Source organism: Ranitomeya imitator, chromosome 4 (assembly GCF_032444005.1).
Source record: "Ranitomeya imitator isolate aRanImi1 chromosome 4, aRanImi1.pri, whole genome shotgun sequence".
NCBI lineage: Eukaryota > Metazoa > Chordata > Amphibia > Anura > Dendrobatidae > Ranitomeya > Ranitomeya imitator.
In genome coordinates this window covers 584,373,834-584,445,922 of record NC_091285.1, presented here as the reverse complement: position 1 = coordinate 584,445,922, position 72,089 = coordinate 584,373,834, and the positions used below count along the sequence as shown (strand labels likewise).

The 72,089-nt window shown below is 45.4% G+C and overlaps 1 pseudogene; it reads right to left on the bottom strand.

Moving 5' to 3' along the window:
- Window positions 1–57,628: 57,628 nt before the first annotated feature.
- On the bottom strand, window positions 57,629–69,392 carry LOC138674605 (uncharacterized; annotated as a pseudogene).
- Window positions 69,393–72,089: the final 2,697 nt, after the last annotated feature.

The window sequence follows — 72,089 nt, the reverse complement described above, 5'->3', positions numbered from 1 at the left end:
CAGGCGTAGTAGGCCTAACATAACAAAATTTGGCTGTAGGCACTTTAAAATTGGTTCCAGGGGTACACGGGCAGCAGTGGTCTGGTCAGTGGAGGACTAGTGGAAGGAGGGACCGCAGACAGGCGTAGTAGGCCTAACATAACAAAATTTGGCTGTAGGCACTTTTAAATTGTTTCCAGGGGTACACGGGCAGCAGTGGTCTGGTCAGTGGAGGACTAGTGGAAGGAGGGACCGCAGACAGGCGTAGTAGGCCTAACATAACAAAATTTGGCTGTAGGCACTTTTAAATAGGTTCTAGGGGTACACGGGCAGCAGTGGTCTGGTCAGTGGAGGACTAGTGGAAGGAGGGACCGCAGACAGGCGTAGTAGGCCTAACATAACAAAATTCGGCTGTAGGCACTTGCAATTCTCTTGCAGGGGTACACAGGCAGCATTGGTGTTGTCAGCGGAGGCCGATTGTAATTAGTGTCTGCCAGTTAGTACTCCAAAACAATAAATAGATGTTAATGTCTCGCATTACAACAAAACCAAAACACAAAAGGGTGGAATACTTAGGTACAGTGGTGGGCTACTCTACAGAGTTTTAGAACTAGTAATTTGGCGCTAATTATTTACTGGTGTAAATATAGGACACTGCCCCTGACAATGTTAAGTACCATCATACATGTCAACACAATGGTATTGTCAGTGCCAGGCATTGAATGATGTCAGTGCATAGACTAAACATTGGTGGAACTGTGAGAGATAATTGTGCAAGTGGTAGAGCAATGTTTGAGCTGGGGGGGAACTCTCTTGTGGCCGGCGGTACAGGCCCAGGGCCCTTCATGTTACAACAGTGTGTCTGACATTGGTTGCGCACCACCACCGCCAGAGACACTTTATTGTACTATGAGGGACCCAGTGGCAGTGCCGTCGACCAAAAGCGGGCACACCCACCTCTTCAGACAAACGGCACTCTCACAGGTGCTTGCGCCAAGTGGCGAGACCACGGCCCCTTGGGGGGAGTTTGGCTATTTAGGGAGATGTAAACATGTCGTATGCTGGACAATCAGCTGCTGCAAATTACGCGATTGGAAAAGTCAGTCAGAGTAGTCCACAAGCAAGACCTTTTCATAGGAAAGCTAGGTGTCAGCCGGGCAAGGTGGGGCAAAAGAATTTGAAATCCAGTTGTGGTTCATTTTAATGAAGGTTAGATCATCCACATTTTGGGTAGCCAGACGAGTCCTTTTTTCGGTTAATATTGAACCTGCAGCACTAAATACTCTTTCTGATAGGACACTAGCTGCCGGGCAAGCAAGCTCCTGCAATGCATATTCTGCCAATTCTGGCCAGGTGTCTAATTTGGATGCCCAGTAATCAAATGGGAATGACGGTTGAGGGAGAACATCGATAAGGGATGAAAAATAGTTAGTAACCATACTGGACAAATGTTGTCTCCTGTCACTTTGAATTGATGCTGCAGTACCTGTCCTGTCTGCGGTCATAGCAAAATCACTCCACAACCTGGTCAGAAAACCCCTCTGTCCAACGCCACTTCTGATTTCTGCACCTCTAACACCTCTGGTGTGCTGCCCCCTGCAGCTCGCGTGAGAACGATCACCGGCGCTGTGTGCTGGGAATGCCTGAATCAAACAGTCAACAAGAGTTGATTGTTTGGTTGCTAATATTATTTCCAAGTTCTCATGTGGCATAATATTTTGCAATTTGCCTTTATAGCGAGGATCAAGGAGGCAGGCCAACCAGTAATCGTCATCGTTCATCATTTTAGTAATGCGTGTGTCCCTTTTGAGGATATGTAAGGCATAATCCGCCATGTGGGCCAAAGTTCCAGTTGTCAAATCTGCGGTTGTGCTGGGTTGAGGGGCTGTTTCAGGCAAATCTACGTCACTTGTGTCCCTCAATAAATCAGAACCCGGCCTTGCCACGCCACCAATTTCCAGTGGCCCCGAAAAAGCTTCCTCATTAAAAAAGTACTCATCCCCATCATCCTCCTCGTCCTCCTCCTCCTGTTCGCCCGCTACCTCGTCCTGTACACTGCCCTGACCAGACAATGGCTGACTGTCATCAAGACTTTCCTCTTCCTCTGCTGCAGACGCCTGCTCCTTTATGTGCGTCAAACTTTGCATCAGCAGACGCATTAGGGGGATGCTCATGCTTATTATGGCGTTGTCTGCACTAACCAGCCATGTGCATTCCTCAAAACACTGAAGGACTTGACACATGTCTTGCATCTTCGACCACTGCACACCTGACAACTCCATGTCTGCCATCCTACTGCCTGCCCGTGTATGTGTATCCTCCCACAAATACATAACAGCACGCCTCTGTTCGCACAGTCTCTGAAGCATGTGCAGTGTTGAGTTCCACCTTGTTGCAACGTCGATGATTAGGCGATGCTGGGGAAAGTTCAAAGACCGCTGATAGGTCTGCATACGGCTGGAGTGTACGGACGAACGGCGGATATGCGAGCAAAGTCCGCGCACTTTGAGGAGCAGGTCGGATAACCCCGGATAACTTTTCAGGAAGCACTGCACCACCAGGTTTAAGGTGTGAGCCAGGCAAGTAATGTGTTTCAGTTGGGAAAGGGAGATGGCAGCCATGAAATTCCTTCCGTTATCACTCACTACCTTGCCTGCCTCAAGATCTACAGTGCCCAGCCACGACTGCGTTTCTTTCTGCAAGAACTCGGACAGAACTTCCGCGGTGTGTCTGTTGTCGCCCAAACACTTCATAGCCAATACAGCCTGCTGACGCTTGCCAGTAGCTGCCCCATAATGGGACAACTGGTGTGCAACAGTGGCAGCTGCGGATGGAGTGGTTGGGCAACTGCGATCTGTGGACGAGCTCTCGCTTCTGCAGGAGGACGAGGAGGAGGAGGAGGGGGTGCGAACGGCTACAGCCAACTGTTTCCTAGACCGTGGGCTAGGCAGAACTGTCCCAAAATTGCTGTCCCCTGTGGACCCTGCATCCACCACATTCACCCAGTGTGCCGTGATGGACACGTAACGTCCCTGGCCATGCCTACTGGTCCATGCATCTGTTGTCAGGTGCACCTTTGTACTCACAGATTGCCTGAGTGCATGGACGATGCGCTCTTTAACATGCTGGTGGAGGGCTGGGATGGCTTTTTTCGAAAAGAAGTGTCGACTGGGTAGCTCGTAGCGTGGTACAGTGTATTCCATCAGGGCTTTGAAAGCTTCGCTTTCAGCTAACCGGTAGGGCATCATCTCTAACGAGATTAGTCTAGCTATGTGGGCGTTCAAACCCTGTGTACGCGGATGCGAGGCTAAGTACTTCCTTTTTCTAACCAGAGTCTCATGTAGGGTGAGCTGGACTGGAGAGCTGGAGATCGTGGAACTAGCGGGGGTGCCGGTGGACATGGCAGACTGAGAGACGGTTGGAGGCGGTATTGTTGCCGCCGGTGCCCTAGATGCAGTGTTTCCTACTACGAAACTGGTGATTCCCTGACTGCTTTGGCCTGGCAAAGAAACCTGCACAGATACTGCAGGTGGTGCGGAAAATGGTGGCCTTACACTGACGGAAGGGATGTAGCGTTGCTGACTAGCTTCATTGGCCGAGGGTGCTACAACCTTAAGGGACGTTTGGTAGTTAGTCCAGGCTTGCAAATGCATGGTGGTTAAATGTCTATGCAAGCAACTTGTATTTAGACTTTTCAGATTCTGACCTCTGCTTAAGGTAGTTGAACATTTTTGACAGATGACTTTGCGCTGATCAATTGGATGTTGTTTAAAAAAATGCCAGACTGCACTCTTTCTAGCATCGGATCCCTTTTCAGGCATTGCAGACTGAGCTTTAACCGGATGGCCACGCTGTCCTCCAACAGGTTTTGGCTTTGCCACGTGTTTTGGGCCAGATACGGGCACGGCAGATGGAACCTGTTGCGATGTTGATGCCTGCTGCGGCCCCTCCTCTTCCGCTTCAGAACTACTGCCGCCTGCACCCTGTTCCCCCAATGGCTGCCAATCGTGGTCAACAACTGGGCCATCTATAACCTCCTCTTCTAGCTCGTGTGCAACTTCGTCTGTGTCACCGTGTAAGTCGGTGGTATAGCGTTCGTGACGGGGCACCATAGTCTCATCAGGGTCTGATTCTGGATCAGTACCCTGCGAGGGCAATGTTGTGGTCTGAGTCAAAGGACCAGCATAGTAGTCTGGCTGTGGCTGTGCATCAGTGCACTCCATGTCAGATTCAACTTGTAATGGGCATGGCCTGTTAACTGTTTCACTTTCTAAGCCAGGGACGATATGTGTAAAGAGCTCCATGGAGTAACCCGTTGTGTCGCCTGCTGCATCCTTCTCTGTTGGTTTTTGCTGAAGAGGACAAGGAAGCGACTTGTCCCTGACCGTGAACATCCACTAACGACGCGCTGCTTTTACATTTACCAGTTTCAGAAGAGGAGGCAAAAGAGCTAGAGGCTGAGTCAGCAAGGTAAGCAAAAACTTGCTCTTGCTGCAACGGCTTTAAAAGCGGTTTTCCTACTCCCAGAAAAGGGAGCGTTCGAGGCCTTGTGTAGCCAGACGACGAACCTGGCTCCATAGCTCGAGACTTAGGTGCTATATTGTTTTTTCCACGACCACCCGATGCTCCACTACCACTACCATCATTACCAGCTGGCAATGAACGCCCACGGCCACGACCTCTTCCACCAGACTTCCTCATTGTTTTAAAAACGTCACCAAACTAACGGTATTTGTTACTGTCAAACAACTTACAAGGTGAACTCTAACTTCTGCATGATTTAGATATTCCTTTACAGGTGGGTGAGACCGCAAGGAAATTCAGACACGATGTTACACACTCTGTTTTCTGTGGCACCAAATGAGAGAGATGCCACACACGCAGGACTGTCACTCAAGCACAAAGGCAAATATTAATCTCCCACTGTTTTTTTTTTCAGGAAGAATTTAGATACCAAATTTAAAAAAAAAAAACACTAGGCTTTCTATGGCCCACTTTTTAAGAGAGATGGCACACTCAGGACTGGCAGACAAGCAGAAAGGCCAATATTAATATCCCATTGTTTTTTTTTTTTTTTTCAGGGAGAATTTAGATACCAAATTTAAAAAAAAAACACTAGGCTTTCTATGGCCCACTATTTAAGAGAGATGGCACACTCAGGACTGGCAGACAAGCAGAAAGGCCAATATTAATCTCCCACTGTTTTTTTTTTTCAGGGAGAATTTAGATACCAATTTAAAAAAAAAACACTAGGCTTTCTATGGCCCACTATTTAAGAGAGATGGCACACTCAGGACTGGCAGACAAGCAGAAAGGCCAATATTAATCTCCCACTGTTTTTTTTTTCAGGGAGAATTTAGATACCAAATTAAAAAAAAAAAACACTAGGCTTTCTATGGCCCACTATTTAAGAGAGATGGCACTTTCAGGACTGGCAGACAAGCAGAAAGGCCAATATTAATCTCCCACTGTTTTTTTTTTTTCAGGGAGAATTTAGATACCAAATTTAAAAAAAAAACACTAGGCTTTCTATGGCCCACTATTTAAGAGAGATGGCACACTCAGGACTGGCAGACAAGCAGAAAGGCCAATATTAATCTCCCCCTTTTTTTTTTTCAGGGAGAATTTAGATACCAAATTTAAAAAAAAAACACTAGGCTTTCTATGGCCCACTATGTAAGAGAGATGGCACACTCAGGACTGGCAGACAAGCAGAAAGGCCAATATTAATCTCCCACTTTTTTTTTATTTTTTCAGGGAGAATTTAGATACCAAATTAAAAAAAAAAACACTAGGCTTTCTATGGCCCACTATTTAAGAGAGATGGCACACTCAGGACTGGCAGACAAGCAGAAAGGCCAATATTAATCTTCCATGTTTTTTTTTATTTTTTCAGGGAGAATTTAGATACCAAATTTAAAAAAAAAAAACACTAGGCTTTCTATGGCCCACTATTTAAGAGAGATGGCACACTCAGGACTGGCAGACAAGCAGAAAGGCCAATATTAATCTCCCACTGTTTTTTTTTTTTTCAGGGAGAATTTAGATACCAAATTTAAAAAAAAAACACTAGGCTTTCTATGGCCCACTATTTAAGAGAGATGGCACACTCAGGACTGGCAGACAAGCAGAAAGGCCAATATTAATCTCCCACTGTTTTTTTTTTTCAGGGAGAATTTAGATACCAAATTAAAAAAAAACAAAAAACTAGGCTTTCTATGGCCCACTATTTAAGAGAGATGGCACACTCAGGACTGGCAGACAAGCAGAAAGGCCAATATTAATCTCCCTTTTTTTTCAGGGAGAATTTAGATACCAAATTTAAAAAAAAAATAAAACACTAGGCTTTCTATGGCCCACTATTTAAGAGAGATGCACACTCAGGACTGGCAGACAAGCAGAAAGGCCAATATTAATCTCCCACTGTTTTTTTTTTTTCAGGGAGAATTTAGATACCAAATTAAAAAAAAAAACACTAGACTTTCTATGGCCCACTATTTAAGAGAGATGGCACACTCAGGACTGGCAGACAAGCAGAAAGGCCAATATTAATCTCCCACTGTTTTTTTTTTTTTCAGGGAGAACTTAGATACCAATTTAAAAAAAAAAAAACACTAGGCTTTCTATGGCCCACTATTTAAGAGAGATGGCACACTCAGAACTGGCAGACAAGCAGAAAGGCCAATATTAATCTCCCACTGTTTTTTTTTCAGGGAGAATTTAGATACCAAATTTAAAAAAAAAACACTAGGCTTTCTATGGCCCACTATTTAAGAGAGATGGCACACTCAGGACTGGCACAGAAGCAGAAAGGCCAATATTAATCTCCCACTTTTTTTGTTTTTTTTTCAGGGAGAATTTAGATACCAAATTTAAAAAAAAAAAAAATAGGCTTTCTATGGCCCACTATTTAAGAGAGATGGCACACTCAGGACTGGCACACAAGCAGAAAGGCCAATATTAATCTCCCACTGTTTTTTTATTTTTTCAGGGAGAATTTAGAAACCAAATTTAAAAAAATAAAAAACACTAGGCTTTCTATGGCCCACTATTTGAGAGAGATGGCACACTCAGGACTGGCACTCTAGCAGAAAAGCCAATCTTAATCTCCCACAACTTATTTTTTTAGGGAGAATTAAAAAAAAAAAAGGGACGGTCCTACAATTACTATCTCCCTGCAGTAATCTCAGCCAGGTATGGCAGGCAGCAATAAGGAGTGGACTGCTGCACAAATTAAATCAAAAGTGTGGACAAACAAAAAAGATAGCTGTGCAGAAAGGAAGGAACAACAGGATTTGTGCATTGAAAAAAGCAGTTGGTTTGCACAGCGGTGTACACACAGCAATGAAGCTATCAGGGAGCCTTCCAGGGCAGCCCAATGAGCTACAGCGCTGAGGAAAAAAAATGTAGCTTCCACTGTCCCTGCAAACAAACGGTGGTGTTGGACAGTGGAAATCGCTACAGCACAAGCGGTTTGGTGGTTAATGGACCCTGCCTAACGCTATACCTGCTTCTGACGAAGCGGCAGCAACCTCTCCCTATGCTCAGATCAGCAGCAGTAAGATGGCGGTCGGCGGGAACGCCTCTTTATAGCCCCTGTGACGCCGCAGACAGCAAGCCAATCACTGCAATGCCCTTCTCTAAGATGGTGGGGACCAGGACCTATGTCATCACGCTGACCACACTCTGCGTCCACCTTCATTGGCTGAGAAATGGCGCTTTTAGCATCATTGAAACGCGACTTTGGCGCGAAAGTCGCGTACCGCATGGCCGACCCCACACAGGGGTCGGGTTTCGTGAAACCCGACTGTGCCAAAAGTCGGCGACTTTTGAAAATGAACGATCCGTTTCGCTCAACCCTAATCCAAAGCATACCACATCATCTGTAAAACACGGCGGAGGCAGTGTGATGGCTTCGGGATGCATGGTTGCCAGGGTCACTAGTGTTTATTGATGATGTGACACAGGACAGAAGCAAAAGACACCAAATCAATCCCCTAAAGGGCCATGAAGCAATACATATATGAAAACCCAAAGAAAACAACTTCACACAAGGCCAATACGATAAAACATATATATCTTTATTCAAAACCAATGTATAAAATCACGGCAAATACCACAAGTACAGGAGAAAAAGGTGGGATACCTATAAGATACACCTTCACATAATAGTCACCGGTAAAATACAAAAAAGATTATATGCAATATGTACTATTACAATGTAATAAATTGCCTTCTATGTGCCTACACAGGAGCCTTAATAGTGAAAGTAAGTGACACATATATATATTATAATTAGATGTAATAAATTACCTACGTAGGCAGAACGAAGGCAAGAGAGATATAAATACCATATACAATTCACATACACATGATGAATAATATAAGGAAAGTATAATTACCAAGAGGGAAGAACTCAAAAGACCCACCACACCCAACGCGCGTTTTGCATTGAAATGCTTCATCCAGGGGTGGTTGGGTACTCGCCAGGTATAGTTTATATATAGATAGTGACCAATGATAGAGCCGAGAGCAAATAAGACACTCCCTATCACCTGTGATGGAATGAAATGATTGGACGAAGGACATCATAGTGCTAACAATGGCGTTGTTTCGTTAGTCATCATGGGCCGGCGTCAGTAAACCGGAAGTAGATAAGCCGTTTCCAGGTCAGCGACATCCGCGAATGCGCATATCCCTGTTTGCGCTTGAAAATCAGTGACGCCTGCTGTGTAATCACCGCAACGAAACAAATCGCGCGATGTAAGCAGGCGCTCCCTAATACCGCCTACCGCTGACACCCACTGCATTATCATAAGGGGCGGATGTATTTAGAAGGAAAAGTGCCATACATGGTAGTTGTTATGGCAACGATGCAATCCTCAGAGAGAATTGTGCTAGAAGAAAGCTATTAAAACGTACAAAAATGGAACAAAACCGAATACCGGACTATTACCGCTAATAAAGGGATATACAAAAAGTGCCCTATAGGAAAAAGTAAGGAATAATTAAACATATTAATAAATCAATATAAACAAACAGTGCATAAAGGGCACCATATAGCCCACAGTGAATATGTGTAGGTATGTATATATACTGTATATAACATGTACTTGTGGTATTTGCCGTGATTTTATACATTGGTTTTGAATAAAGATATATATGTTTTATCGTATTGGTCTGGTGTGAAGTTGTTTTCTTTGGGTTTTCACAGGACAGAAGCAGCCGAATTAATTCTGAGGTATTCAGAGACATACTGTGTGCTCAGATCCAGCAAAATGCAGCCAAACTGATTGGTCGTCATTTCATACTACAGATGGACAATGACCTAAAACATAAAGCCAAAGCAACCCAGGAGTTTATTAAAGCAAAGAAGTGGAATATTCTTGAATGGCCAAGTCAGTCACCTGATCTCAACCCAATTGAGCATGCATTTAAATTGTTAAAGACTAAACTTCAGACAGAAAGGCCCACACACAACAACTGAAAACCACCGCAGTGAAGGCCTGGCAGAGCATCAAAAAGGAGGAAACACAGCATCTGGTGATGTCCATGAGTTCAAGACTTCAGGCAGTCATTGCCAACAAAGGGATTTCAACCAAGTACTAAAAATGAACATTTTATTTAAAATTATTGAATCTGTCCAATTACTTCTGATCCCTTTAAAAACAGGGTGGCACATGTTAAGGAGCTGAAACTCCTAAACCCTTCATCCAATTTTAATGCGGATACCTTCAAATGAAAGCTGAAAGTCTGAACTTTAACTGCATCTGTTTTGTCTAAAATTCATTGTGGTAATGTCTATAACCAAATTAGAAAAATGTTGTCTCTGTCCAAATATATATGGACCTAACTGTATACTCTAAAGAGTATTCTGGAGTACATATGCCAAAGCAGATTGTGTACCATCTTTCCAAACAATTGCATTGCTCTCAGAATTCTTCTTTCACTTCTTTCGTTGCTAGTGGTGGGTTAAAACTTATTAAAGCATACCCACGCTCAACCATGACATAACAACGGCTTGTTGGATTAGCAACAATTGCAATTTAACATGAGCTTGCCTGCAAATTGGACTTTGATGATGCCATTCAAACATTTGCATCCAAAAAGGCACGCAAAGCGCCCATCATTTAAGTGACCATATTACTCAAGTTATGTTTCTTATCGAGTTCCTGTTACGTTTTTGGAATTCTAAAGTTCAAAAATTTCCTTTTCAAATGAGTGTTCTACAGATGATTTTTCTTTATAAGAAGAAATGTGCTTCAAAAACTTCTACTACATTGGCAAGTTTGGCACAGTGCTTTATGATTACCTTAAAAATGTCTTTTCTTCAGTATTTTCTAGAATAAGCTCAAATGTGAATATTTTTAGTGATTTTGACGGACTTCTGAACCATAGATAAATGTAGGGACTGCACTTATGTTAAAGTGGTTGTCCAATTTAGAAAAAACATTTTTATTATACCCTGTCAGGGAATTAAGTGTAAAAAGAGAGGTTCCATCTCTTACTGCCAGGTTTCCTCACACATCATAGGCAATCGTAAAAGTCCTTTTACATGGGCATATTTATCCAGCGGATTTATCCTATAAAGGATAAATCTGATGGAGAGATGTCTGTGTGAAAACTACCAAAGATCAAGGGATCACGTATTTATCTGCTGATCCTTTGATTTTTGCAAGTTGAAAAATGTATCCGCCACCGGACAAACCTTCACCATGTAAATGGTGATCTTTCATCCGGCGGCAGATAAAGGCGGGCTTACCTTGCTTCTGCTCCTGAATTTCACATCCCTCCACTGTGCAGAGCAGAGGGGCGTGGAATCCAGCGGAGGGCTGTGAACATCCATCGGAGTGGCGTGGAATCCAGATGCTGAAGCCAGGTTAGAGACGGCGGAGGAGCGTGAAATCCTTACAAACAGTGAGGATCTCTAGCGGGGGGTGGGGGGAGGGGCTGCAATATGCACAGCTAAATGAAAGCCCCCCCATGACTGTGGTGCCAAGGGGAGTGGGAACATTTGAAGGCAGTGCAGTGGGATTGGTTGACAGGGGACAAAGGAGGGGGCAGGTGTTTAGGCTGAGGAGGGTGTGGGTATAAAGAAAAATGTGTGGTTAGGGACAGTACATGTGGCATTAGCAGGGAAAGAAGAAAGAAAGCACATGTGCTTACCACGGCCTTTGTAGATTCCATGCTGTCGCAGCTGCGGGACATGGCCCGGTCGAGAATGGGTGGCTGGCCGGAGGACCAGCTGGCGACGCTTCTTGGAGCACAAGGAACCCAGGGCACCAGGACAAGGAGTACCCGTCCACCGGAAAGTCTATCGCCTGAGGCAAGTACGCGCGGTAGACGCCCGCCTTGGAGCCCCTCTGGGGACCCTGCAGAGGGTACAGGCTGCAGTGATGGTATCCGGCCTGACCCGCCCTCTGGCAGGAATCCATCGGCCGGCGCTGCTGGTGTGGGTAGGCGGCCTAGGGCTGCGGCGGTGCAGGCGCACCCTGAAGCGATGGCAGCACATGGTGTGGCCATGGAGGTGGGACACGTGGCAGCGGTGAGGAGAGGCGGCAATCAGAGGCGGGGTGCGGCACTAACGGTGGCTCCGGCGCCGAGGAGGAGGAGGAGCAAGAATGGAGCATCGGGTCAGCAGCGGCCCGGAGATGTGTGCACTGCGGCGGGTGACCCTGGAACAGACGCTGCGGGGGTACCTGGCAAGTCCGGTGCACTGAGCAGCAGATCGGCGAGCAGGCGGATTCCTGGCCCTCAGCCTGGCCCTGTGCGGCCGGGGCGTACTGTGATGGCAGCGGCGGCGCGCAGACGAAGTCAGCAGGAGGCTCAGCAGGAGGGCAGGCGTGGGGACAGACAGGCGGCTGGCAGGTCAAGGTCAGCGAGGAGACCAAGGAATAGATCATCTTCTCCTGCTTCGGTCCCCCCCGGTGACGAGGAGGCCGGGGGTGCGGGCCTGGAGCAACAAAGCTTTGCGGAGGATTCCGGATCCTGCAGTGACCTACGCGGCTATCGCGAACCGCTGGATTCTGGAAGCACGGCTGGTGGGAACACAGCACCTACGCAGCCTCGTGTGTGTGAGTATAGTCCTTGTACGCCAATTAGTGGGGTTCGGTCGGGGGTCTTAGGGGAGAACTGTGGTGAGGCTGGTAATTTTGGGATTCCCGGGGTGAGAGAGCTTTTGTCAAGTATGTCACAGATTTTGAGGAGGCTGGATGGGGGGGGCGCAGATAGTTTACGGGCATCCCCTGTGGGAGCGTGGTTACCTGCTTTGGGTCAGGGTTCAGTAGGACCTTTGGGTTCGGACATGTTGAGTGGGGGGGAGCAGTCAGCGTCGGGTGGGGTGTCAGTGGCTATACAAACTGGAAAGGATAAGGCTGATACGGTTAAATTGGATGATAGGGCAAGAGGGGAGGTTTACATTTGTTTTGAAGGGCCTTTAGGCGCTCATTTAAAACAAGAAGTAAAGGAAAAAATTTGGAAGGATGAATATGTGGAGATTTTCTCCCTCCTTCCTTTGAAAAAATTTAATCTAGAAAAGGGGAAGAAGGATGATAGCAGAAAAGAGGAGGAGGAAAAGCGTAGGTGGCGTTTGATTCAGCAGACATTCGTTAATTGGCAGCAGGCGTTTGCTATTTTGGCGAGTGTTATTGGTGAAAAGTTTCCAAAAAATTGTTCGGGTCTTTTTTGTTACTTGGATGCTATTGGTGAAGCATATAGGGCGTACGGTGGCCTGGCGTGGCTGCGGTACGATGAGCAATTTAGGCAAAGGAAGGCGGTTAGGCCTGAGATAAAATGGGACCAGAAAGATATAGGGTTGTGGTTGAAAGTTATGGTACCAACACGGTTTGGGCAGTCCTTTCACGGGGGCGGAGGGAGTGATAGGCAGCATCCGGGACAGGGAGGTGGGGGTCAAGGGACTCAGGGGACGAAAGACAAAACAGGGATGTGTTGGAAGTTTAATGACGGCCAATGCAATTACGGTAGCACTTGTAAATTCAAGCATGTATGTTCCCACTGCAATGGGGCCTCACATGGAGCGGCCAAATGTTTTAGAAAAGCGAGGGGTAGACCTGCAATGTACAAAAGTTGGCCCCTTATTAAATAGGTATCCGGATCGGTTAAAGGCGAAGTTAATTTTCGAAGGTTTTTTTGAGGGTTTTCGGATTCCTCATCCCACTCATGAAGTCCCTTTTTCAAAAAAGAATCTGAAGTCGGCTGATTTACAGTACATGCAGACGTTGTTACGGCGAAGGAGGTGGATTTGGGGCGAATGGCAGGGCTGTTTAGTTGTTTACCTGGGGAGGGAGTGATTGTTTCGCCCTTGGGGGTTGTTCCAAAGAAGGAACCTAACAAGTTTCGCTTGATTCAACATTTTTCATACCCTAAAGGGCTATCTGTTAATGATGGCATTGCTGAGGAGCTGTGCTCCGTGGTATACACATCTTTCGATGCAGCCGTGCAATGGGTACGTAGGTATGGCACTGGTGCGTTAATGGCTAAGACAGATGTTGAATCGGCTTTCCGATTGCTTCCGGTTCACCCCGATAGCATTCCTCTTTTGGGTTGCTTTTGGAATGGGGTTTTTTATTTGGATAGGTGTTTACCCATGGGCTGTTCGATTTCTTGCTCACTATTTGAGTCTTTTAGTACTTTTTTAGAGTGGGTTGTGCGCGATGTTTCGCAGGTTCCTTCAGTCATACACTACCTGGATGATTTTTTGTTTGTTCGACCGCCAGATTCATTAGTGTGTAGGAATTTGTTGGCTACCATGGAATGGGTGTCGGGACACTTTGGTGTTCCATTAGCGCAGGAAAAGACAGAGGGCCCATGCACGGTGTTGAGTTTTTTGGGAATTCTTATCGATTCTGAGAGAATGGAGTGCAGGTTGCCCGAGGATAAGTTGTTATCTCTCCAGTAGGAGGTGCTGAGAGTTGAAAAATTGAGCAAGGTTACATTGAAGGAGTTACAGTCGCTGTTAAGTCGTTTGAATTTTGCATGTCGTATTATGCCTATGGGTAGAATTTTTTCCAGGAGATTATCCAGAGCGACTTCTGGAGTGCGGTCGGCGCATCATTTCATTCGATTGAATAAAGAGCATAGAGAGGATTCAATTGTGTGGAGGCATTTTTTAGAAAAACATAATAGAAGGTCTTTGATTCTACAGGAGGAACTTAATGATTTTGATTGTGAGATTTTTACGGATGCGGCGGGCAGTGTTGGTTACGGCACCTATTGTGGAGGCAAATGGAGCATTGGCGTTTGGCCCAATTGGTGGAGTAAAAATGGATTTACAAAAAATGTGGTGTTGCTGGAATTGTTTCCAATCGTTGTATCTGTGTTTATCTGGCGCAACATGTTTAAAGATAGGCGGGTGCGTTTCCATTGCGATAATGCGAGTGTGGTGGCGGTGATTAATAGCCTATCTTCCTCCTCTTCCCCGGTGATTAGATTGGTGCGGGAGTTGGTGTTCTGGTGCCTGGAGTTGAATACATGGATTTCAGCTGTAACCGGCGTTCAAAATTCTATTGCGGATGCTTTGTCTCATTTGCAGTGGTAGCGTTTCCGGGAGTTGGCACCATACGCAGAGGAGGCAGGAACAGGATGCCCTTCACATTTGTGGCAGATTGTTGCGGACGAGGCGGTTGTTTGATACAGGCTTCGTGTCGGGACGGACTTGGTCAGGTTACGAATCCTCTGGCATACATGGGAGCAGTGGTTAGATCAGTTGGGTACGGTTGTGTCTGACAGTGATAAGATAATGGCGCTTTTGTTATTGATAGGGTCAGCGGAGGAATGGGGTTGGTCAGTGTCAAAGTTGAACAAATTTATAGCTGGTGTGGCTTTTGGTCTCAAGCTTCAGGGTACTATGGATGTTACGAAAGACTGTTTGATACGACAGGCATCAAGAGGTTTTCGTAAAGGATCCTCGATTTGCGACAAGCGTAGGCCCTTAACTTTTGGGATGTTGGAATGTTTTTTTTGGGGGGGGCTTTGGGGGAGATTTGTAGTTCTCATTTTGAGGCGGTTCTGTTTTGCTTGGCTTTTTCTTTGGCCTTTTTTGGGGCATTAAGACTTGGGGAGCTGGTGTCCCCTACAAAGGATTTGGTCGGGGGCTTGTTAGCCGAGGATGTAGATTTTTGGGCAGGGTGTATTACCTTTTGGATTAGACGTTCAAAGACTGATCAGCTGGGGAAGGTAAAACGTGTGGTGTTAGGGAAGGTGGTGGGTGGTTTGATGTGTCCACATCGTTGTTTGGAGGATTATTGGGGATTGTGGTATGGTAGGTCTGGTTCACTGTTGAGGCACCGTCAAGGGGAGTTTTTGTCCCGGTTTCAATTTACGGCGATGTTAAAAAAAAGTCTTAGTGTTGTTAGGTCTTGACCCCTTTCTTTTCGGCTCACACTCATTTAGAATTGGGGCACCGTCGGAGGCGGATGGCTTGGGTTTGGGTGCGGATGTAATAAGGTGTATAGGAAGATGAACTTCTAATCGGTATTTGTCTTACGTTCTGCATTGAAGGGAGTATCTTTATCGAGGATGGACATTTGTTATTTTGGTATTAATTGTTGTTGTATCTTGCAGGTTGGACTCATCTGTTGGCTTGGATACTTGGACATTCGTTCGTTAATTGGGGAGCGATTCGGGCTGACGTTAGGCAAAATGGGAGGCAATTGGGTTTTTGTAGAGATACAGTGGTTGTTCGTTCGTTGAGATTTCGGGGCATGTTGTGGTGCAGATTGTTGTCTGAATTTGCCTGCGCTGCTCGATTGGATCACACGCCGGATATATTGGTGGTACATTTGGGAAGGAACGACTTGGGGTCTAAGCCGATGAGGGAGTTGATTCGGGATATCCGCTTTGACTTTCTGAGATTGTGGGTATCTTATCCTGGGATGGTGACGGTTTGGTCTGACATCGTGCCGAGGAAGACTTGGAGGGCGGCACGTTCTCAAGCTGAACAGGGCTGTAGGAAGTTTTGTTTCCCGGAATGGGAGTGTGGCGGTTCGGCATTTGGAATTGGAAGATGGGGTGGGGAACTTTTGGAGGAATGACGGTGTTCATTTAAACGATATAGGTTTGGACTTGTGGGCGCTAGCCATACAGGAAGGAGTTGAGAGAGCAGTGGCGGTGGTGGGGAACTTGCGAGCCTGAGGTTGTCAGGGCTGCTCGTGGTTGGCGGGGGGTTGGGTTCTTGGAGTTGATGTTTTATGGGGTGGAACTGGCTTCAGTTTATGGGCTCTGGACGGGGTGTTTACCTCGGGAGCTTTTGGAGTTGGTTTGCCCGGAAACGGGTTCCATGGTGCCCTCGAGCTGGTAGTTACGGCTGAGGGTAAAGGTTAGGTTAAAAAAGTTTGTGGGGGGCTTTTGCCCATGGTGTGCCAGTTTTGTTAACTCCAAGAACCCTCCCCTCAAGTTTTTTACACAATTTTATAAATAGTGTTATTATGTTTGTTTTGTTAATAAATGGCCGCTGTGGCCAATTTTTCCAAAGAAAAAATGGTCATGTGTTAATTTGTTCAGTAATAAATTTTGGTTTTATGGAGAATTTGGTATGGTGGGATTATGATGTCATGAGAGAGAAGGACCAATCTTGGCGATACGCAGTCAAGCGGGGGGCCTGCAATTTGCACAGCTAAATGAAAGCCCCCCCATGACTGTGGTGCCAAGGGGAGTGGGAACATTTGAAGGCAGTGCAGTGGGATTGGTTGAAAGGGGACAAAGGAGGGGGCGGGTGTTTAGGCTGAAGAGGGTGTGGGTATAAAGAAAAATATGTGGTTAGGGACAGTACATGTGGCATTAGCAGGGAATCAGTGGGCTTGAATGAGCAACTGAGATTTTATTCCTTTTTTGTAGGTTATTAATTTGGTTTCCCTAGTTTTTGTTGGATTTTAATTTTTGTGTCTTTTATTTATTTTTATTTAGTATAACCTCGTCTTATCAATTTATACCATCTTTGTCGTTATTACCTGGTCCGAGAAGTGTGTAACTATTGGTGCCTTAACCCGGAGAAAATATTCAAGCCCAATTTGATGACTGAATTATCATCCTACTATATGGGATCTATGGATCTAAGACGCATGTTATTGCTAGTGTTATGTTATTTTGATATCTGCATTTATATTTTGTATTTGTATTTATATTTTCTATTATGTGATGGATATTCTTCTTTGATTTCTTTGGGGTTGAATGTGTTATTGATTAAGTAGCACTAGCATAGGTGGATCTATATTATATATGGGATGTTAAATATTTGGGCAGTATAACCGCGTTGGTATCAATAGGGGCTAAAGAGTGAACACTACTAATATCCATGTGCATACATATTGCACAGTCTTGATTGGAGGGAGCAATGCATTACACTTGTGAGATAACACACTACTTATGTTACTATAAGAGGATTCTTTACTGTTAGGGCAGTGAGAATCTGGAATTGCTTGCCTGAGGAGGTGGTGATGGCGAACTCAGTCGAGGGGTTCAAGAGAAGCCCGGATGTCTTTCTGGAGCAGAACAATATTGTATCATACAATTAGGTTCTGTAGAAGGACGTAGATCTGGGGATTTATTATGATGGAATATAGGCTGAACTGGATGGACAAATGTCTTTTTTCGGCCTTACTAACTATGTTACTATGTTACTTTACTTTAGGATCTAGATATTAGAGTAACTTACAGCGTTTGCCCTTTTACCAGGTCACCTGCCCCTTTTCAGCATGGCCACTATAGTACGAGCGCATGCTCATTAATGGGAGCCCTAGTGTAATTTTAGATTCCAAATCTAGGGATTTCTGTAGGATCTATTTATCATCTAGCTTGTATAAATGTGACAAATGCATTTGGTGCAAAAACCTCTGAAAACCTTCTCATTAGTGTTGTAATGGTGCAGTGAGATATCAATGGATATCTACTAATGTAAAACATCCAAATTTTTGTGTAAGCTAGGCAATTTTAATAATCTAAGAGGTTGTATTTATGATATGATATATTGCAATATTCGAAGTATAAAATAACATTACACACAGCCAACTGTAGCCATGGTTCTTGGAGTTGAACTGGCACACCATGGGCAAAACTGGCACACCATGGGCAAAAGCCCCCCACAAACTTTTTTAACCTAACCTTCTTTACCCTCAGCCGTAACTACCAGCTTACAAGCCATGAGTCTGACCAGACGTGTCTGACCATCTTAGAAATTGCATTTTTAAATTGCAGTTTTTTAATTGCTATGAATTAGACTAGAATTCCATGGGGCATTTGAGCATTCATCACTGCTGTACTTTCATCATCCTCATCACCACCTGTATCCTCTAATCAAGCTGTTTTGTCTACCCACAGGTATGCTGCTGTCCATCTACTCTGCCTTTCCTGCAATGTGTGTTTATGTGAACTGCATATAATTCCCACCTGGTATGCTGCTGTCCATCTACTCTGCCTTTCCTGCAATGTGTGTTTATGTGAACTGCATATAATTCCCACCTGGTATGCTGCTGTCCATCTACTCTGCCTTTCCTGCAATGTGTGTTTATGTGAACTGCATATAATTCCCACCTGGTATGCTGCTGTCCATCTACTCTGCCTTTCCTGCAATGTGTGTTTATGTGAACTGCATATAATTCCCACCTGGTATGCTGCTGTCCATCTACTCTGCCTTTCCTGCAATGTGTGTTTATGTGAACTGCATATAATTCCCACCTGGTATGCTGCTGTCCATCTACTCTGCCTTTCCTGCAATGTGTGTTTATGTGAACTGCATATAATTCCCACCTGGTATGCTGCTGTCCATCTACTCTGCCTTTCCTGCAATGTGTGTTTATGTGAACTGCATATAATTCCCACCTGGTATGCTGCTGTCCATCTACTCTGCCTTTCCTGCAATGTGTGTTTATGTGAACTGCATATAATTCCCACCTGGTATGCTGCTGTCCATCTACTCTGCCTTTCCTGCAATGTGTGTTTATGTGAACTGCATATAATTCCCACCTGGTATGCTGCTGTCCATCTACTCTGCCTTTCCTGCAATGTGTGTTTATGTGAACTGCATATAATTCCCACCTGGTATGCTGCTGTCCATCTACTCTGCCTTTCCTGCAATGTGTGTTTATGTGAACTGCATATAATTCCCACCTGGTATGCTGCTGTCCATCTACTCTGCCTTTCCTGCAATGTGTGTTTATGTGAACTGCATATAATTCCCACCTGGTACGCTTTGCTTACCCATTGTTTTCTATCCATTCGTATTTCACTTCCCTTGCTTCTTGCTTGCATACCTGAGTGGCCATCTACCCCACCCCCTCTTTATGACCTGGCTTAACTGTGAACATGTGCTCTAGACACACACGCCCACATCCTCCCTCTCAGCTGTGAGCCCTTAGGTGCCCATAAATTCATAGCCATGAGTCTGACCAGACGTGTCTGACCATCTTAGAAATTGCATTTTTAAATTGCAGTTTTTTAATTGCTATGAATTAGACTAGAATTGGACTGGAATTGACTGGAAGGTAAAGGAATAGAAAACCACTATAATGTTTCGGTTTCTTTTCACATTCACCCCCATACTACTCTATTTCTTCCTATCTCCTGTAGTCCCTCCACCCAGTAAAGAACTAGTCATTTCTCCCTCCATCCTCCCCAGTCATCTCACCTCCTCCACAGAACTATTCCTCCACATACAATCCTTTCTCGCCAGGCACACACGGCCACATCATGACCTATCCAGCTCACACCTTCTAACGCTCTGTCTGCTGCTCCTCATTGCTGGCGACATATCCCCAAATCCTGGCCCTCCTCATCACATCCCCACACTCATTTCTAATCCCCTGCCACGATCCTCTACACGTCCTCGCAACCACAGTAACCTCATACCCATTCATCCTGCCCCCACTCCCCCAATTTCCCTATCTGGAGCACTATGGAACGCACGCTCTGTCTGCAATAAACTTCCATTTATCCATGACCTCTTTATCAATAACAAACTCTCCTTCCTCGGCATCACTGAAACCTGGCTCACCCCTTCTGACACAGCCTCCCCTGCGGCACTCTCTTACGGTGGCTTCCACCTTTCTCACACACCCCGCCCCAGCAGCAAGCATGGCGGAGGAGTTGGTTTTCTCCTGTCAGATAACTGCTCCTTCACCCCAATCCCACTGCCACCCTCTGTTATCCTCCCTTCCTTTGAGGTGCACTCTGTGCGCATCTACTCCCCCTCCAACCTCCAACTGGCTGTCATCTACCGTCCCCCAGGGCCAGCCACCACCTTCTTCGACCACTTCACCACCTGGCTACTCCACTTCCTCGCCGCTGACATCCCCACTATCATCATGGGCGACTTCAACATCCCCATTGACACTTCCCTCTCAGCTGCCACTAAACTTCTATCTCTCACTTCCTCCTTTGGCCTCACTCAATGGTCTTCTACAGCCACCCACAAAGATGGTCACACACTGGACCTCATTCTCACCCGCCTCTGCTCCCTATCTAACCTCTCAAACTCACCTCTTCCTCTTTCTGACCACAACCTACTTACATTCTCTTCCCTTTCCACTCCTTGTCTACAACCCCCACCCCACAAACTCTCACACCCTCGCAGAAATCTTAAACACCTTGATCTTCACTCACTCTCTGAATCCCTCCTCCCTCTCACAGACATAAGCTCCCTACACAATGCGGATGATGCTGCCGCTCTATATAACACCACAATAGCTGCAGCTTTGGAATCTCTTGCCCCTCTCACACATACCAAAGCTCGCAAAATCAACAGACAACCCTGGCACACCAGCATGACAAAAGAACTGAGGCGAGCTTCCAGAGCTGCTGAGCGCAGATGGAAAAGATCCCACTCCATCGAGCACTTCATCGCATTCAAACAGTCCCTCACTGCTTTCAAAACCATGCTCGCCACAGCAAAACAAACCTACTTCTCATCTCTCATATCCTCCCTGTCTCACAACCCCAAACAGTTATTCAACACCTTCAACTCTCTCCTCCGTCCCCCAGCACCTCCTCCCTCCCCACTCATCTCAGCTGAAGACTTCGCCTCATTTTTCAAGCAGAAAATTGAGAACATCAGAGACAATTTTAGTAAACAACCCCCAGAACCCTTCCTCCCAACTACCCAGCCCTCCACCTCCAAAACCAACTTCTCCACCATTACAGAAGACGGACTCTCCACTCTACTCTCAAGATCGCATCTCACCACCTGTGCACTTGACCCGCTCCCATCCCACTTCATCCCAAACCTCACCACAGTCTTCATCCCAACCCTAACCCATCTCTTTAACCTATCACTAACAACTGGCATTTTCCCCTCAAGCTTTAAACATGCCACAATCACACCTATCCTCAAAAAGCCCTCTCTTGACCCATCCTCTGTATCTAGCTATCGCCCTATATCACTTCTCCCCTTTGCCTCAAAACTACTGGAACAACATGTCCATATTGAACTGTCCTCCCATCTATCTTCCTGCTCCTTCTTCGACCGCTTTCAATCAGGCTTCCGGTCACACCACTCCACTGAAACTGCCCTGACTAAGGTCACCAATGACCTATTAACCGCCAAGAGCAAGCGACACTACTCTGTCCTCCTCCTCCTGGACCTGTCCTCTGCCTTTGACACAGTGGACCATTCCCTGCTGCTGCAGACCCTCTCATCCCTTGGCATCACAGAATTGGCCCTATCCTGGATCTCATCATACCTAACTGACCGTACATTCAGCGTCTCCCACTCACACACCACCTCCTCACCTCGCCCCCTATCTGTCGGAGTCCCGCAAGGTTCAGTTCTAGGACCCCTGCTCTTCTCCATCTACACCTTTGGCCTGGGACAGCTCATAGAATCTCACGGCTTTCAGTATCATCTCTATGCTGACGACACACAGATCTACATCTCTGGACCAGATATCACCTCCCTACTAACCAGAATCCCTCAATGTCTGTCTGCTATTTCATCCTTCTTCTCCACTAGATTTCTAAAACTTAACATGGACAAAACAGAATTCATCATCTTTCCCCCATCTCACGCGATCTCCCCAACGAACCTATCCATTACAGTAAACGGCTGCCCACTCTCCCCAGTCCCACAAGCCCGCTGTCTTGGGGTAATCCTTGACACTGATCTCTCCTTTAAACCACATATCCAAACCCTTTCCACTTCCTGCCGCCTCCAACTCAAAAATATTTCACGGATCCACACATTCCTAAACCAAGAATCTGCAAAAACCCTAGTCAATGCCCTCATCATCTCCCGCCTTGACTACTGTAACCTCCTGCTCTGTGGCCTCCCCTCTAACACTCTTGCACCCCTCCAATCTATTCTAAACTCTGCTGCCCGACTAATCCACCTGTCCCCCCGCTATTCCCCGGCCTCTCCCCTCTGTCAATCCCTGCACTGGCTCCCCATCACCCAGAGACTCCAGTACAAAAGCCTAACCATGACATATAAAGCCATCCACAACCTGTCTCCTCCATACATCTGTGACCTCGTCTCCCGGTACTTTCCTGCACGCAACCTCCGATCCTCACAAGATCTCCTTCTCTACTCCCCTATTATCTCCTCTTCCCACAATCGCATACAAGATTTCTCTCGTGCATCCCCCCTACTCTGGAATGCTCTACCACAACATATCAGACTCTCGCCTACCATCGAAACCTTCAAAAAGAACCTGAAGACCCACCTCTTCCGACAAGCCTACAACCTGCAGTAACCACCGATTGACCAAACCGCTGCACGGCCAGCTCTACCCTCACCTACTGTATCCTCACCCATCCCTTGTAGATTGTGAGCCCTCGCGGGCAGGGTCCTCTCTCCTCCTGTACCAGTTGTGACTTGTATTTTTCAAGATTATTGTACTTGTTTTATTATGTATACCCCTCCTCACATGTAAAGCGCCATGGAATAAATGGCGCTATAATAATAAATAATAATAATAATAATAACTAATTGCTTTCTTTATTTTACAGAGACCTCAAGCCTTTTAACATCTTGGTGGCTGAAACAGGTCATATAAAAATTTCCGACTTCGGTCTGGCATTAAAGAACATCTATAGAGACCAGACAGCCACTGTATATGCTGGAACTCCAGGCTTCATTGCTCCTGAGGATGATGCTGGAGTTGACTGGTATGCATTTGGCATCATTTTAAACATCATGATTACCAGCAAGTCCAAATACCATTGAGGACTATTCAAAGCCTCCAGCATGGATGCAAAGAACATCATCAAAAAGGTGAGTATTTAACTCAATGTAATATAGTTTATTCTAATCTAGAACATTCTTTTAATCATTTATAATCAATGTCTGGAATAACCATCTGCTATAATAGTTTACAATACAAGGGTCTTCCTTGTCCACCCAAGTTGTGTGTATCCTACCACTTCATAGTTGATTCTTCTGATCTATTAATTATTAGTCGGTCACTCATCTTCAGAATAATCAGTAGTTCGAGATCTTGTGGTTCAATAGTAGTTCTGGTCACTAAATAATATTTGTTTTATTTGCAGCTCCTCTGGGAAGATTGTGCAATGCGCTTAGGAGGAAACATCAGAGCCCAAAAGTTTTTGCCAGGATATTAATCGGGACTTGGTCCAGGCCCTTAGAAAGCGACCACCATACATACCTGGACCAGTAACTGTTAGAACTGGAATTGTACCGATTCCTAGAAAGATTTTATATATAGACTATGTAACACATGGGGTGTATATATTTTCAGGATTGTGTGTTAGGGGCAAAACTATAATTGGGGTTGCAGTCACACCCAGGCATAGAAGCATTAGGGGACCAATACTATAACATGGCCCCACACTATCAGAGATATTTAAAAGATTTTTCAAGGGACCCATGAGCTTCATGGTACCAACCGGTTATAATGGTTCTAATAAAATTTAGCGGTAAAAGTCCCACTACTATTCTAGATATGTGCTATGATCATAATATAGCATTTATGATCTTACAGTTTATTTACACCCCCTGTATATTATAGTTAGTCTTCTTTAGGCTTTTAATCAGTGCAGTCATGAGAAGATACAATATTTCTATCACCATCCTTTCTTTTCTTATAGTCAGACAACATCCGACACATCTCCAGGTCATTTGATCTCAATATGATGGAGGCATCAGAGACTAACAACAAGCCTTTATCAGCAAACCACCAGGCCATATTCACAGGGTTTTCATTTGCCAACTGAAAAACCCTGGAAAGTGTACTAGAGCCATAACATCATTAAAGCTAATTGTTCTCCAAAGCACCGAGAATACCATCCAGAGAAAGACCATCAAGAAAAAGATAACCAAGAGCAAAGGATCATCAAGAGATCAGAACAGACATGTAGAGGAGCTACCATCAAGCACTTAGGACAGAAGAAGGATCCGGACTACATCAGGAGAAGGCCCAGCATATTCTTCACAAGATCGAGCTGGATAATTCCAACAACTTCCAGATTGCTTAAATCTGGTATTAAGAAAGTAATAAAATTGTATGTGTGGCATTAGGATGTGCCAGGTCATATCAGGCACACCACATGCCAATAGTAGAATGCTATGATACTATATGTATAGTGTTACACTATATATATACTTCATAAGTTACTAAAAATTCTATAATTACATTTACCAGTTACTACCCTTGAGTGTAGTTTAACATTTCCCCCTCTTCAATGACAATCACTTGTATTGTTATTGGCGACGGGGAAATAAGGCGAGTGATGGCCGGCTATTAAGGGGTGTATGAGGCCAGATATTTTTCTTATACAAAATTTGATTATACACATATCTGGCATTAGGATGTGCCTGGTCATATCAGGCGCACCGCGTGTCCTGTGATACTATATTGTTGGACCAAATAATGGAAACACCTAACGTTTTGACATCACAATCTTCGAACATGTTATAAAAATGCAAACCGTGACATATGGTAATATTTTGTAGTTGATCATTTGTGTTATGTGATGTGTATGTAAATTAACTGTTTGTTTTGCAGAATTGTAAGAACATTGATGAGAACCTGATACCAATGGGAGACCTCTCGGATTTTCAAAGAGGCCAAATTGTTGGTGCTCGTATGGCAGGCGCTAGTGTAACAGAAAGTGCCCGAATGCTTGGCGTGTCAAGAGGTACTGTCTCCAAAGGAGACCGTCGAGCTCTAAAGCGAATTGTGAGAGAGGATCGCAAGACCACGGCTCTGAAAATCACTGCTGAGCTCAATAAACACCTACAGAACCCAGTTTCCATGAAAACTGTTCGTCGGGAGCTGCACAAATCTGGATTCCACGGAAGAGTTGCAAATAGAAAACCGCTGCTCTCAATGACAAATGTTTCCAAGCTTTTAGAGTGGTGTAGAAACCTCCAGAATTGATCCCTCGAGCAGTGGAAACGTGATATCCTCAGATGAATCATCGTTTACCCTATTTCCGACCGCCGGCCGAGTGTACGTTTGGAGACAGCCGAAAGAAGCATTCCATCCAGACTGCCTTCTCACAACCGTAAAACATGGCGGAGGTTCTGTGATGATCTGGGGTGCTATTTCATGGAGATCTGCCGGGCCAATGATATCCCTTCATGGAAGAATTAACAGCTGAGATTATTTAGGCATTTTGGGCGACCAAGTGCATCCAATGGCTCTAGCACTGTTCCCGGAGGGGAACGCCATCTTTCAGGATGATAATGCACCAATTCATACAGCTAAAATCGTTAAAGCATGGCACGAGGAACATTCTAATGAAGATGAGCATCTCATCTGGCCCCCACCATTCCCAGACCTCAACATTATTGAGCATTTATGGTCGATTTTAGAGATTCAAGTTAGACGTCGATTTCCGAAACCATCGTTGCTCAAAGAACTGGAGGGTGTTTTAACTGCAGAATGGGCTAAAATTCCTTTGGAAACAATTCACACCTTGTATGAATCCATACGTCAGACAATTGAGGCTGTAATCGCCGCAAAAGGTGGACATACACCATATTAAACTAACTATTGTTGATGCTTCCAGGTATTTTCATTATTTGGTCCAACCCCTGTATATTGTGTAACAACTTAAATCACTCTCAAGATATATTCCTACAGACACCTATATTCCAAAGAGTGCTCTGGAGTACATATGCCAAAGCAGATTGCGTACAATCTTTACAAACACTTGCATTGCTCTCAGAATTCTTATTTCTGGGCATGGCCTGACTCTTGCTATGTGAGGAAGCAGGAGCCTGGAGCTCCAGCAATTACCCATCAATAAGCGACTAAAAGCGGCTAAAATCCAACTTTGTTGAGGCATATACCACAAGATCTCGTCTCAAGGAGCAAAAGGAGACTAGGATCGGGCTTCCACTCTCAGGAGATCCTGAGCTACGGGTCTGGGACAGCATGCAGCTCTCCCTCCTCTCAAGAGGACAGCCGCCATCTTGGAGACACGTGGTGGGAGATTCAGCCCCTGTATGCAGCTGCCCGGCCAGAGAGAGAAAGCTGCGTACTAATTTAAGCCTCATCGGGCTCTGGGGTAACTCAGGGCTCACACCGCAAGGAAGAGGATTTTCATCCCTTTCTCCCCTTCATAAGCAGAGGCGACATTGCACCGGGGAGCGACGCATACCGCCAGAGGAGAAGCCTTCCCCAGCCGCATTTTTCCCTATTAGGTAAGCGGCAGAAGAAACCCCACCGGAGCGCCTACAAGCAGCTGCCGGGCTTGTGCAGCGACCGACGGAGCCGGGTCCGGAGCGCAGAAGCGACATCCCCCCAAACCGGGCTCAAGACACCAGCAGCTCAGCTACGGAGCTCACCGCGGCTGGGCGCATCGGAGCAGTCCCCTCTCCACAAGCACCGCCGGCCGAGGACAGCGGCCGCAGGACCCGGGGACAGAGACTCAGCGGCACCGCCTCTGCAGGCAGGAGCTGAGGTGTCCGGCCGCTGTATAGGATCGGAGAGGAGAGCGGCACGGCGGTTAGCGGTGAGTGACTTCCACCGTCGCCGCTGACCGAGCCTCCTTCCCCACGCTGCCCCAGACGCTGCCCCCCTGTACGCGTCTACAAGCAGCTGCCGGGCTTGTGCAGCGATTGAAGGAGCCGGATTCGGAGCGCAAGAGCGACACCCCCTCAAGCCGGGCTCAGGACACCAGCAGCTCAGCTGCGGAGCTCATCGCGGCTGAGCGCATCGGAGCAGTCCCCTCTTCATAAGCACCGCCGGCCGAGGACAGCGGCCGCGGGATCCGGGGACAGTGACACAGCGCCGCCGCCTCTGCAAGCAGGGGCTGAAGTACCCGGCCACAGCATAGGAACGGAGATGAGACCAGCATAGCGGTTAGCTGTGAGTAACACTTCCACCGTTGCCGCTGACCGAGCCTCCTTCCTCACACTGCCCCAGATGCTACTCGCCTGCACGCCGCTGCTGATATCTGCCGTCGGCCCTTTACAGACACGGACCGCAGCACTCGCTCTGGAGCTCCTGCATCATAAGCAGGGAACCGCTCCTGACCGCTGAGTGCCAGCACAGACTGTGGAAGCTAATTTGACACCTGGGGACGTACCACAGCTGGAGAGGACCCTAACAAGCCACTACAGATCGGGAGCACCACAGCGTCGCCCTGACGGGCAAAGGTAACATTGTCTGCGGGAGCCGCAGTGTGGAAGTTAGCTATTACTGTTAGCGGGAGCCGCATTGTGGAACTAGGATATTACTGTTTGCGGGAGCCGCGCTGTGGAACATCATTATTGTTATTTGCGGGAACCGCACTGTGGAACACCATTATTGTTATTTGCGGGAGCCGCATGGCGGAACGCTGCTTATATTATTGGCGGGAGCCGCGCTGTGGAACGCTACTTACATTGTTTGCGGGAGCCGCGCTGTGGAAATCTGTTAGTGTTGGTCGCTGGAGCCGCGCTGTGGAATACCACTATACAGTTTGCAGGAGCTGCGCTGTGGAACTCTGCCTACACTATATATAGAAACCGCACTGTGGAACACTCCTGTTATGATCCGGTGACCTTGGAGCAGCATGAGAACTTTCACTGGAGAAGGTGGCCACTATACTGACCGCAATCCTGAACTTAACACCGCAACTAGAAGTAGCCGTGGAGTGTACCTAACACACCTAGACACCTCGTCACAGCCGGAGGACTAATTACCGCTAAAGATGGAACACAAAAACCAAACACTTATCTTTGCTGAATTTGGCAGCAAGCAGGAGAAGCCAGAAAGTGATCCAACACTTCACAAGGAACATTGACAACTGGCAAGGGCTAATGAATCCTGCACACCTAAATATCCCAGTCAGAATTGTAATCAGCAGATACACCTGGCCAGGACTGCGACTCAGAGACAACTGCATTCCCACCTACAACCACTGGGGGGAACCCAAGAGCAGAATTCACAACAGTACCCCCCCCCTTGATGAGGGGTCACCGAACCCTCACCAGGGCCCCCAGGACGATCAGGACGAGCCAGATGAAAGGCACGGACCAAATCAGCAGAATGGACATCAGAGGCAAAAACCCAAGAATTATCCTCCTGGCCATAACCCTTCCATTTGACCAGGTACTGAAGCTTCCGCCTCGAAAAACGGGAATCCAAAATCTTCTCAACAACATATTCCAACTCCCCATCAACCAACACAGGGGCCGGAAGATCAAAAGAGGGAACAACGGGCTCCACATATTTCCGCAACAAAGATCTATGGAAGACATTATGGATAGCAAAAGAGGCCGGAAGCGCCAGTCGAAAAGACACCGGATTAATAATCTCAGAAATCCTATAAGGACCAATAAACCGAGGCTTAAACTTAGGAGAAGAAACCTTCATAGGAACATGACGGGAAGACAACCAGACCAGATCCCCAACCCGAAGCCGGGAACCAACACACCGACGACGATTAGCAAAACGTTGAGCCTCCTCTTGAGACAACACCAACTTATCCACCACATGAGCCCAAATCTGCTGCAACCTGTCCACCACTGAATCCACACCAGGACAGTCAGAAGGCTCAACCTGCCCAGAAGAAAAAGGAGGATGAAAACCAAAATTACAAAAGAAAGGCGAAACCAAGGTAGCCGAACTAGCCCGATTATTAAGGGCAAACTCGGCCAATGGCAAGAAAGCCACCCAATCATCCTGATCAGCAGGCACAAAGCTTCTCAAATAAGTCTCCAAGGTCTGATTAGTTCGCTCGGTCTGGCCATTTGTCTGAGGATTAAATGCAGAAGAAAAAGACAAATCAATGACCAGCCTAGCACAAAAGGCCCGCCAAAACCTAGAAACAAACTGGGAACCTCTGTCGGACACAATATTCTCCGGAATACCATGCAAACGAACCACAGGCTGAAAAAACAACGGAACCAAATCTGGAGAGGAAGGCAATTTAGGCAAAGGCACCAAATGAACCATCTTAGAGAACCGGTCACAAACAACCCAGATAACAGACATCTTCTGGGAGACCGGAAGATCAGAAATAAAATCCATCGAAATATGCGTCCAGGGCCTCTCAGGGACTGGCAATGGCAAAAGCATCCCACTAGCACGGGAACAACAAGGCTTGGCCCGCGCACAAGTCCCACAGGATTGCACAAAAGATCGCACATCACGCGACAATGAAGGTCACCAAAAGGACCTACCAACCAAATCTCTGGTACCAAAAATGCCAGGATGACCAGCCAACATGGAAGAGTGAACCTCAAAAATCACTCTACTAGTCCATCTGTCAGGAACAAACAGTTTCCCCACAGGACAGCGGTCAGGTTTGTCAGCCTGAAATTCCTGAAGAACCCGTCGTAAATCAGGGGAAATGGCAGAAAGGACCACCCCCTCTTTCAGAATACCGACCGGCTTTAAGACCTCAGGAGAATCAGGCAAAAAAATCCTAGAGAGGGCATCAGCCTTAATGTTCTTAGAACCCGGAAGGTACGAGACCACGAAATCAAAACGGGAAAAAAACAAGGACCATCGAGCCTGTCTAGGATTCAGCCATTTGGCAGACTCGAGGTAAATCAAATTTTTATGATCGGTCAAGACCACAATACGGTGCTTAGCTCCCTTAAGCCAATGTCGCCACTCCTCAAACGCCCACTTCATAGCCAACAACTCCCGATTGCCGACATCTTAATTGCGTTCAGCAGGCGAAAACTTACGGGAAAAGAAGGCACACGGTTTCATTAAAGAACCAACAGGATCCCTCTGAGACAAAATGGCCCCTGCCCCAGTATCAGAAGCGTCATCCTCTACATGAAACGGAAGTGAAACTGTTGTGAATTCTGCTCTTGGGTTTCCTCCGGTGGTTGAAGGTGGGAATGCAGTTGTCTCTGAGTCACAGTCCTAGCCAGGTGTATTTGATAATTACAATTCGGACTGGGATATTTAGGTGTGCAGGATCCTTTAGCCCTTGCCAGTTGTCAATGTTACTTGTGAAGTGATGGATCACTTTCTGGCTTCTCCTGCCTGCTGCCAAATTCAGCAAAGATAAGTGTTTGGTTCTTTCTATTTGTTGCACACTACTGTGTGCTTGTTTCAGTTTTATTCCTGCTCTGATTGTAGGATTCACTGGAGTTGCAGATGTACGCTCCTACATCTATTAGTTAGATGTAGGAAGTTTTTGCAATTTCTGTCGTGGATGTTTTTGAAGGGTTTTATACTGACCGCACAGAACTCTGTCCTATCCTGACCTATTTAGCTAGAGTAGCCTCCTGTGCTAAATTCTGTTTTCTGCCTGTGTATGTTTTTTCCTCTCTGACTCACCGCCAATATTTGTGGGGGGCTGTCTATCCTTTGGTAATTTTCTCTGAGGCAAGATAGTATTCCTCTTTCCATCTTTAGGGGTAATTAGTCCTCCGGATGTGACGAGGTGTCTAGGTGTGTTAGGTACACTCCACGGCTACTTCTAGTTGCGGTGTTAAGTTCAGGATTGCGGTCAGTACAGTGGCCACCATCTCCAGTGAAAGTTCTCATGCAGCTTCAAAGTCACCGGATCATAACAGTACAGCTGGCCAACAATGAGTTAAATGCATCTCAGAAGAAGGGAAGGAAGCTCTTGAGCCATTTTTTTTCTCCAGTCTGTTTTGTGTTTTCCTCCCTCTTAATATATGGGTGACTGAGAAGCCTGGTGCAAGTATGAATGTTCAGGATTTAGCTTTTCGTGTAGACCAGATTGCTGCTAAGGTGCAAGGTATTTCTGATTATATCATTCAGACTCCTGTTTTAGAACCAAAGATTCCTACTCCTGATTTATTTTCTGGTGACAGGTCTAAATTTTTGAGTTTCAAAAACAACTGTAAACTTTTTTTTGCCCTGAGACCTCGATCCTCTGGTGATTCCAGTCAGCAGGTAAAAATCGTTATTTCACTGCTGCGTGGCGACCTGCAGAAGTGGGCGTTTTCCCTGGAATCTGGAAATCCGGCTTTGCTTGATATTGACTCCTTTTTCCAGGCTTTAGGATTATTGTATATTTGGACGATATTTTGATTTTTTCCGATGATTGGGAGTGTCATGTGCAACAGGTCAGGATGGTATTTCAGATCCTTCGTGACAATGCCCTGTTTGTGAAAGGGTCTAAGTGTCTCTTTGGGGTGCAGAAAGTCTCTTTTTTGGGCTTCATTTTTTCTCCCTTGTCTATAGAGATGGATCCGGTTAAGGTTCAGGCCATTCATGATTGGATTCAGCCCACATCCGTGAAGAGCTGTCAGAAATTTTTGGGTTTTGCAAAGTTTTATCGCCGTTTCATTGCTAATTTTTCTAGCGTTGTTACACCCTTGACCGATTTGACGAAGGGCACTGATGTGGCGAATTGGTCCTCTGCGGCTGTCTCTGCCTTTCAGGAGCTTTAACGTCGATTTACTTCTGCTCCAGTGTTGCGCCAACCGGATGTTTCTCTTCCGTTTCAGGTTGAGGTTGACGCTTCTGAGATTGGGGCAGGGGCCGTTTTGTCTCAGAGGGATCCTGTTGGTTCCTTAATGAAACCGTGTGCCTTCTTTTCCCGTAAATTTTCACCTGCTGAACGCAATTATGATGTCGGCAATCGGGAGTTGTTGGCTATGAAGTGGGCGTTTGAGGAGTGGCGACATTGGCTTGAGGGAGCTAAGCACCGTATTGTGGTCTTGACCGATTATAAGAATTTGATTTACCTCGAGTCTACTAGACGGCTGAATCCTAGACAGGCTCGATGGTCCTTGCTTTTTTTTCTCGTTTTGATTTCGTGGTCTCCTACCTTCTGGGTTCTAAGAATATTAAGGCTGATGCCCTCTCTAGGAGTTTTTTGCCTGATTCTCCTGAGGTCTTGGAGCCGGTCGGTATTCTGAAAGAAGGGGTGGTCCTTTCTGCCATTTCCACTGATTTACGACGGGCTCTTCAGGAATTTCAGGCTGGCAGACCTGACCGCTGTCCTGTGGGGAAATTGTTTGTTCCTGACAGATGGACTAGTAGAGTGATTTCTGAGGTTCACTGTTCCGTGTTGGCTGGTCATCCTGGCATTTTTGGTACCAGAGATTTGGTTGGTAGGTCCTTTTGGTGGCCTTCATTGTCATGTGATGTGCGTTCTTTTGTGCAGTCCTGTGGGACATGTGCGCGGGCCAAGCCTTGTTGTTCCCGTGCTAGTGGGTTGCTTTTGCCATTGCCAATCCCTGAGAGGCCCTGGACGCATATTTCGATGGATTTTATTTCTGATCTTCTGGTCTCCCAGAAGATGTCTGTTATCTGGGTTGTTTGTGACCGGTTCTCTAAGATGGTTCATTTGGTGCCCTTGCCTAAATTGCCTTCATCTTCAGACTTGGTTCCGTTGTTTTTTCAGCATGTGGTTCGTTTGCATGGTATTCCGGAGAATATTGTGTCCGACAGAGGTTCCCAGTTTGTTTCTAGGTTTTGGCGGACCTTTTGTGCTAGGCTGGGCATTGATTTGTCTTTTTCTTCTGCATTTAATCCTCAGACAAATGGCCAGACCGAGCGCACTAATCAGACCTTGGAGACTTATTTGAGATGCTTTGTGTCTGCTGATCAGGATGATTGGGTGGCTTTCTTGCCATTGGCCGATTTTGCTCTTAATAATCGGGCTAGTTCTGCTACCTTGGTTTCGCCTTTCTTTTGTAATTTTGGTTTTCATCCTCCTTTTTCTTCTGGGCAGGTTGAGCCTTCTGACTGTCCTGGTGTGGATTCTGTGGTGGACAGGTTGCAGCAGATTTGGGCTCATGTGGTGGACAAGTTGGTGTTGTCTCAAGAGGAGGCTCAACGTTTTGCTAATCGTCGTCGGTGTGTTGGTTCCCGGCTTCGGGTTGGGAATCTGGTTTGGTTGTCCTCCCGTCATGTTCCTATGAAGGTTTCATCTCCTAAATTTAAGCCTCGGTTTATTGGTCCTTATAGGATTTCTGAGATTATTAATCCGGTGTCTTTTCGACTGGCGCTTCCGGCCTCTTTTGCTATCCATTATGTCTTCCATAGATCTTTGCTGTGGAAATATGTGGAGCCTGTTGTTCCCTCTGTTGATCCTCCGGCCCCTGTGTTGGTTGATGGGGAGTTGGAATATGTTGTTGAGAAGATTTTGGATTCCCGTTTTTCGAGGCGGAAGCTTCAGTACCTGGTCAAATGGAAGGGTTATGGCCAGGAGAATAATTCTTGGGTTTTTGCCTCTGATGTCCATGCTGCTGATTTGGTCCATGCCTTTCATCTGGCTCGTCCTGATCGTCCTGGGGGCCCTGGTGAGGGTTCGGTGACCCCTCCTCAAGGGGGGGTACTGTTGTGAATTCTGCTCTTGGGTTCCCTCCGGTGGTTGAAGGTGGGAATGCAGTTGTCTCTGAGTCACAGTCCTGGCCAGGTGTATTTGATAATTACAATTCGGACTGGGATATTTAGGTGTGCAGGATCCTTTAGCCCTTGCCAGTTGTCAATGTTACTTGTGAAGTGATGGATCACTTTCTGGCTTCTCCTGCCTGCTGCCAAATTCAGCAAAGATAAGTGTTTGGTTCTTTCTATTTGTTGCACACTGCTGTGTGCTTGTTTCAGTTTTATTCCTGCTCTGATCGTAGGATTCACTGGAGTTGCAGATTTACGCTCCTACATCTATTAGTTAGATGTAGGAAGTTTTTGTAATTTCTGTCGTGGATGTTTTTGAAGGGTTTTATACTGACCGCACAGAACTCTGTCCTATCCTGTCCTATTTAGCTAGAGTGGCCTCCTGTGCTAAATTCTGTTTTCTGCCTGTGTATGTTTTTTCCTCTCCGACTCACCGCCAATATTTGTGGGAGGCTGTCTATCCTTTGGGGATTTTCTCTGAGGCAAGATAGTAATCCTCTTTCCATCTTTAGGGGTAATTAGTCCTCCGGCTGTGACGAGGTGTCTAGGTGTTTACTTCTAGTTGCGGTGTTAAGTTCAGGATTGCGGTCAGTACAGTGGCCACCATCTCCAGTGAAAGTTCTCATGCAGCTTCAAAGTCACCGGATCATAACAAGAAACATCCGGTTGGCGCAACACCGGAGCAGAAGTAAATCGACGTTTAAGCTCCTGAAAGGCAGAGACAGCCGCAGAGGACCAATTCGCCACATCAGCGCCTTTCTTCGTCAAATTGGTCAAGGGTTTAACCACGCTGGAAAAATTAGCAATGAAACGGCGATAAAAATTTGCAAAACCCAAAAATTTCTGAAGGCTCTTCACGGATGTGGGCTGAATCCAATCATGAATGGCCTGAACCTTAACCGGATCCATCTCTATAGACGAGGGAGAAAAAACAAAGCCCAAAAAAGAGACCTTCTGCACCCCAAAGAGACACTTAGACCCTTTCACAAACAAAGCATTGTCACGGAGGATCTGAAATACCATCCTGACCTGTTGCACATGAGACTCCCAATCATCGGAAAAAATCAAAATATCGTCCAAATATACAATCAAGAATTTATCAAGATAAGTCCGGAAGATATCATGCATGAAGGACTGAAAAACAGATGGAGCATTAGAGAGTCCGAATGGCATCACAAGGTATTCAAAATGGCCTTCGGGCGTGTTAAACGCAGTTTTCCATTCATCACCCTGCTTAATACGAGCAAGATTATATGCCCCTCGAAGGTCAATCTTCGTAAACCAACTAGCTCCCTTAATCCTAGCAAACAAAGCGGAAAGCAAATGTAAAGGGTATTGAAACTTCACCGTGATTTTATTCAAGAGGCGATAATCTATACAGGGTCTCAAGGAACCATCTTTTTTAGCAACAAAAAAGAACCCCGCTCCCAACGGTGAAGAAGATGGTCGAATATGCCCTTTCTCCAAAGACTCCTTAATATAGCTCCGCATGGCGGTATGTTCAGGCACAGACAGGTTGAAAAGTCGACCCTTAGGAAACCTACAGCCTGGAATCAAGTCAATAGCACAATCGCAGTCCCAGTGCGGTGGAAGGAAACTGGACTTGGACTCATCGAAAACATCCTGAAAATCAGACAAAAACTCTGGAACTTCAGGATGAGGAAAAAGAGGAGATTGACATCAAAGGAACATCATTATGAACCCCCTGACAACCCCAACTAGTCACAGACATGGACTTCCAATCCAACACAGGATTATGTACCTGCAACCACGGAAAACCCAGCACGATAGCATCATGCAAGTTATGCAACACCAGAAATCGACAATCTTCCTGATGGGCTGGCGCCATGCGCATGGTCACCTGTGTCCAAAACTGGGGCTTACTTTTAGCCAAGGGTGTAGCATCAATGCCCCTTAAAGGAATAGGGTTCTGCAAAGGCTGCAAGGGAAAACCACAACGCTTGGCAAACTCAAAGTCCATTAAATTCAAGGCGGCGCCTGAATCCACAAACGCCATAACAGAAAATGATGACAATGAGCAGATCAAGGACACAGATAACAAAAATTTAGGTTGTACAGTACTGATGGTAATTGAACTGGCGATCCTCTTTGTCCGCTTAGTGCAGACAGAAATGACATGAGAAGCGTCGCCACAATAATAACACAACCTATTTTGATGTCTGACACCTTGTCGTTCCGTTCTAGACAGAATTCTATCACACTGCATAGGCTCAGGATTTTGCTCTGAGGATAACGCCACAGCGCGCACAGTTCTGCGCTCCCGCAAGAGGCGGTCAATCTGAATTGCCAGAGACATAGAATCACTCAGACCGGAAGGCATGGGAAACCCCACCATAAAATCTTTAACGGATTCAGAAAGACCCTTTCTGAAAATTGCCGCCAAAGCATCATTATTCCATTTAGTCAGCACAGACCATTTTCTGAATTTCTGACAATACAATTCTGCCGCCTCTTGACCCTGAGACAGGGCCAACAAGGTCTTCTCAGCTTGATCCACAGAATTAGGTTCATCATATAATAATCCCAAAGCCTGAAAAAAGGAGTCAATATTAAGCAAAGCCGGATTCCCAGATTCCAGGGAATCCCAATCCTGCGGGTCGCCACGCAACAGGGAGATTACGATTTTTACCTGCTGAATGGAATCACCAGAGGATCGAGGTCTCAGAGCAAGAAACAGTTTACAGTTGTTTTTAAAACTTAAAAATTTGGACCTGTCACCAGAAAACAAAACAGGAGTAGGAATCTTCGGTTCTAAAGCAGGAGTCTGAACAATATAATCAGAAATACCCTGCACCCTAGCAGCAAGCTGGTCTACACGAGAAGCTAATTCCTGAACATTCATGCTTGCACCAGGCTCCTCAGCCACCCAGATATTAAGAGGGAAGAGAACACAAAACAGACTGGAGAAAAAAAATGGCTCAAGAGCTTTCTTCCCTTCTTCTGAGATGCATTTAACTCATTGTTGGCCAGTTGTACTGTTATGATACTGTTATGATCCGGTGACCTTGGAGCAGCATGAGAACTTTCACTGGAGAAGGTGGCCACTATACTGACCGCAATCCTGAACTTAACACCGCAACTAGAAGTAGCCGTGGAATGTACCTAACACACCTAGACACCTCGTCACAGCCGGAGGACTAAATACCCCTAAAGATGGAAATAGGAATACTATCTTGCCTCAGAGCAGTGTTGTGAATTCTGTGGCTGAATTCACTCCTGTGGTCACAAGTGCTACTGCAGCTTCTGAGCTTCCTCCCTCAGGTGTTCTGGTGAGCTCGTTAACTGCTTCATTACTTAACTCCGCCTGATGCTGCTATCCTTGCTCCTTGTCAATGTTTCAGTGTTGGATCTGAGCTTCTCCTGATTGTTCCTGTGACCTGCTGCTCTGTATAGCTAAGTGCTTTTTGCTTTTTTGTTGCTTTTATTTCTGTCCAGCTTGTCTTTTGTTTTGCTGTAAGCTCTGAGACGCAAAGGGTGTACCGCCGTGCCGTTAGTTCGGCACGGTGGGTTTTTTTTTGCCCCCTTTGCGTGGTTTTGCTTTAGGGTTTTTTGTAGACTGCAAAGTTCGCTTTACTGTCCTCGCTCTGTCCTAGAATATCGGGCCCCACTTTGCTGAATCTATTTCATCCCTACGTTTTGTCTTTTCATCTTACTCACAGTCATTATATGTGACGGGCTGCCTTTTCCTTTGGGGAATTTCTCTGGGGCAAGTCAGGCCTATTTTTCTATCTTCAGGCTAGCTAGTTTCTTAGGCTTGCCGAGTTGCCTAGGTAGTTGTTAGGCGCAATCCACAGCCGCTTTTAGTTGTGTTTAGGATAGGATCAGGTGTGCAGTCTACAGAGTTTCCACGTCTCAGAGCTCGTTCTTGTATTTTTGGGTATTTGTCAGATCTCTGTGTGCGCTCTGATCGCTAAGCACACTGTGTTTCTGGATTGCCTTCATAACACCTGTCATTAGCAAACATAACAGTACAAGGAGCCTAACTAATGATTCTCAATAGAGGGAAAGAAAAAGTTCTGACATCATTTTTTTTTTTTTTTCTGCTCTGTGTTCACTTTTTTTTTTTCCCCTAGACATTTGGGTGATTCTGGACACAGGTGTGGACATGGATATTCAGGGTCTGTGCTCTTCAATGGATAATCTCGTTATAAATGTACAAAAAATTCAAGATACTATTGATCAGAAATCTATGTTAGAACCAAGAATTCCTATTCCTGATTTGTTTTTTGGAGATAGAACTAAGTTTCTAAGTTTCAAAAATAATTGTAAGCTATTTCTGGCCTTGAAACCTCATTCTTCTGGTAATCCTATTCAACAGGTTTTGATTATTATTTCTTTTTTGCGCGGCGACCCTCAAGACTGGGCATTTTCTCTTGCGCCAGGAGACCCTGCATTGAGTAGTGTCGATGCGTTTTTCCTGGCGCTCGGATTGCTGTACGATGAGCCTAATTCAGTGGATCAGGCTGAGAAAAATTTGCTGGCTTTGTGCCAGGGTCAGGATGATATAGAAGTATATTGTCAGAAATTTAGGAAATGGTCAGTACTCACTCAGTGGAATGAATCTGCGCTGGCAGCTTTGTTCAGAAAGGGTCTCTCTGAGGCTCTTAAGGATGTCATGGTGGGATTTCCTATGCCTGCTGGTTTGAATGAGTCTTTGTCTTTGGCCATTCAGATCGGTCGACGCTTGCGCGAGCGTAAATCTGTGCACCATTTGGCGGTACTGCCTGAGGTTAAACCTGAGCCTATGCAGTGCGATAGGACTATGACTAGAGTTGAACGGCAGGAATACAGACGTCTGAATGGTCTGTGTTTCTACTGTGGTGATTCCACTCATGCTATTTCTGATTGTCCTAAGCGCACTAAGCGGTCCGCTAGGTCTGCCGTCATTGGTACTGTACAGTCCAAATTCCTTCTGTCTATTACCTTGATATGCTCATTGTCGTCGTTTTCTGTCATGGCGTTTGTGGATTCGGGCGCTGCCCTGAATCTGATGGATTTGGATTATGCTAAACGTTGTGGGTTTTTCTTGGAGCCTTTGCGGTGTCCTATTCCATTGAGAGGAATTGATGCTACACCTTTGGCCAAGAATAAACCTCAATACTGGGCCCAGCTGACCATGTGCATGGCTCCTGCACATCAGGAAGTTATTCGCTTTCTGGTGTTGCATAATCTGCATGATGTGGTCGTGTTGGGGTTGCCATGGCTACAAACCCATAATCCAGTATTGGATTGGAATTCCATGTCGGTATCCAGCTGGGGTTGTCAGGGGGTACATGGTGATGTTCCATTTTTGTCGATTTCGTCATCCACCCCTTCTGAGGTCCCAGAGTTCTTGTCTGATTATCAGGATGTATTTGAAGAGCCCAAGTCCGATGCTCTACCTCCGCATAGGGATTGTGATTGTGCTAATAATTTGATTCCTGGTAGTAAATTCCCTAAAGGTCGATTATTTAATTTATCCGTGCCCGAACACGCCGCTATGCGCAGTTATGTGAAGGAATCCCTGGAGAAGGGACATATTCGCCCATCGTCATCACCACTGGGAGCAGGGTTCTTCTTTGTAGCCAAGAAGGATGGTTCGCTGAGACCGTGTATTGATTACCGCCTTCTTAATAAGATCACTGTTAAATTTCAGTATCCCTTGCCATTGTTATCTGACTTGTTTGCTCGGATTAAGGGGGCTAGTTGGTTCACTAAGATAGATCTTCGTGGTGCGTATAATCTGGTGAGAATCAGGCAAGGAGATGAATGGAAAACTGCATTCAATACGCCCGAGGGTCATTTTGAGTATCTAGTGATGCCGTTCGGACTTGCCAATGCTCCATCTGTGTTTCAGTCTTTTATGCATGACATCTTCCGTGAGTATCTGGATAAATTCCTGATTGTTTACTTGGATGACATTTTGATCTTCTCAGATGATTGGGAGTCTCATGTGAAGCAGGTCAGAATGGTTTTTCAGGTCCTGCGTGCTAACTCTTTGTTTGTGAAGGGATCAAAGTGTCTCTTCGGTGTGCAGAAAGTTTCATTTTTGGGGTTCATCTTTACCCCTTCTACTATCGAGATGGATCCAGTTAAGGTCCAAGCCATCCAGGATTGGATTCAGCCGACATCTCTGAAAAGTCTGCAAAAGTTCCTGGGCTTTGCTAATTTTTATCGTCGCTTCATCTGTAATTTTTCTAGCATTGCCAAACCATTGACCGATTTGACCAAGAAGGGTGCTGATTTCGTTAATTGGTCTTCTGCTGCTGTGGAAGCTTTTCAGGAGTTGAAGCGTCGTTTTTGTTCTGCCCCAGTGTTGTGTCAGCCAGATGTTTCTCTTCCGTTCCAGGTCGAGGTTGATGCTTCTGAGATTGGAGCAGGGGCGGTTTTGTCACAGAGAGGTTCTGATTGCTCAGTGATGAAACCATGTGCTTTCTTTTCCAGGAAGTTTTCGCCCGCTGAGCGTAATTATGATGTGGGCAATCGAGAGTTGCTGGCCATGAAGTGGGCATTCGAGGAGTGGCGTCATTGGCTTGAAGGAGCTAAGCATCGCGTGGTGGTATTGACTGATAATAAGAACTTGACTTATCTCGAGTCTGCCAAGCGCTTGAATCCTAGACATTGGTCGTTATTTTTTGCCCGCTTCGACTTTGTGATTTCGCACCTTCCGGGCTCTAAAAATGTGAAGGCGGATGCTCTGTCTAGGAGTTTTGTGCCCGACTCTCCGGGTTTATCTGAGCCAGCGGGTATCCTCAAGGAAGGAGTCATTGTGTCTGCCATCTCCCCTGATTTGCGGCGGGTGCTGCAAAAATTTCAGGCGAATAAACCTGATCGTTGTCCAGCAGAGAAACTGTTCGTCCCTGATAGGTGGACTAATAAACTTATCTCTGAACTTCATTGTTCGGTGTTGGCTGGTCATCCTGGAATCTTTGGTACCAGAGAGTTAGTGGCTAGATCCTTCTGGTGGCCATCTCTGTCACGGGATGTACGTACTTTTGTGCAGTCCTGTGGGATTTGTGCTAGGGCTAAGCCCTGCTGTTCTCGTGCCAGTGGGTTGCTTTTGCCCTTGCCGGTCCCAAAGAGGCCTTGGACACATATTTCGATGGATTTCATTTCTGACCTTCCCGTTTCTCAAAAGATGTCAGTCATTTGGGTGGTCTGTGATCGCTTTTCTAAAATGGTCCATCTGGTGCCCTTGGCTAAATTGCCTTCCTCCTCTGATTTGGTACCTTTGTTCTTTCAGTATGTGGTTCGGTTGCATGGCATTCCTGAGAATATTGTTTCTGACAGAGGTTCCCAGTTTGTTTCAAGGTTTTGGCGAGCCTTTTGTGGTAGGATGGGCATTGACCTATCCTTTTCCTCGGCTTTCCATCCTCAGACTAATGGCCAGACCGAACGAACCAATCAGACCTTGGAAACATATCTGAGATGTTTTGTTTCTGCAGACCAGGATGATTGGGTGTCCTTTTTGCCGTTGGCTGAGTTCGCCCTTAATAATCGGGCCAGCTCGGCTACCTTGGTTTCTCCATTTTTTTGCAATTCTGGGTTCCATCCTCGTTTCTCTTCAGGACAGGTTGAGTCTTCGGACTGTCCTGGTGTGGATTCTGTGGTGGATAGGTTGCAGCAGATCTGGACTCAGGTAGTGGACAATTTGATCTTGTCCCAGGAGAAAGCTCAACTTTTCGCTAATCGCAGACGCCGTGTGGGTCCCCGACTTCGTGTTGGGGATCTGGTTTGGTTATCTTCTCGTCATATTCCTATGAAGGTTTCCTCTCCTAAATTTAAACCTCGTTTTATTGGTCCGTATAGGATTTCTGAGGTTCTCAATCCTGTGTCTTTTCGTTTGACCCTCCCAGACTCCTTTTCCATACATAATGTATTCCATAGGTCGTTGTTGCGGAGATACGTGGCACCTATGGTTCCATCTGTTGAGCCTCCTGCCCCGGTTTTGGTGGAGGGGGAATTGGAGTATATTGTGGAGAAGATTTTGGATTCTCGTGTTTCTAGACGGAAACTCCAGTATCTGGTTAAATGGAAGGGTTATGCTCAGGAAGATAATTCCTGGGTTTTTGCCTCTGATGTTCATGCTTCCGATCTTGTTCGTGCCTTTCATGCGGCTCATCCTGGTCGGCCTGGGGGCTCTGGTGAGGGTTCGGTGACCCCTCCTCAAGGGGGGGGTACTGTTGTGAATTCTGTGGCTGAATTCACTCCTGTGGTCACAAGTGGTACTGCAGCTTCTGAGCTTCCTCCCTCAGGTATTCTGGTGAGCTCGTTAACTGCTTCATTACTTAACTCCGCCTGATGCTGCTATCCTTGCTCCTTGTCAATGTTTCAGTGTTGGATCTGAGCTTCTCCTGATTGTTCCTGTGACCTGCTGCTCTGTATAGCTAAGTGCTTTTTGCTTTTTTGTTGCTTTTTTTTCTGTCCAGCTTGTCTTTTGTTTTGCTGGAAGCTCTGAGACGCAAAGGGTGTACCGCCGTGCCGTTAGTTCGGCACGGTGGGTTTTTTTTTGCCCCCTTTGCGTGGTTTTGCTTTAGGGTTTTTTGTAGACTGCAAAGTTCGCTTTACTGTCCTCGCTCTGTCCTAGAATATCGGGCCCCACTTTGCTGAATCTATTTCATCCCTACGTTTTATCTTTTCATCTTACTCACAGTCATTATATGTGGGGGGCTGCCTTTTCCTTTGGGGAATTTCTCTGGGGCAAGTCAGGCCTATTTTTCTATCTTCAGGCTAGCTAGTTTCTTAGGCTTGCCGAGTTGCCTAGGTAGTTGTTAGGCGCAATCCACAGCCGCTTTTAGTTGTGTTTAGGATAGGATCAGGTGTGCAGTCTACAGAGTTTCCACGTCTCAGAGCTCGTTCTTGTATTTTTGGGTATTTGTCAGATCTCTGTGTGCGCTCTGATCGCTAAGCACACTGTGTTTCTGGATTGCCTTCATAACACCTGTCATTAGCAAACATAACAGAGCAGATCCCCAAAGGATAGACAGCCCCCCACAAATATTGGTGGTGAGTCGGAGCGGAAAAAACATACACAGGCAGAAAAACAGGATTTAGCACAGGAGGCCACTCTAGCTAGATAGGACAGGATAGGACAGAGTTCTGTGCGGTCAGTATTAAAACACTCCAAAAATAAACACAGCAGAATATACAAAAACTTCCTACATCTAACTAATAGATGTAGGAGCGTAAATCTGCAACTCCAGCGAATCCTACAATCAGAGCAGGAATATAAACAAAACTAGCACACAGCAGTGTGCCACAGACACAAAAACCAAACACTTATCTTTGCTGAATTTGGCAGCAAGCAGGAGAAGCCAGAAAGTGATCCAACACTTCACAAGGAAGATTGACAACTGGCAAGGGCTAATGAATCCTGCACACCTAAATATCCCAGTCAGAATTGTAATCAGCAGATACACCTGGCCAGGACTGCGACTCAGAGACAACTGCATTCCCACCTACAACCACTGGAGGGAACCCAAGAGCAGAATTCACAACACACTCCTAATACTGTTCACGAGAGCTGCGCTGTGAAACACCGCCTTTACTGTTTGTGGAGCCGCACTGTGGAACATTGCCGGTATCGTTTGCGGGAGTTGCGCTGTGGAACAATACTGATTCTGTTTACCGGAGTTGCACCATGGAACACTCCTAATTCTGTACACGGAAAATATGCTGTGGATTATTGTCATTATTGTTAGCGGAGCTGCGCTGTGTAACACCGCCCATACTGTTCGCAGGAGCCGTGCTGTGGAATACTACTGTTTCTGTCCGCGGGAGCTGTGCTGTGGAACATTGCGTATACTGATCGCGGGAGCCACGGTGTGGAGCACTGCTTATACTGTCTGCGAGAGTAATACTGTGATATAATCCTGTGTATCGTTTATAAAAAAAGCTCTGTAATATTGTGCCGGCCACGCTGAGGCTAACCATTTACACTGTTTATAGGAAATCATTACCAATTCAACCTAATTTGCCCACTTTAAGTGCAACTTTTAGGCTATATTCACACTTAGCGGTTTTTACCGCGGAACCGCCGCGATTTTGATGCTGCGGGTCCGCAGCAGTTTCCATAGCGTTTACAGTAACATGTAAATCCTATGGAAACCGCAAACCGCTGTGCACATGCTGCGGGAAAAACCGCGCGGGAACGCAGCGGTTTACAACCCGCAGCATGTCACTTCTTTGTGCAGAATCGCTGCGATTCTGCACCCATAGGAATACATTGAACCGCTTACTTCCCGCATGGGGCTGTGCCCACGTTGCGGGAAGTAAGCGGATAATGTGCGGGTGGTACCCGGGGTGGAGGAGAGGAGACTCTCCTCCAGGCCCTGGGAACCATATTTGGGGTTAAAAAATAAAAAATCTGGTTATACTCACCCTCTGATGTCCGGAGCTCCTGGGCGCTGCACGCGGCCGTCCGGTCAGAGTTGCTGTGCGACCAGGACCTGCGGTGACGTCGCGGTCACATGACCGTGACGTCACGAAGGGTCCTTCTCCCACAGCATCTTAGGAACCGGACCGACGGGTGCAGCGCCCAGGAGATCCGGACATCAGAGGGTGAGTATAACCAATTTTTATTATTTTTAACATTACTATTGATGCTGCATATTGCTGCATATGCAGCATCAATAGTATAGGCGGAAACCCGCAGCGGAAAACGCGGAACAAACCGCGATAAATCTGCAGGGAGAACCGCAGTTGTTTTGCCCTGCAGATTTATCAAATCCGCTGCGGGAGAACCCGCAGGGACCCGACGCAAGGTGTGAACATAGCCTTAAACCTGATTAATTCAGTTAAAAATGGAACAAAGAAAAGAAAGAAAACTGCCCAAAACAATAAAAATCCTTTACACACCTCCTTTTCTAGATCCTCGGAGGATGTTTGTGGCCCATATAGACGTGACAAGTCAAGGTCACCCATTAAACCAACTTCTCCCCTTTCTGGTAAAAATAAAACTTCTGGAACTGCTTGTAGCAGTATCCCCAAACCAGGTACACAAAAATCTCTGTCCTCATATTCAACTAAAAGTAGCACCTATATTCCCCAAAGTACAAAGGACTCCAAAAAACAAACTCCCATTAACCTGAATACTGCCTTCACTGAGCCCATGGAATCCTCTAAGTCATCAAAAAGGGACACTTCAGCCAGAGACTTCGCAGACGGCTCTGGGTCTGAGGACTCTGACTCATATAGGGACGGCTCCCCTAACGAGAGTCCTGCTACTCGAAGAAGAATTGATGTTCAACCATTGTTAGAGGGGGGAAAATAGAACCTAGTGAGAATTTTTTCCAAAAAATGTTTGAACTTATAGATAAGAGACTGGAGAGGGTTTGGGGAAGTTCCAAAACTCATTTTCTGAAGTTTGTGAGGGAATTACTAAGAAATTAGAACTAAGTGAAAAAAAGGTTAAAGAGCTAGAGAATGGAACTGAAACCCTTGAAAAACAAAACTCAGATATGAAGGTAGAACTCGTTAACCTACAATTCAAGCTTGCTGATCTTGTAGATAGGAATAGAAGAAACAATATTAAGATCAGAGGCATCCCTGAAAATATCACACAAACGGACCTTTCTGAATACACTAAAACTCTCTTTAAATCAGCTATCCCTAATTTAATAGACCTCAAGCTCTCCATAGATAGAATACATAGCTTACCTAGACCTCCCAAAATTTCTCCGGATAAACCGAGAGACACCATCCTTAGGATTCACTTTTTTGAAACTAAAGAAAAAGTGCAAAATTTCCTGAGAGAGAAAGGCTCATTCCCGGATCCATACACTCACATAAAAATCTATGCGGACCTCTCAAAACACACTATAGACGTTCGCAGGTCCTTCAGAGAGATCACCGCAAAATTGAGAGACAAGGGGATTCAATACAAGTGGGGTTTCCCTACTAAACTTTTGGTCTCATATAGGGGGAAGGTGATCCCTTTGATAAGTCCAGAAGAAGGCTGGGACTTCCTCAATTTTCTCTCTAATGGGTAGCCTTACAATACACCTCTTTGAATTTGCGTAATTTAGTTTTCTGTTATTTCGTTGGTCTCTTACACTCACCATGGGTGTAGCTGTAGTCTCTTATTACACGAACTTTTCCCCCATATTAGAAGAGATCTCACCGAGAGTGAGATCCTTCAAGAGAACTTGGGTTCTCACTCCTTACTGTTCAAAGCTCATACTCTTATTGTTATTATTGTATATAACTAATTTGTTATCTTTTACGTTGTTTCCTACAGAAGAGAAGTCAATTAGTGTCTAATGTCCCTACAGAGTCTGGCGTACAATGTCAGAGGTCTCAACAGCCCCTGGAAGAGATTTACGGTATGGAAGGAGATCAGGCAGACATCATATGCCTTCAAGAGGTCAAATTAATTGAAGGTAACCACCCCCCCTTCTTACACAAAAACTACCCACATACAGTGGGGCAAAAAAGTATTTAGTCAGTCAGCCATAGTGCAAGTTCCACCACTTAAAAAGATGAGAGGCGTCTGTAATTTACATCATAGGTAGACCTCAAATATGGGAGACAAACTGAGAAAAAAAAATCCAGAAAATTACATTGTCTGTTTTTTTAACATTTTATTTGCATATTATGGTGGAAAATAAGTATTTGGTCAGAAACAAACAATCAAGATTTCTGGCTCTCACAGACCTGTAACTTCTTCTTTAAGAGTCTCCTCTTTCCTCCACTCATTACCTGTAGTAATGGCACCTGTTTAAACTTGTTATCAGTATAAAAAGACACCCGTGCACACCCTCAAACAGTCTGACTCCAAACTCCACTATGGTGAAGACCAAAGAGCTGTCAAAGGACACCAGAAACAAAATTGTAGCCCTGCACCAGGCTGGGAAGACTGAATCTGCAATAGCCAACCAGCTTGGAGTGAAGAAATCAACAGTGGGAGCAATAATTAGAAAATGGAAGACATACAAGACAACTGATAATCTCCCTCGATCTGGGGCTCCACGCAAAATCCCACCCCGTGGGGTCAGAATGATCACAAGAACGGTGAGCAAAAATCCCAGAACCACGCGGGGGGACCTAGTGAATGAACTGCAGAGAGCTGGGACCAATGTAACAAGGCCTACCATAAGTAACACACTACGCCACCATGGACTCAGATCCTGCAGTGCCAGACGTGTTCCACTGCTTAAGCCAGTACATGTCCGGGCCCGTCTGAAGTTTGCTAGAGAGCATTTTGATGATCCAGAGGAGTTTTGGGAGAATGTCCTATGGTCCGATGAAACCAAACTGGAACTGTTTGGTAGAAACACAACTTGTCGTGTTTGGAGGAAAAAGAATACTGAGTTGCATCCATCAAACACCATACCTACTGTAAAGCATGGTGGTGGAAACATCATGCTTTGGGGCTGTTTCTCTGCAAAGGGGCCAGGACGACTGATCCGGGTACATGAAAGAATGAATGGGGCCATGTATCGTGAGATTTTGAGTGCAAACCTCCTTCCATCAGCAAGGGCATTGAAGATGAAACGTGGCTGGGTCTTTCAACATGACAATGATCCAAAGCACACCGCCAGGGCAACGAAGGAGTGGCTTCGTAAGAAGCATTTCAAGGTCCTGGAGTGGCCTAGCCAGTCTCCAGATCTCAACCCTATAGAAAACCTTTGGAGGGAGTTGAAAGTCCGTGTTTCCAAGCGAAAAGCCAAAAACATCACTGCTCTAGAGGAGATCTGCATGGAGGAATGGGCCAACATACCAACAACAGTGTGTGGCAACCTTGTGAAGACTTACAGAAAACGTTTGACCTCTGTCATTGCCAACAAAGGATATATTACAAAGCATTGAGATGAAATTTTGTTTCTGACCAAATACTTATTTTCCACCATAATATGCAAATAAAATGTTAAAAAAACAGACAATGTGATTTTCTGGATTTTTTTTTCTCAGTTTGTCTCCCATAGTTGAGGTCTACCTATGATGTAAATTACAGACGCCTCTCATCTTTTTAAGTGGTGGAACTTGCACTATTGCTGACTGACTAAATACTTTTTTGCCCCACTGTATCTTCTCTTCTCTACCACAAAAAAAGGCCAGAGTAATCACCATAGTTAAGGACTCAGTCCCTTTCCAGTTGACTGAGGAAATTAAGGATCCACAAGGCAGGTTCCATATCTTGGTCTGCCTAATAAACAACAACCCACATACCATCGTCAACATCTACGCCCCAAACAATAGACAAATAAACTTTCTCAACAAACTTCTAAACAGGATTAAGACACATCAAAAAGGAGTTTTACTCCTAATGGGGGATTTCAATATTGTTCCGGATGGACGTATTGATTCCTCCTCAACCACTCGCCACCTAGCACCATCTATTAATAATTGGATCAGGGACAACGAGCTTTATGACGTTTTTCGGTGCCTCAACTCCGCTTCCCGGGAATATACACACTACTCCTCAGTCCATAAGACATCTTCGAGGATTGACCTAGTTCTAACGGACATTTTCTCCCTGCCCAAATTCAAAAACGTAGCGATTCTTTGATAAATCGTTTTCAGATCATTCCCCAGTGCTGACGGAAATTAGCCTTTGCCTGCCGTCCCAAAACTCCTATACATGGAAATGCAACGCTATTCTTCTCAATATTCCCAAAATCAAAACAGAATTAGAGGAAACCATTAGAAATTATTTTAATGAAAATGCCACGGAGGGAATTGACTGACCCGTTTACTCTGTGGAATGCCCATAAAGCCGTTCTGAGAGGCAAATTCATGCAGATCTCATTCAGATACAACAGAAAGAAAAGAGAAAACATAAAAAATCTACAATCGCAAATCAAAACTAAAGAAGCCCAAAATAGCCTCCCCTCGCCCTCTTCAGATATTCATATTGATATCCTCAAACTCAGGCAAAAACTGAAAGCGGCCATTCAATCTGACTACGATTCAGCAATTAAAACATCTAAATTTAAAGTCTACTCCTCTTTAAACAAGCCGACAAAATTCATGATGAATAAACTAAAAAAAGAAAGAATTAAAAATAGTCTCCAAGATTCAAAATTCACAAGGTGAGACTAAATACCATCCAAAAGAAATCGCTGACACCTTTGCTGAGTTTTACCATAACCTTTACAATCTAAAACTAGATTCCAGTACTCCCCAGCCAGATAAAACAGTTGTAGAAGAATTTCTGAAAGACATGAACCTTCCTAAAATAGATCCATTAGACCTAGATTTCCTGACTTCACCATTTCATACCGATGAAATAAAAAATATAATTCCTAACCTAAAACCACAAAAATCACCTGGACCTGATGGTGTAGTGAATACTATAAAACCTTCTCGGACGTCCTGTCACCGCATCTGGAACAGATCTTCAACAGGACATCTGCTTGTGGCTTCTTTCCAAAAGAAATGCTAGAAGCAACAATAATCATGATTCCCAAAAGCCAAAGCGACTCTGACAAGCTCCAAAACTATAGACCCATCTCTCTCATAAACTGCGACCTAAAAATTTACTCTAAAATTCTTACTGAGAGATTGAAAAATATTCTTCCCAAGCTGATCCACAATGATCAATTGGGTTTCATCATGGGAAGACAGACCTCAGATGGGACTAGGAGGCTTCTCAATATTATCAATAAAATAAGCATAACTCAATCCCCTTCATTAATTACTCTGGACGCTGAAAAAGCGTTTGACCGAGTTAATTGGGAATATCTTAGGGCTGTCCTGACTCGCTTTGGCTTTGGTGAGGGATTAATCACATCCATATTTGCTCTGTATTCTTTTCCTAATGTGCGGATCTATATTAACAACCAAATGTCTAAAATTTTCTCAATAAGCAATGGCACCAAACAGGGGTATCCATTATCACCCCTCTTGTTCGCACTGGCTATTGAGCCATTGGCGATCCGAGTTAGGAACAACAAACTAATCAAAGGTATCAACACTTCTTATCGCCAATATAAAATAAGTCTCTTCGCAGATGACCTGTTGCTATCCCTTTCGGACGCAATTACCTCAACTACAAATTTGTTGGAAACTCTGGAGTCTTTTTCTAGGGTCTCTTACTTTAAAATAAACAACAAAAAATCCAAGTTACTTCAATTCAACCTAGACAAACAGTCCGAGGATCTCTTGAGGGCGAGGACAGGCTTCACCTGGGAAGAGACTGAATTATCTTATCTAGGAATATCATTCACAAAAAAACTTCTCATCCACCGTTAAAAGTAATATTGAAAAAGTATCAAACACTATTTCACAGGACTTTCTTACTTGGAGCAAGTCAGGGCTGACATGGGCAGGTAAGGTACTCGCAGTTAAGACAATTGTCCTCCCTAAAATCCTTTACCTATTTAGGTCACTTCCACTATTGATCCCTACTTCTCTCTTAAACAAACTCCAAGCGTCGGTTAACTCATTTATATGGGGTAATAAAAGAGCGAGGGTGGCTAGCAATATCCTCTATAAAAATAAATCCAGAGGTGGCCTAGGACTACCGAACATTCAAGCCTACTACTTTGGCAATCTCATAAGGCAAAGTCTTAATTGGTTTAATCACTCAACAAAACCGGCTTGGGTAGATTTGGAAACTTCCTATAACAATTACCTTCCCCTAAAAAACTGTATATACGATAAAATATTTAAATCTAAATCTCCTAACTCTTCACATCCCATTATAGGAGCTATTTCTGCCGCATGTATTAAACTGGCAACACCTAAGAGAGGCATTAATAAATCAGAATTATTATACAACTTTCCGCTTTCACTACTCACAGATCTCTATAACTCCCGTTTACCAACGAATTGGTTAGAACTGGGCATTAAAACGGTTAGAGATTTATATAACGGCAACTTCACTACCTTTGAAAAATTAAGAGAAAAATTCAATCTTCAGCCTTCAGATTTCATGGCATATGTTATGCTGAAAGAACAAATCAATAAATTCATAAAGGGACCATATTCAAGGGCAGAAATAATAACTCGACTCCTTAATAACACCAATCACAAGGTTTTTTGGAGTACAAAGTATCTTTATAATTATTTCAACAATGACACTACTTTTGCCAAAAATTCCTACCTAAATCGTTGGGAAAAAGATCTAAGAACTTCTTTCAGCGAAGAGCTCTAGGAAAGGGCTATAATTAATACCTATGCCTCCAATATATCTCTAACCCTCCATGAATCCTTTTTTAAGATCTTGACTAGATGGTATCTGACTCCAATAAAGGTACCTTCACACATAACGATATCGTTAACGATATCGTTGCTTTTTGTGACGTAGCAACGATATCGTTAAGGAAATCGTTATGTGTGACAGCGACCAACGATCAGGCCCCTGTGCTCTGCACTCCTCCTGTACTGGCTGTGAGCGTCGGTAAGCCGGAAAGCAGAGCAGTGACGTCACCGCTCTGCTTTCCGGCCGCTGTGCTCACAGCCAGTACAGGAGGAGTGCAGAGAAGCAGAGCGCCGGGGACAGACAGCGGTAGGTAAGTATGTAGTGTTTTTTTTTTTTTACTTTTACACTGGTAACCAGCGGCCCTGCGCTTAGTAACCCGATGTTTACCCTGGTTACCGGGATCGTTGGTCGCTGGAGAGCTGTCTGTGTGACAGCTCTCCAGCGACCAAACAGCGACGCTGCAGCGATCCGGATTGTTGTCGGTATCGCTGCAGCGTCGCTTAATGTGACGGGGCCTTAAGGCTTTCTCACTTTAATAACACACAGTCCTCTCTCTGTTGGAGGGAATGCGGTTACCCTGGAAGTTTGCTGCATATATTTTGGAGTTGCCCAAAAATCAAGCCTCTATGGACACAGATATCCACCTACATCAATAAAATCCTCAACAAAGAAATTTATCTTACCCCTCAAACTGCCTTGCTCTCTATTGATCTGGATAGTGTTCACCCTTCCCTGAGATATGTGATTGTACACATATTATTAGTTACAAAAAACTTGATTGCCTTTTATTGGAAAAAGAAAACGGTGCCGGGACTCTCTGAGGTTGTCGACGGACTCTACCTCCATAATTCCCTGGAACACAGGTTTGCAGTTATTAATGGAAATCTATCCAGGTATAGTTTAAAATGGGACAAGTGGAATGCTATGTATCCTCAAACCTAACTTCTTCTTTAATTCACCTGATGTAACTATGTTTGTTGGTTTTCTCTCTCCAGGATCTTTCCTACTGTTAATTATGTTACACCAACTCTCAAATAAGTTCTCGGATATCCCACATTATCTGCTGGAGATGTCTGAGAACTTGTTCATTTAAAAATTAAGTTATGGTTTTTATCCCACTTTTGAAAATAGTATTGGAATTAAAGTTCTCCAGTTTTTCCCTTTGTTTCCTTCCCATACTTCATCCCTCCCCCCCTCCCCTCCCTCAATCCACCACCTTCCTTTCCCTTCACAAAATTTAAAATTTTCTCATATTTGAAATCTGTCATTTATTATGTTTAATAAAAATTATTTGAAAAAGAATTCTTATGTCTTAAGTATATAATTCCACATGTTTTAATTCATAGTTTCGATACCTTCAGTGTGAATGTACAATTTTCATAGTAATGAAAATACAGAAAAATCTTTAAATGAGAAGGTGTGTCCAAACTTTTGGTCTGTACTGTACATTGTGAGAACTACTGATGGGGCCATTATACAGTTTGGGAGCTAAGGCAGGGGCCATTTATACAGCTTGGGGGCTAATATGGGGACTACTGTGAGAGACCCTCATATAGTGTGGCGGCCAATATTAAATGTGGGGACTACTGTGGGGCCATTATACAGGGTCAGAGTTAATATGAGTACCATTCTACAGTTTAAGAGTCATCATACAGTGTGGAGGCTACTAAAGAGGTTGATATAAAGTGTGAATGCCATTATACAGTATTGGGGCTACTGTGGAAGCCATTAGACAGTGCGGGGGCCATTATATAGTGTGGGTGTTACTGTGGGGGTCATTATATTGTGTTTGAGTGAGCAGTTGTCCCATCATATTGTGTATAGGGCAGCTTTGGGCCACTCATACAGTGCATAGGAGAGCTGTGGATCCACCCTGCTAAGTATAGAGCAGCTGTAGGCCCTTCATATAATGCATAGAGGAGCTGTGGACCCTTCATACTGTGTAAAGGGAAGCTATGGGTCCCTCATACTGTGTATAGGGGAGCTGTAGGGGAAATATACTGTCTATAGGGAAGATGTGGGTCCCTCATACTGTGCATAGAGAAGCTGTACACTTTGGGGACTCAGGGGACAATATTAAATGTTAATTGGGCACTTAATAAGCATTAGGGTATGTGTACACGTTCAGTATTTTTTGCGTTTTTTTTGCGTTTTTTCCCGCTATAAAACCGCGATAAAAACGTGAAAAAAACGCTAACAAATGGTTCCCAATCGTTTGTATGGATTCCGCAAAAATTGTGCAAATGTAGCGTTTTTTTCCGCGAAAAAAACGAATTGCGGAAAAAAAAGGAACATGTTCATTAATTTTGCGGAATCGCTGATTTCCCGCATCCATAGACTTGCATTGAAACGCTAGAAATCCGCAAACATATAAAAATTTGCGGATTTCTAGCATTTTTTTCCGGTAAAACTACAGGAAGTGACAACACAATGTCCATCCCATGCCTATCCCATCATGCCATTCATGCGCATCCCATAATCCAGGAAGAGGAAACTCCCACACCATTCCCGTCTTCCTGGTTATGGCTGCCGACATGGAGGGGTATGATCGCATGAGCCTGGATGTGCTGCAGATGATAAGTGTGGTAAGTGTGTGTGTGTGTGTGTGTGTATGTATATGTGTATATATGTGTGTGCGTGTGTTCTGACATCGGCCGATGAGACTAGTCCCATCGGCCTATGTCTGTTCCCTCCAAGTCGTTGCAGCAGGCTCAGCTCGATGGGAGCAGTATTTTCCATCGAACTGTCCCTGCTGTTATGTACTTTATAATTTTATTGTTGCCCCCCTCCCCCTATCAAATAAACTGTCCCAATAATTTCCCCCAAAAAATGTCCCCTAAAATAACGGTCATTGGTGACCAGTGGTTACGGGCCCATTCCCCCTAAACAACACAACTAATCACTCCTAAACTAAATTATCATTGGTGGCCAGTGTGTAATAATTAACATTGGTGCCCAGTGTTAATTTAATTAAATATATACGATAGTCCCTTTTATTAATTTACATTGGTGGTCAGTGGAAATGATATATAAATTAATTATTTCCCTATTAAAATTCATTTTCATTGGTGGCCCGTTGAAAAAAAAAATAATATAATGAAATATTTTCCATAATATTTCCTTTTCATTGGTGGCCAGTGGTTACCTGTGTAAAAAAATTATAAATACCTGTCCCCGGCGATCGCCACCTAAAATAAAAAAACAAACCCATACTCACCTAAACGACTCCCTCGTCAGAAAAAAAGTAAAAAAACAAACCACAACATATACCTACCCTCCGCAGCATCCAATTAAACGATTGTCCCACGATGATCTTGAGCTTAGAGCAGCCACATAACATGCGGCTGCTCTAAACCGCGGCCGCTGATACAATGAACGTGATCGTAAAGCGATCCCGTTCATTGTATACCGAGTTCTCCCGAACGCAGCTCGCGCTGTTCGGGGGAACTCGTTCGGTAGTCACTGCAGCTGCGCGGACTCCCCGGCTGACCGGAGGTGAACTCTGGAGCGTGGGAAAATTTTCCCATGCTATCAGTTCATCTCCGTTCAGCTGGTGAGGCTGTGCAGAGATGATATATGTCATCTGCAGTAATGTTTACAACGGGACAGGTGCACTTGCACCAGTTCCATTGTAAACCAAATTTTTTTTTTTAACCCTTGGATTACCAGATCAATAAAATATGGTCTAAAACTTGGTGTCTTTATTTCCTCAATATAGTACGTGACTGGGCAATATAGTACGTGACTGGGCAATATACTAAGTGACTGGGCAATATACTAAGTGACTGGGCAATATAGTACGTGACTGGGCAATATAGTACGTGACTGGGCAATATACTAAGTGACTGGGCAATATAGTACGTGACTGGGCAATATACTACGTGGCAGAGCAATATAGTACGTGACTGGGCAATATACTAAGTGACTGGGCAATATATTACGTGACTGGGCAATATACTAAGTGACTGGGCAATATACTAAGTGACTGGGCAATATAGTACGTGACTGGGCAATATACTAAGTGACTGGGCAATATACAACGTGGCTGGGAAATATACTAAGTGACTGGGCAATATATTACGTGACTGGGCAATATACTAAGTGACTGGGCAATATACGTGGCTGGGCAATATCCTATGTGGCTCTATGCTGTATACTATGTGGCTGGGCAATATACTACGTGGCTGGGGAATATACTACGTGGCAGAGCAATAAACTACGTGACTGGGCAATATACTAAGTGACTGGGCAATATACTAAGTGACTGGGCAATATAGTACGTGACTGGGCAATATACTAAGTGACTGGGCAATATACAAAGTGGCTGGGCAATATACTAAGTGACTGGGCAATATATTACGTGACTGGGCAATATACTAAGTGACTGGGCAATATACTAAGTGACTGGGCAATATAGTACGTGACTGGGCAATATACTAAGTGACTGGGCAATATATTACGTGACTGGGCAATATACTAAGTGACTGGGCAATATAGTACGTGACTGGGCAATATACTAAGTGACTGGGCAATATACTAAGTGACTGGGCAATATAGTACGTGACTGGACAATATACTAAGTGACTGGGCAATATACAACGTGGCTGGGCAATAAACTAAGTGACTGGGCAATATAGTACGTGACTGGGCAATATACTAAGTGACTGGGCAATATACAACGTGGCTGGGCAATATCCTATGTGGCTCTATGCTGTATACTATGTGGCTGGGCAATATACTACGTGGCTGGGGAATATACTACGTGGCAGAGCAATAAACTATGTGACTGGGCAATATACTAAGTGACTGGGCAATATAGTACGTGACTGGGCAATATAGTACGTGACTGGGCAATATAGTACGTGACTGGGCAATATAGTACGTGACTGGGCAATATACTACGTGGCTGGGCAATATACTACTGTATATACAATATACAACTGTAGATAACCGTGTATTTCTTTTAGCCCACAATTAATTGTAATACATTTTTTCCCTTGTTATCTGTTATTTTTTAGATTGAAAAAACACCCAGAGGTCTGGGACCGGTCAAGTGAAAAGTACAAGGGGGCATAGCGTGATGCCTGGCCCCAAATAGTAACCGCTCTCTTTCCAGAGTGGCCGAATCTCCCAAAACAGGGGCAAAAACAGATTTGTAAGTATCGATTTTTTTAAATTATTTTGAAAATGTAAGAAAAATGGATTTGTAATGTTTTATTTTTATATTCTTAAATTTCAGTGGGCGATGTGAAGACGAGATGGCTGTCTGTGACAGACAGATTCATGATATCGCTCAAGATTCCTAGTGGCAGCTCGCCGCCAATGAAGAGGGTGCCATATGCAGACCAGCTGCAGTTCATATTGGGAAGCCGGAGTTTGAGGAGGTAGATAATATATAAAAATTGTGTTGCTTGACGTCATGATTTAAAATTGTATTTTTGTAACCTTGGATTTTCCTTTGGTCTGCAGAACAGAAAGCAACGTCTGTGCCCAAACACCTCTGGACTTTAGCGAAGGTGACACCACGGTGGACAGTATTGGAGAGGAAGTACAAGACAGCAGAATGGACAGCCAAGATTCTCCGGGGAACATGTCTTTGTCCGGAAGGTCACCAGAAATAACTGATTCCCTTGGAGAACGTGACATTGCAGCACATACAGGAGAATTGTTGAACTCTAATAACACTACTTCAACTTCCTCGGATGCTGATGCCAACTCTGGTGGTGGTGTGTCGAGGCACATGGGGATGGGGGCTGCTTCTGCCCGTCCCGTGGCTTTGAAAAGGGCGGTACCAAAGAAGACCAAACAAGCTCAAATTATAGAACAGTTAACTAGCAAAACGCTCAATCTACTTGATAATTCATCAAAGCAAGATGAGCATGACAAATTTGGGTCACTTTTGGCAGACCGCATTAGAACACTGCCACGGGACAAGCAGCAAATGTTCGTGACAGCTGTCAATTGTCTGTTTATGGCAATTGATGGCACATCCATCCTAGCTCCTGCTCCACAAGTTATGATGGGTATTTTTAACCTTTTCAACAACCCCATTGTGCCTCCACCACCACCACCAGCTGCTGCATCGCAGCGTTATGGACAGGCGGCAACATACAGGGCCGACCATGTAGATGCGTACAGTTATGGCCATACACCTGTACCTAGTGCGACTGGCCATCATTCCAGTACGCCCAATACCAGTGTTTCCTCCCAACCAGAATTATTTACGGGTTATGGCTATCAACCGGAATATCATCAATTTTGAGATTTGATTTCTCATCCTTTTTGAGTAGAGATGGGAGTGAAGAGAATGTTAAACCGTTAGAGTTCCTGACAAAATATTATAAAGTAATTTAAGTTTTGTTATAAAATGTCAGTTCATATATATTACAGTTTATTTTATGTAATAAAAGTTTATTTTACTTTATTAAAAATTTTTTATTTTAACTACTCAGAGTTCTGATTATCATAAAAATATGAAGATCGGAAAATGGGATCTGATGAAGCAACAGTAAACGATAACAACATGGAAACGATTATTGTTTAAATAATATTTTGTATTTATTAACAATTATTTGGTTACAATTTGATTATTTAAAAAGGGGCCTTGGTAGATAGGGATTTGGCGTCGGTAGATAGGGATTATGCCTCGCATTTTCACACGTGTTAGCATCTGTGCCATACAGACTGGTTCGTCAGTGGATAGGGTTCAGCCGTCATATGTTCTCTGCTGTAATATCTCACGTCCAGTCTTGGGCCTTGATTCTGTTTAGGCATCCGATCTTCTCTGCAGTTCAGGCTGCTCAACACCTGCACAAGAGTATTGCCAGTGCACGGCACCTTCAGGACTCATGAAGTAGTCTGCGAAGGTTTCTCTCACACGCACACCCGAGTTACATTGCCTTCCTTGACCAAAGTTGTCCACTGCATCTAATTCCGACACCTGTGGCTCCTCAACTACCTCTGTGCTGTATTCCCGAGCATAGTTGTGGAGCACATAGCATGCCTTTATCACAGTGTCCACGGTCTCCGGATCTAACTGGATGGCAGTGTGAAAGATCCTCCACCGACTACACATGATCCCGAAGGTACATTCCACATATCTTCGGGCACGGCTCAGCCTATAATTAAAAATCCTCCGCCGGTCATCCAGTGCTCTTTGTGGGTATGGGCGCAGCAGGTGGGGCTTCAAGGGAAATGCCTCATCCGATACCATCCCAAAGGGCACTGGATGTGTGGAACCCGGCAAAGGTCTTGGGGCTGGGAGCGTGCCGCCATCTCGAAGAATTTGAAGTCCAATCTGTGATGATTGCAGCACCCGAGAATCCCCCGAACTGCCATAAGCACCGACGTCAATGGCAACAAACTTGTAATGTGCGTCAGCCACCGCCATCAAGACCACCGAAAAATACTTCTTATAATTAAAGAAGCGTGATCCTGATCATGGTGGCTTCAGCACTCTAACATGTTTGCCATCAACAGCACCTACACAGTTGGGGAAATTGGCCACAGTTTGAAAGCCTGCTGCAACCTGCAGCCAAGTCTCCTCGGTTGGGCAAGGCATCACGATGGGCTGCAACTTCTGCCAGATGACGGTACATGTGCACCGTACAATTTGCGAGATGGTGGTATTTACATCAAAACAATATACCCCTTCTACCGGAGGACAGGATTCAGTGCCTAGAGGGGGAGTTCACACTGGAGGAGGTCTTGGAAACTATTAAAGGTCTGAAACAAGGGAAAAGTCCAGGTCCAGACGGATACTCAGCTGGTTTTTATAAATCATTCTCCTCATTATTGAGCCCGATTTTTCTTGAAGTGTGTAATTCGGTCTCCTCGGGTGGTTCCTTTCCCCCTCAGGCTTTGGCCGCTCATATCACGGTCATACCAAAACCAGATAAAGACCCCTCGTTATGTAATAATTACCGTCCGATATCTCTTATAAATTTAGACATTAAAATCTACGCGAAGATGATTGCAAATAGATTGAGCCCTCTCCTTCCACACGTGATGAACCAAGACCAGGTGGGTTTTGTCCCGGGTAGAGAGGCGCGCGACAATACCATTAGGACCATCTCTTTAATAGACAGGGCGGGACGGGAGGGGGGCGATCCCATGTGTATCCTGTCGATCGATGCTGAGAAGGCATTCGACAGGGTGCACTGGGAGTTTTTGTTCCGGGCCCTGGCGGGGATTGGTCTGGGAGAAAATATGATGCACAGAATAAAGGCCTTGTATACCTCCCCCGGCGCCCAGGTGAAGGTGAATGGCACCCTTTCGGACGCGTTCGAGATACGAAATGGTACGAGGCAGGGGTGCCCGCTTTCCCCTCTCCTGTATATCCTGTCAATGGAATACCTGGCCACCGCCATACGCAATAACCCCTCCATAAGGGGAGTTAAATTAAGATCGGAGGAACACAAGTTGGCGCTTTTTGCCGATGATATCCTCTTATATGTTACCTCCCCCATAACTAGCTTACCCAATATTATACTAGAATTATCGAAATTCGGTCACCTAAGCAATTTTAAAATTAATTCCAATAAATACATGGCATTAAATATATCCCTACCACCATCTGAGGTGAGTAGGCTTCGAGCCTCTTTCCAGTTTGGTTGGCGCTTTGATTCACTTCCATATCTGGGGATTAGAATAACAGCCAAAACATCTGGTTTGTACGATGCAAACTTTAAAAAGGAGTTGCAAAAAGCGGAGCTGGACTTAGAGAAGTGGCATAAATTACAACTGTCCTGGTTTGGTAGAGTTAATGTAATTAAAATGGACTTGTTGCCTCGCCTTTTATATTATTTTCAGACAATCCCATTATATCTTCCTGCGTCCTTTTTCTCACGACTCAAGAAAGCGGTCATCCGATTGGTCTGGTCTCATGCTAGATCAAGAATATCTCACTTTGTATTAAGCAGGTCCAAGAGGAGGGGGGGAATTGGCCTACCAGACTTCCTAGTATATAGTCGTGTGTTGTGAATTCTGTGGTCAAGCTCCCTCTTGTGGTCATGAGTGGTACTTCGGCTGGTTCTGTTCATGAGCTTCCTCTGGTGGATGTGAGTGGTGCTGCGGCTTCTGAGTTTCCTTCCTCAGGTGACGAGGTTAAGTCGTTAGGTGCTGCTCTATTTAACTCCACCTAGTTCTTTGTTCCTAGCCTCCAGTCAATGTTCCAGTATTGGTCTTGCTCTCTCCTGGGTCGTTCTTGTGGCCTGTCTGCCCTGCATAAGCTAAGTTCTGCTTGTGTTACTTTTGTTTGCTATTTTTTCTGTCCAGCTTGCCATATTGGTTTGTCTTGCTTGCTGGAAGCTCTGGGACGCAGAGGGAGCACCTCTGTACCGTCAGTCGGTGCGGAGGGTCTTTTTGCGCCCTCTGCGTGGTTGTTTGTAGGTTTTTGTGCTGACCGCAAAGCTATCTTTCCTATCCTCGGTCTATTCAGTAAGTCGGGCCTCACTTTGCTAAAATCTATTTCATCTCTGTGTTTGTATTTTCATCTTTACTCACAGTCATTATATGTGGGGGGCTGCCTTTTCCTTTGGGGAATTTCTCTGAGGCAAGATAGGCTTATTTTAATATCTTCAGGGCTAGCTAGTTTCTCAGGCTGTGCCCGAGGCGCCTAGGTCTGGTCAGGAGCGCTCCACGGCTACCTCTAGTGTGGTGTGATAGGATTAGGGATTGCGGTCAGCAGAGTTCCCACGTCTCAGAGCTCGTCCTATGTTATTAGTAACTATTAGGTCACTTTGTGTGCTCTTAACCACCAGGTTCATTGTGTTTCTGAATCACCAGTTCATAACAGTACTGGAGGCCCAAAGTACTAATGCTTCTCAATAGAGGGAAAGGAGAAGTTCTGAGACCATTTTTTTTCCTCTGCACTGTGTTTTGTCTTTCCTTTTCCCTAGACATTTGGGTGGTTCAGGACACAGGTGTAGTGATGGACATTAAAAGTCTGTCTTCTTGTGTGGATCATCTCACTGCAAGAGTACAAAAAATTCAAGACATTGTGGTTCAGAAATCTATGTTAGAACCTAGAATTCCTATTCCTGATTTATTTTCTGGAGATAGAGCTAAGTTTCTGAATTTCAAAAATAATTGCAAACTGTTTCTGGCTTTGAAACCCCGCTCCTCTGGTGACCCAGTTCAACAAGTTAAGATCATTATTTCTTTATTACGTGGCGATCCTCAAGACTGGGCATTTTCTCTTGCGCCAGGAGATCCTGCATTATGTGATATTGATGCGTTTTTTCTGGCGCTCGGATTGCTTTATGATGAACCTAATTCAGTGGATCAGGCAGATAAAAATTTGCTGGCTCTGTGTCAGGGTCAGGATGAGGTAGAGATATATTGTCAGAAGTTTAGGAAGTGGTCTGTGCTCACTCAATGGAATGAATGTGCGCTGGCAGCAATTTTTAGAAAGGGTCTCTCTGAAGCCCTTAAGGATGTCATGGTTGGATTTCCTATGCCTGCTGGTCTGAATGAGTCTATGTCTTTGGCCATTCAGATCGATCGACGCTTACGTGAGCGTAAAACTGTGCACCATTTGGCGGTATTATCTGAGCATAAACCTGAACCTATGCAATGTGATAGCACTTTGACCAGAGCTGAACGGCAAGAACACAGACGTCGGAATGGGCTGTGTTTTTACTGTGGTGATTCCACTCATGCTATCTCCGATTGTCCTAAGCGCACTAAGCGGTTCGCTAGGTCTGCCACCATTGGTACGGTACAGTCGAAATTTCTTTTGTCCGTTACTTTGATCTGCTCTTTGTCATCCTATTCTGTCATGGCATTTGTGGATTCAGGCGCTGCCCTGAATTTGATGGACTTGGAGTTTGCTAGGCGCTGTGGGTTTTTCTTGGAGCCCTTGCAGTATCCTATTCCATTGAGAGGAATTGATGCTACGCCTTTGGCCAAGAATAAGCCCCAGTACTGGACCCAATTGACCATGTGCATGGCTCCTGCGCATCAAGAGGATATTCGCTTTTTGGTGTTGCATAATCTGCATGATGTGGTCGTGTTGGGGTTGCCATGGCTACAAGTCCATAACCCAGTATTGGATTGGAAATCTATGTCTGTGTCCAGCTGGGGTTGTCAGGGGGTACATGGTGATGTTCCATTTCTGTCTATTTCATCATCCACCCCTTCTGAGGTCCCAGAGTTCTTGTCGGATTACCAGGATGTATTTGATGATCCCAAGTCCAATGCCCTACCTCCGCATAGGGATTGCGATTGTGCTATCAATTTGATTCCTGGTAGTAAGTTTCCTAAAGGTCGACTGTTTAATTTGTCTGTGCCTAAGCACGCCGCTATGCGGAGTTACGTAAAGGAATCCTTGGAGAAGGGTCATATTCGCCCGTCGTCGTCGCCATTGGGAGCAGGGTTCTTTTTTGTGGCCAAGAAGGATGGTTCGTTGAGACCTTGTATTGATTACCGCCTTCTAAATAAAATCACGGTCAAATTTCAGTACCCCTTGCCGCTGCTGTCTGATTTGTTTGCTCGGATTAAGGGGGCTAGTTGGTTCACCAAGATAGATCTTCGTGGTGCGTATAATCTTGTGCGTATTAAACAGGGCGATGAATGGAAAACAGCATTTAATACGCCCGAGGGCCATTTTGAGTATCTGGTTACGCCATTCGGGCTTTCCAATGCTCCATCAGTATTTCAGTCCTTTATGCATGACATCTTCCGAGAGTACCTGGATAAATTCCTGATTGTATACTTGGATGATATTTTGGTCTTCTCGGATGATTGGGAGTCTCACGTGAAGCAGGTCAGAATGGTGTTCCAGGTCCTGCGTGCGAATTCTTTGTTTGTGAAGGGGTCAAAGTGTCTCGTTGGTGTTCAGAAGGTCTCATTTTTGGGGTTCATTTTTTCCCCTTCTACTATCGAGATGGATGCTGTTAAAGTTCAGGCCATTTATGATTGGACTCAGCCGACATCTCTGAAGAGTCTACAAATGTTCTTGGGCTTTGCTAATTTTTATCGTCGCTTCATCAATAACTTTTCTAGTATTGCTAAACCGTTGACTGATTTAACCAAGAAGGGTGCTGATGTGGTCAATTGGTCTTCTGCTGCTGTGGAAGCTTTTCAGGAGTTGAAGCGTCGTTTTTCTTCTGCCCCTGTATTGTGCCAGCCAGATGTTTCGCTCCCGTTCCAGGTCGAGGTTGATGCTTCTGAGATTGGAGCAGGGGCTGTTTTGTCGCAAAGAAGTTCTGATGGCTCAGTGATGAAACCGTGTGCCTTCTTTTCCAGGAAGTTTTCGCCTGCTGAGCGTAATTATGATGTTGGCAATCGAGAGTTGCTGGCCATGAAGTGGGCATTCGAGGAGTGGCGTCATTGGCTTGAAGGAGCTAAGCATCACGTGGTGGTCTAGACTGATCACAAGAACTTGACTTATCTCGAGTCTGCCAAACGGTTGAATCCTAGACAGGCTCGTTGGTCGCTGTTTTTCTCCCGTTTTGACTTTGTGGTTTCGTACCTTCCGGGCTCTAAGAATGTGAAGGCGGATGCCCTGTCTAGGAGTTTTGTGCCCGACTCTCCGGGTATTCTCAAAGAGGGGGTAATTTTGTCTGCCATCTCCCCTGATTTGCGGCGGGTGCTGCAAAAATTTCAGGCTAATAGACCTGACCGTTGCCCAGTGGAGAAACTGTTTGTCCCTGATAAATGGACGAGTAGAGTTATCTCTGAGGTTCATTGTTCGGTGTTGGCTGGTCATCCTGGAATCTTTGGTACCAGAGATTTGGTGGCTAGATCCTTTTGGTGGCCATCTCTGTCGCGGGATGTGCGTTCGTTTGTGCAGTCCTGTGGGACTTGTGCTCGGGCTAAGCCCTGCTGTTCTCGTGCCAGTGGGTTGCTTTTGCCCTTGTCGGTCCCGAAGAGGCCCTGGACACATATCTCTATAGATTTTATTTCGGATCTCCCTGTCTCGCAAAAGATGTCGGTCATTTGGGTGGTTTGTGATCGCTTCTCTAAGATGGTCCATTTGGTACCCTTGTCTAAATTGCCTTCCTCCTCTGATTTGGTGCCATTGTTATTCCAGCATGTGGTTCGTTTACATGGCATTCCGGAGAACATCGTTTCGGACAGAGGTTCCCAGTTTGTTTCGAGGTTTTGGCGAGCTTTTTGTGCTAGGATGGGCATTGATTTGTCTTTTTCCTCGGCTTTCCATCCTCAGACAAATGGCCAAACTGAACGAACCAATCTGACCTTGGAAACATATCTGAGATGTTTTGTTTCTGCTGATCAGGATGATTGGGTGTCCTTTTTGCCTTTGGCTGAGTTCGCCCTTAATAATCGGGCCAGCTCGGCTACTTTGGTTTCTCCGTTTTTCTGCAATTCTGGTTTCCATCCTCGTTTCTCTTCAGGGCAGGTTGAGTCTTCGGACTGTCCTGGTGTGGATACTGTGGTGGATAGGTTGCAGCAGATTTGGACTCATGTAGTGGACAATTTGACATTGTCCCAGGAGAAGGCTCAACGTTTCGCTAACCGCAGGCGCTGTGTGGGTCCCCGACTTCGTGTTGGGGATTTGGTTTGGTTGTCGTCTCGTTATATTCCTATGAAAGTTTCCTCTCCTAAGTTTAAGCCTCGTTTTATTGGTCCGTATAGGATTTCTGAGGTTCTTAATCCTGTGTCTTTTCGTTTGACCCTTCCAGCTTCTTTTTCCATCCATAATGTATTCCATAGGTCATTGTTGCGGAGATACGTGGAACCTGTTGTTCCATCCGTTGATCCTCCTGCCCCGGTTTTGGTTGAGGGGGAGTTGGAGTATATAGTGGAGAAGATTTTGGATTCTCGTATTTCGAGACGGAAACTCCAGTACCTGGTTAAGTGGAAGGGTTATGGTCAGGAAGATAATTCCTGGGTCTTGGCCTCTGATGTTCATGCTGCCGATCTGGTTCGTGCCTTTCATTTGGCTCATCCTGGTCGGCCTGGGGGCTCTGGTGAGGGTTCGGTGTCCCCTCCTCAAGGGGGGGGTACTGTTGTGAATTCTGTGGTCAAGCTCCCTCTTGTGGTCATGAGTGGTACTTCGGCTGGTTCTGTTCATGAGCTTCCTCTGGTGGATGTGAGTGGGGCTGCGGCTTCTGAGTTTCCTTCCTCAGATGACGAGGTTAAGTCGTTAGGTGCTGCTCTATTTAACTCCACCTAGTTCTTTGTTCCTAGCCTCCAGTCAATGTTCCAGTATTGGTCTTGCTCTCTCCTCGGTCGTTCTTGTGGCCTGTCTGCCCTGCATAAGCTAAGTTCTGCTTGTGTTACTTTTGTTTGCTATTTTTTCTGTCCAGCTTGCCATATTGGTTTGTCTTGCTTGCTGGAAGCTCTGGGACGCAGAGGGAGCACCTCCGTACCGTTAGTCGGTGCGGAGGGTCTTTTTGCGCCCTCTGCATGGTTGTTTGTAGGTTTTTGTGCTGACCGCAAAGCTATCTTTCCTATCCTCGGTCTATTCAGTAAGTCGGGCCTCACTTTGCTAAAATCTATTTCATCTCTGTGTTTCTATTTTCATCTTTACTCACAGTCATTATATGTGGGGGGCTGCCTTTTCCTTTGGGGAATTTCTCTGAGGCAAGGTAGGCTTATTTTTCTATCTTCAGGGCTAGCTAGTTTCTCAGGCTGTGCCCGAGGCGCCTAGGTCTGGTCAGGAGCGCTCCACGGCTACCTCTAGTGTGGTGTGATAGGATTAGGGATTGCGGTCAGCAGAGTTCCCACGTCTCAGAGCTCGTCCTATGTTATTAGTAACTATCAGGTCCATTTGTGTGCTCTTAACCACCAGGTCCATTGTGTTTCTGAATCACCAGTTCATAACAGTCGTGCCTCAATAGGTACTTGCATATTAGACCTATATCATAGCAGTAACAACAAGAAATGGGTGGGCTTGGAGGGCGATCTCGTTGTCGGGGATCCTCAGACGATATTGTGGAACACAGGAGGGGGGGGTGAGGTCGAACCTTCCATTCATGACTAGAAACATGCTTCTACTTGTTCGACAGAGTGGCAGAAATACTATAACTTCTACAGCCCCGGGTCCACTAACCCCACTCTATGACAATCCTCACTTCCCTGCAGGTCTCCGTAGGGAAAATTTCCTGAGTAAAAACAGAGCTTCAAAACCCATTATGTTTGACTTCATAAATCAGACAGGTATTAAGTCCCCATACGAAGTATACCAGGGGGGGGGAACCTCCTGAGGGCTCTTGGTTCTTTTACGAACAACTAAACAGCTTCATAGGCACATCATTTAAACTCAACAAGTCCATGGGGGTGTTGACCCCTTTCGAGAAAATTTGTCTTGCGGAGGAGCCCCCGTCTCGTAAGGTGTCCCTCTTATATAATCTTTTCCAGGAGAGCCAAACTCCAACACATGACTTCCCAACATTTTTCTCAAGATGGGAGAGTGACTTGGGGATTTCATTATCCCAAGAGGAAAGGGATAAGATTTTGCTGTTCACCTTTAGGACTTCGCAGTCGGCCGTATCACAGGAGAGGAGTTACAAGGTTCTGTTGAGGTGGTATAGATGCCCCTGCCAGGTTCACACCATGTTCCCGGTGATACCGGATACTTGTTGGAGATGCTCATCAGAAAAAGGGACTTATGTCCATATCTGGTGGGAATGTCCACCCATAAAGAAATTCTGGATGCTGGTTTTCGATCTCCATAACAAATTATCCTTTCGCAAAATACAACCCACAGTGGAATTAGCCCTCTTGTCTCTGTGTGACATGTTGATATCTGGTTTTAAGAGGAGTCTTCTCAGACATTTTCTTACGGCTGCCAGGAATTTAATTCCTAGATACTGGAAGCAAGATCGTTACCCCTCAGGCTCCGACTTTGTTGTGGAGCTTAACAACATTTTCAGAATGGAACAATTGATAAGTGAATCCATGGGGGACTCGATGAAATTTTTTAACACTTGGGCTTCATGGATTGTATTCAGGGAGACCCCGGAATTGGATGCATGGTTGTCCAGGTCCTAATTCATATCTAGAGCCGATCTGGGAGCGCTCGTGTAACGGTAGTGACCCATATCCTCAGACTTGCTGTTGTGGCCTAGAGCCAATGTTGATGACTCAATGTTCTTCTCTCCTCTAAGTGGGGCCTGGGATCGGTTCGGGAGGAGTGTCGCACTCCTCACACCTAGTGTACCCTCTTACCTTCACCCGCTCTCCTTTCCCCTCCTCCCACCCCCCCCCCCCTTTTTTTTTTTTTCTTTCTTCTCTTCTCTTTCCTCCTCTTTCCGCTTCTTTAATTCTTTCTACTTTTGCTTACTTTTTATATCTAGTGACATTATACACTAATACAAAGGATTAATATAGCTAGTAATGCTTGATTGCCTTTGATGCTGCTTATTACTTTCAACTGTGAAGAATATCATTACTAATTTGAAAGTGTTATCGTTGGCAGTGGCCAACTACATTTAATACCTGCTGAGACTCTCTCTTTTTATACGATCTACGGGCTGTAACCCGCTGAGTTTAACAATTGTTTCAGCATTGTACTATTGTTTGTATTGTTTATTTGTTTCAATAAACCTGATTTATACAATTTGCGAGATGGTGGATTTGCCAACCCTAAATTGGAGGTGCAGGGATGTGTAGCTCTCTCCTGTGGCTAAAAACCTGAAGAAAGGAAAAAAATAATTTAGAGAACCTACTAACACAAATTGTGTTGCAAGATAAAACATACCATCATGGCCACTAGCGTTATGGGGACACAGGCAGCATTGGGGCAGCATTATGAGGGAAACAGGGTGCACTCGCAGCATTGGGGCAGCGTTATGGGGGAAACAGGGTGCACTCGCAGCATTGCGGTAGCATTATGAGGGAAACTGGCAGCATTATGGGGGCACTTGCAGCATTGGCGCAGCATCATGAGGGAAACAGGGTGCACTCGCAGCATTGGGGCAGCATTATGGGGGCAGTCACAGCATTGGGGCAGCATTATGAGGGAAACTGTGCACTCGCATTGCGGTAGCATTATGAGGGAAACTGGCAGCATTATGGGGGCACTCGCAGCATTGGGGCAGCATTATGAGGGAAACAGGGTGCACTCGCAGCATTGCGGTAGCATTATGAGGGAAACTGGCAGCATTATAGGGGCACTCGCAGCATTGGGGCAGCATTATGAGGGAAACAGGGTGCACTCGCAGCATTGGAGCAGCGTCATGAGGGAAACAGGGTGCACTCGCAGCATTGCGGTAGCATTATGAGGGAAACTGGCAGCAATATGGGGGCACTTGCAACATTGGAGCAGCATCATGAGGGAAACAGGGTGCACTCGTAGCATTGCGGTAGCATTATGAGGGAAACTGGCAGCATTATGGGGGCATTCGCAGCATTGGGGCAGCATTATGAGGGAAACAGGGTGCACTCGCAGCATTGGGGCAGCGTTATGAGGGAAACAGGGTGCACTCGCAGCATTGCGGTAGCATTATGAGGGAAACTGGCAGCATTATGGAGGCACTTGCAGCATTGGAGCAGCATCATGAGGGAAACAGGGTGCACTCGAAGCATTGGGGCAGCGTTATGGGGGCACTCGCAGCATAGCGGCAGCATTATGGGTTAAACTGGCAGCATTTGTGGCAGCATTTAGGGGGGCACTAGCAGCAAGGCCTTACCGCAAGGTGATGAGCAGCCTTTCTTCTGCAGAGATTGCTCTTCGCATGACCGTATCTTCGTAAGCGAGGTGTGGACCAAGAAGAATTAGAAGACGATCAAATGCCTCAATGGAAAGCCGGCAAAACTGAGAAAATTTATCTGGAAAGCTGAAAATAAAAAGGAAAAAAAAAATTAATTAATTTTAAACACACACATAATGTATGTTGTATATATAAAAAAAAAGTTACAAAGAAACACAGCTGTCAATATACCATTTCTCACTATATCTTACCTCCTTAAATCCCGATAAAGAACATGGAAGTGTCCCTTTTCCTCTCGTTCCTGAATAATGGGATGAACCCACATCCTTTTTTGGCGTCTGCTATCCCTTCTTCTCCGAGATTGCTCCTATGGGAGAATATATTGTATGTGTTATTACATGGAACTGTACAACACATGGAATACAGCTGGCAATCCGCAACGTCATAAACTCGGCATCTCCGCAGCCTAAGGCTGGGTTCACATTGCGTTCCCCCAGTCCGTTTGACGGACTTCGTTACACAGCTGCATAACGCGGTGAAACGTAGTCCGCTAGCGCCGCCATTGACTCCTATGTCTGACATCGCTAGCCATGTGCCGTCATTTGAGTGACGGTCGGACCCCGAGACTCGGACTGCAGCGTTTCCGGGTCTGTCACTGCTAGCGCAGATTCAGCTAGCAGATGCCCCATCTGCGCTAGCGATGTGCCAAAGTCAGCACTTGCGTTACAGCAGACCATGAACGTATGTGTTGAACGGGCTGCTGTACACATTGTGAACCCAGCCTAATACGCAAAGTCTTCACATCTAATGACATTTTCTTACCAGCTCGCTGTGGTGGTGCAGCAAAAGCAGTGCCGTATGCAACAGTAGGCAGTTCTGTTGTGGAGTTAGACGATGGTGCGGCATGTTGAATTCAACAAGGAAGCAAAATGGTGAAGAGGGGTTGGACCAGGAAATGACCTCATGGGACGTTTTTTTTTTCAACCAACTTTATCTGTTGTAAAAAACGCACAAAAAACACACAAAAACGCATGTAAAAAACGCATAAAAAACGCACAAAAAAAGGATGCGGATTTCCTGGGAGTGGTGCCAGATTCTCCTCAGGAAAATTCTGCACAAAATCCTGACGTGTGCACATACCCTTATAGTTATAGGAGCACTCTTGTTTTGTGACTGTCAAAAATTGAATTATTTCTTTCTACAGACTAAATGTGGAAACTGTTTTCACAGTGGCACAGAGGTGGCATTACTATGTGGGGCAGTAAGAGGAGACCTATTTTTGTATAACAGGTGTAGTAATAGGGACACATACGGCAGCAGTGGCTCAGCATTGGGGTATCAGCAGGATGAGGAGTTTGTGCAGGTTGGGAATAGTCCTATTGGTCCCCAGTGGTGGAATACGAGAAGTGAAATTTGTCTTTGTTGTAATCTCTGCAGATGAGTCCTGGCAGGAGAAGTTGTAATGTCGGTCCGGACCAGAAGGAAAAGACAGGAAAAGTGAACATTCATCCACCGTCATTTCTACCTCCCATCCAAGCTCTATCACAAATTTCCGTAACCTCTCTAACCTTATACTCATTTGCCCAGCCCCACTAACAGGAGCTCTGTAGAACGCTCGCTCTGTCTGCAACAAGCTTTCCTACATCCATGATCTTTTTGTTACTACCAAACTTTTCTTTCCTCGCCATCACTGAAACTTGGCTCACCCCTTCTGACACAGCCTCTCCTGCTGCACTTTCGTATGGTGGATCCCACCTTTCTCACACCCGCCCCAGCAGTAAGCATGGTGGAGGAGTTGGTTTTCTTGCTCCTTCACCCTATCCAATTACCACCCTCAATTACCCTTCCTTTCTTAAGGGGGCACTCTGTGCGCATCTACTCCCCCTCCAACTAGCTGACATTTACCGCCCCCCAGGGCCAGCCACCACCTTCTTTGACCACTTCACCACCTGGCTACTTCATTTCCTCTTCACTGACATCCCCACTCTCATCTTGGGTGACTTCAATATCCCCATTGACACTTCCCTCTCAGCTGCCACTAAGCTTCTATCTCTCCCTTCCTCCTTCGGCCTCACTCAATGGTCTTCTTACAGCCACCCAGAAAGATGGCCACACACTGGACCTCATCTTCACCCGCCTCTGCTTCCTATCTAACCTCTCTAACTCACCTCTTCTTTCTGACCACAACCTACTCACATTCTCTTCCCTCTCCACTGAATGGCTACAATCCCCAACCCACAAACTTGAACATCCTCGCGGAAATCTTAAACACCTCGATCTATACTGACTCTCTGAATCCCTTCTCCCTCTTAAGAGAAATAAGTTCCCCACACAATGCAGATGCCGCTGCTGCTCTATATAACACCACAATAGCTGTAGCTTTGGAATGTGCTGCCCCTCTCACACATACCAAAGCTCGCAAAATCAACAGACAGCGCTAGCACACCAGCCTGACCAAAGAACTGAGACGGGCTACCAGGGCTGCTGAGCGGAGATGGAAAAGATCCAACTCCAAAGAGCACTTCATTGCCTCATTTTTCAAGCAGAAGATTGATATCATCAGAGACAGTTTTGGTCGACAACCCCCAGAGCCCTTCCTCCTAACTGCCCAGCCCTCCACCTCCAAAACCAACTTCTCCACCATTACAGAAGATCGACTCTCCACTCTACACTCAAGATTGCATCTCACCACCTGTGCACTTGATTTGATCCCATCCCACACCTCGCCAGTCTTCATCCCAACCCTAACCCATCTCTTCAACCTATCACTAACAACTGGTATTTTCCCCTCAAGCTTTAAACATGCCTTAATCACACCTACCCTCAAAAAGCCCTCTCTTGACCCATCCTCTATGTCTAGCTATCATGCTATATCATTTCTCCCTTATGGCTCAAAACTACTGGAACACGTCCATCTTGAACTGTCCTCCCATCTCTCTTCCTGCTCCCTCTTCGACCGCTTACAATCTGGCTTACGGTCACACCACTCCACTGAAACTGCCCTAACTAAGGTTAAAAAACCCCCAAAAACAAATGATATAGGGGAATATTCAGTATATCAACCAAAAGAAGAAAAAACACCCTTAAAATATTTTTAATGTATCATCATTAAAATGTAGTCATATAGATAAATAATAACTACCAACACCATAACTCTTAGGTATGGGTGGGGTATTATTCCATCCAGAGTACACCAGGAGCTCTTTATACTAGAAAAATATATTCCTGGCTAAATCCCTATTATTCCTCCTAATAGACTTTATACCTTCTTGGCAGTGGAGGTTGGCACCCTAAAATTCGACATGGCGCCCCCACTCAATGACGGCTGTCCCTTCTGGCCCTAATCGGACCCTGACGTCTACCCACGCCCACACCCCAACACCATACACACAACAAAAAACCTAGGTCAAGCTGTGAAAAGAAAAAATGCATAAATGAAAAAAATGTATAAAAATGAGGCACAAGATATGTTGCTGCACCAACTATAATATTTGCACAGAATATTGCACAGCAAAATATGCCCTCCGATTCCCTTGTATACATATTAGAGGCCGGGAATACGACCTAAACTATTCTTGTGTATTGTATACACGTCTGCAATCT